This window comes from Strix uralensis, chromosome 19 (genome assembly GCF_047716275.1).
Source record: "Strix uralensis isolate ZFMK-TIS-50842 chromosome 19, bStrUra1, whole genome shotgun sequence".
Taxonomy (NCBI): domain Eukaryota; kingdom Metazoa; phylum Chordata; class Aves; order Strigiformes; family Strigidae; genus Strix; species Strix uralensis.
This window is the reverse complement of record NC_133990.1, coordinates 2,564,613-2,635,743: the sequence shown is the minus strand read 5'-3', so window position 1 is coordinate 2,635,743 and position 71,131 is coordinate 2,564,613. Positions and strand designations below refer to the sequence as shown.

The following is a 71,131-nucleotide window of genomic DNA, read 5'->3' as shown; positions in this document are numbered from 1 at the left end:
AGATGAAGGCTAAGACAGTGAAGCTAAGGAGGGATCACAGCCACCAGAGCATTTTCATTCTGCCCAAGAAAACCTAGAAGTCTGCATCTCAAACAATATTTTAGCAAATAATTTTGTGCAAAATGTCTGTCTGTTATGCCTTTGAAGTTCTGTGGGGTTTCATTATTCAAATAACAGTTATGCAGGCAGTAGCAGCTCAGATTTCTGCCAGGAAGCCACATTAGAATATCTGTATACACAGACCTTCTAAGTGATATCTGTCCCTGTCACACTCTCAGAAGGGAGGTTCTCCAGGGTCTGTATCTAATGGGAATGGGGAGGGGAAGAGGGAGAGGAAGAGAGAACATCAGGAGAAGATATGGAAAAATGGTCTGGAGAGATGGAATGTAGAGTTTGAAGGGTCTGCTTAGGAAGAAGAGATGAAGACAAAGTGTCACCAATCAGTGTTGCAGTTGCTTTCTCACATACAGTAGCTTTCTCCTGCCTTCCAATCCCAGAGCCTCTGTCTGTACAGACTACTAGGTAATACCAGCTGCTATCAGGTCCTCTCCTTATTGCCTTTCTCCCACTCCTGTCACTGTTCCTTTGTCTTGGCAAATTCATATAGCATGAAAAAACCTCCTTTCTGAGGTCATGAGTTTCTTTAACATGATTGCCAATCTCTTCACTGAAGTTCTTCAAGTCCTTTTATGTCTCTGGCTGCACCCAAAAACAGTGGAAAATTCTGAACAAAAACATTAAAGCCTTTCCTTCATCTTGTTTATGAAAGGACATCATCAGTGTATTTCACAGTCCAAGCCAGCACTAGAGATGGCACAGTCTATTTTACAGTTCACCAGATATAAAACATTCTCACACAAAGAAAATATCAGCCAAATTACACTGTTCTCACTAGAGATATTCTCACTAGAGAGAGCATGATGGATTGGGGAAGGAAGAAATATGAGAGGAAGAAAGAACTGATGCCCAGTACTTTGAAAGCTGGAGGCAACAGTGGGTAACTGTCAAGCAAACAAAGAATCTATGTCAGAGTAAATACTCAAGGTTATGGTATTGATCTGATTATGATAGGTCAGCAGAAGAACCTGTGCAGACTGACCAGAGAGACATATCCTACTGCTACTTTGCAGTGCCTACTTGCAGTTGGTTAGAGCTGCCACCTGTCCCAGGACACCTGCCATGTGTATTTCTTGAACCCATGCTGAGAGAGATGCTGCTGCATTCTTATAGGCTCAAGCTCCAACTCCACTCCTCTTGGCAGACTTGTCAAACAACTACCCATGAATAGGCACCACTTGGTATGGATTGCCCCAAGGAATGCAATGGTTACTGGTTCTGTGCAAATATCCTGCCCAACTAAAATAAAGCAAAACAATTTTCTGTTCATCAAAGCTGATAGAGATGGAGGAAGGGCAGGACCCAACGCCAGGTGAGTCAGCAGCATCAGTAAAGCTGGAAGTTTGTTTTGTTGTGGTGCAAGCAGAGATGCCAGCCAGTCCAGAAAAGATTCGGCCTGGGCAATGACTAACACTACTCATGCAGTTAGGCTGGGTGGGGTAGAGAAGCTTCAGACCACACCAGTGAAGAGCAGGGTCAGAATTTACAGTCTGGAACAAAGAGCCCAAGAGGGAAACTCTAGGAGTCCAACAACAACATCAGACATGGGAAAAAAGGGAAAAAGCACCTAATATATTAACCAAAGAGAGCTCAATATAGAGCCCAAACACCAAAGCGTCTCAGGGAGAATTTTACAGTTACAAGAAAGTATTACTGTGGACATACCAGAGCCTGCATGATTATTGTGTTGTACCTACATGTCATTAACCCCCAAAGCTTTCTTGCAAGTATTACAGTAATGCTGACTTTTCTGTCTGACTGTTTAGTGTGTTACCTTAAAATCAGTGGGCAATATTTCATGAGAATAGTAGCATAAAGATTGTATTGCTTTATGAGTAAATGCTTCTTTCAGAACAGCATGTTGTTCGTATCAGTTATTCCCACTTGAAATGTAAAAGTCACTCCACAGCAGAATGAACAGAGAGAAGATAATTTCTCTTGGGGGTCTTGGAAGGGGCAGGCCATAAACTGAGAATTTTGAGATATTTTAACTTTATTTTATCTGAACTGCTGCAATTACCTGTCTGTCCTTTCTGGCCCCTCTCAGCATGGGAGAAGGGAAGTCATATCTTCAGAGCTGGTAGAAAGCGAGGCAGCTGCCTGATCTCCATCTCAAGAAAGATCTATTTTCAGCATACCCAAATCTGCCCTTCTCTGTAGGGAATGTCAGCACTCCAGTGCCTTGCTCACACCGCATTGCTGTGCAGGATATTCTATATCCAGAGATGGCTTTCAATCAACCACTTCTTTCTGGCTGTGCTGTGTTTTGCTTCTAGTGCCAGTGGAGTCTAACAGAGGTGGAAACACAAATGGCAGAAAGTCAATTATTGGCAGGACCCTACTTGTTTTTCTTTTTGCATCCAAACTCTGCTGGCTCTTTCAGGACTGTCTGCATCATCTAGCTGAATCTTAATTAGATACAGCATGTGGATTCACAGACTGAATGTAATCCTATTGTAAATTTCAGAGGCCATTTTGTATTTGTGTTCATAATCACCTTCTTTTTTGTAGGAACACTTTTTGTGTTTTGGTTTGGTTTGGTTTGGTTTAGTTTTTTTTTTTTTTTTTTAGTTAAACCATACAAACATATACACTCCTCCTCTCTCCCAGGATTGTCAACTTTACTTGGATTGTACCTACCTGACACTAACCTGTGCACCGTGTTTGCATTTCCCTTTGTTGAATATCATGAGCTTCCTCTCTTCCCATTTCTCCAGCCCGTCAAGGTCCTTCTGAATAGAAGCATACAATACAATAAGAACATTCAATAACATCAATTCAAGCAACAGTCTGTATGACTGATCAACAAACCCCCACAACAGAAGAAGGCTCAGAGATGGTAAGCAAGGATGATGTGCTCAAGAAGATCAGAAAAGAATATAGGAAGTGATCACAGCTATCCTAAAGGGAACTGAACTTACCTCAACACAAAGGGGATCTTTGTTTTAGATAAACAGCTGTATCAGTTGAGTGGCACAACTGTTTAAGTAAATAATTTTCCCTAAAACAACCAGTAGAAAGTATAATCCTCCTGAACCAGTCCAGACCAGGCAGGAGGGGAGAAAGGATGGGGGGGAAGTCTGTAAGTGGCTCATGCCAACATAGAGTATAAAAATCAAACAATAAGCAAAATGCACTTTGAAGAGAGGAATGAGCTTGGGCTGGCTTCAACCCACACATTCCTTCCCAGTGACTGGGGATGCCCAGTATCATGGTGGTGAACATCTAGAGACTGATAAAGGGAATCATGTTTGTATTGTGATTCACCTGCATACTGTAATTGCTATATTATGTTTGTGTTGTGATTTCCATATTTTACGTTATCACTCTGCTAAATCAAAATACTGTGTAATGTTAAGTATCTTCAAATAGCTAAAACTGGTATTAAAAATTTAAACCCTCTCTGTGTGGAATAACCAAAAGATCCTGGTCAGAGAGTATAGGAAACATGACAGTCTGAAAATTTCCCTTTAAACCACTTTATTTAACAAAAGGGAAATTATAATTATTAATCACAGAATCACAGAATCACAGAATCATCTCAGTTGGAAAAGACCTTGAAGATCATCTAGTCCAACCATCAGCCTAACATTGACAGTTCTCAACTCCACCAGATCCCTCAGCGCTGGGTCAACCCGACTCTTAAATACCTCCAGGGATGGGGACTCCACCACCTCCCTGGGCAGCCCATTCCAACACCCAACAACCCCTTCTGCAAAGAAATGATTCCTAATATCCAGTCTAAACCCGCCCTGGCGCAGCTTGAGGCCATTCTCTCTTGTCCTATCACTTATTACTTGATTAAAGAGACTCATCCCCCCTCTCTGCACCCTCCTTTCAGGGAGTTGTAGAGGGCCATGAGGTCTCCCCTCAGCCTCCTCTTCTCCACACTAAACCCCCCCAGTTCCCTCAGCCGCTCCCCATCAGACCTGTGCTCCAGACCCTGCACCAGCTCCGTTGCCCTTCTCTGGACACGCTCGAGTCATTCAATGGCCTTTTTGGAGTGAGGGGCCCAAAACTGAACCCACTCATCGAGGGGCGGCCTCACCAGTGCTGAGCACAGGGGTCAGATCCCTTCCCTGTCCCTGCTGGCCATGCTATGGCTGATACAAGCCAGGATGCCATTGGCCTGCTTGGCCACCTGGGCACACTGCTGGCTCCTGTTCAGCTGGCTGGCAATCAACACCCCCAGGTCCCTCTCTGACTGGCAGCTCTCCAGCCACTCCTCCCCAACCCTGTAGCCATGCTGGGGGTTGTTGTGGCCCAAGGGCAGCACCCGGCCTTTGGCCTTAGTGAAGCTCATATTAAACTGCTAAAGTAAAAAAAAAAAAAAAAAAGGCTAGTGTTAGTCCTAAATGCTTTATCAAAGTAACCTTCTTTTTACGTTTGTTTAAAAAGGTGTTTCTGAATACTGATTGTGATAGCAGAGCTAACAGGATCAAGTAGGTACATAGCATAGCATTTGGTGTGATGCTCCCCTGCTGCTGAGATACTGAAACACAGTGATTGTTTTGCAGTTTTCTAGTTCATAGACCTCAGTACAATGAGGACTAAGCTGCAGCTCACTACACCGACATGCGTATAGCATGATGAGGAAGGCATGTGTTGCACTACTTTGCATTAGGATACAGGTGGCCTATTCAGTAGCTATACTGTCTGTCTGGAAGAGATGCTGGGGTGAATTAATGTATCACATTGTGCCATAGCTGCCAGGTGGAGAGAACCAGCCAGTGTGCTCCTGTTTGAATTATGGGAGCAAAGTACCATGTCTATATGTGGAGTCACATTGGAGCAAAATAATGAGATGTGCTGACAATAACAACTTCAAAGAAATCTTACTAAATTTCTTCATCACCTCTGCTTGGCCCTGCAAAGAATAATGTGTATCTCCTCTAAGCTATTCATCTGACAGCTGTTGATATGAAAGGTTTAGTATTTTCAGAGAGGAAAACTGTGATTATGCTGTGCTCCAGACTGATATGAGATGTATAAAGATCCTAGGAATCCAAAGAGTGCAAAATGTCGTTGTAAAGGTGGAAGCTAACTGCAAGCTGTTTTAGACTGGCAGACAAGCTGGCAACCTGATGCTCCCGCAGAAGAAGGACTAGCAGCATCTCTGGATAGTCCCATGTTATGCATGATATTCAGTGACATCCCTAAGATACAGAAGTTTTTTTGCGATCCTCTAGTTTAACAAAAAAAACCCAGGCACAACTAACAAAACTGAAAACAATACGCAATACAGGAAATACAGGGCCAGAAAATATAGGCTCAGCAGCGTTTAACATCATCATTAACAAAACTGGATGATGGGACAGAACATACTCTCAGCAAGTTTGTACACAATACAAAATTGGGAGTAGTAGTTGATAGGGACCTTGGCAGCAGGCTGGAGAAAAGGGCTGATGTGATGTTCAACAAAGGGAAGTGTGAAGTCCTGTACCCAAGAAAGAATAGCCAGATGCACTAGCACAGGCTGAGAACCAACAGCCTGGAAAGCTGCTTTGCAGAGGAGGACGAGTCAGCTGTGGTGGACAGCGACGTGCTCTTGCAGCAAAGAAGGACGAGATCCTGAGCTGCATTAGGAAGAGCATCACCAGCAGGGAAGGTGACCCTTCCTCTCTGCTCAGCACTGGTAAAAGCGTAAAATATACTGCAGAAATTATCAGAAAAGGGAATAGAGAAAAGCAAAACAAAACAAGTCCTCAGATTTTTGCTGCATTGCAGTGTAAGTCTATAACACCTGAACACAGTGGCTGTTCTTATCCCTCATCTCAAAGAGAAGATAACAGAACTGGATAAGGTCCAGAAAGAACAACAAAGATAGCGGTTTAGAGATTTTAACAGGACGGTCTACCTGGACTAGTATGAATAATTGCTTCTGATGGACCTATTCTCCAAAAATTAGTTTCAATTTTCATGAAATTGTAAAAAAACCACACCAAAACTTGTTTTATTTAAACTCATTTACCCTTTGACCTTCATAGTGTTCCATGGAAATTATTTCTATAGTTAATTGTTCACTCTCAGAAAAAATACTTCATTGGTACCGAGTGTCCCTTAGTTATTTTTCCATATTCACCTTTGCAAGCCTGTCATTATTTTCCAGATTTTTTGAGACCTAGATGTAATCAGCCACTTCCATTCCAAAAAATAAGGGTCCTGTCCTATGTAGTGTTCTTTATGAATAGGCCACTCCTGATGCCTGATCACTCTCCGTATTTTTATTTTTTTTTTGGTTTCTACTACATACATACATTTTTAAGTGGAGTAATCACATGGACTCCCTAGGCGAGTTGTGGGTGCCCAATCAATTTAATAGCATAGCATAGTAATGTTTCCCAGTTTTATACTCAGTGTTTTGAGTACTGCCAAGCTTTGACGTATTTATTTCTTTTTTGAGTACCACATTTGTTACTTTCTTTTTCTAAAGTTTCTGAGCTGTCTGATTATGCGAGGACCCTGAAGTGATCAAAACTTTGCAGCCGATCTGCACAAAGCATTTTTGTAAGGTGATGAAATCACCACTATTATAGGACTACTATACCCCCAAACCCAGTTGTATTATGAATGACAGTTTGTAAGAGGACAAAAAAAAAAAAAAAATAATCAGAAACAGACAGATCAGAAGATTCTATAAATAAATGTCCCCTATTCTTTACATCCTGGCAGGTTGCTTCTCCCATTCAGTGACTTTCAGATTTGCTGTGAACTCTCTGTGATCTGCTGTAAGAAGATAGGAAAAATACATCCAGAGTCAACAGTCATTTTGTATACTACAATAAGTTACAGCCTTGGGTGAAGGAAGCCTGGACGAAGAAGGGACATAGGAGTATTTGGGAGTTCCTTCAGCAAGAAGATCATGATGAAGAGGGGATATCAGAGTAAGATGTAAATCTATTAAAGAGTGACTGAAATAGCTGTGAGGACTATTTGTGGCCAGGTGCAGTTAACAGGATGTCCAGCAGCATGGAGCTGCTGCAAGGGACAGTGAACAAAGAACACAGACCTGCAAATGGCTCACATTTGTGGGCATTCATGTTCTAAACTCTGACTCCAGGAAATGCAGTCAGGTAATAGCCAGAGATTCTAAAGAGAAAGAGGACACTGGTGACTGATTGTGCCCTCTCACATATTACTCTGGTTTTTTATAATCTTTCCAATAATGTACTCTTCAATTAAGTCTGCTTGTTGATACGCTAGCAATAGAAAAGGGAGGGTGCTCAGATCAGCTGATCAAACTTACCTAGGCTTCTGGGTGGGGCTTTGAGCTGGTGTTTTAATAAGACTCTTAGAACTCAAACCTCGTCTTTTTCCACCAGTCAAGTCATGGTGTTACGGTTATCGCTGCTCATATCTACCCCTGGAGCTGCAGATGAGAAAGGAAGTTTAATTAAAGGTATTTTCCAGCAATTCTTGTGGCCAAGGTATACCAGTTCCCCTGCCAACCTCCAACTACCACAGAGTCAGGAATTACCTTGTTAAAATTTAAAAAATAAGAAGGATTTCTTAAAGACTGAGAGAATGTAGAAGAGCATGTAATTTGGTCTGAAGTCCTGCTTTCCTCTTTTCTAAAATGTCAGCAGGTCTCCCAGCTGGCTTCAGAAGTGTCTGTTTTTGGACCAGATTAGGTACTTCATTGGAGGGCACCAAGCATAACAAAAAAGGGTGAAAGAACAGTTCCAAAAGCAATGCCTCCCGTGTAGTACATACAGTAACTCTGAAATGTTTGCCTGAAATTCAGCCCACCTGACAGAGTATATAGAGACATACAGACAGCTGCAGAGTGCCAAAAACTAAGAAATATTGGATAGGGTCTTCTTTTAGTGTAATACATGTAAGTTTGGTTATAAGGTGGAGATAGAGAAATGAAATGATGGAGGTGGATGTAAGAGAGACATAAAAGTGAGAACACACACCTGAATTTACTGAATTCCCATCATAGTTGGGCCCCAGTAAATGTCAGTGACTGATTCAAGCAGTTAATGATGCTGGGAATATAAATATAGCCTGAAGGAACTTTTAGGTCACACATGAGCCAAGGAAAAACACCAGGAGCAGAGTTCTGTGCCCTGCCTTCTCCACACAGCTAGAGGAGAGCCCTGTAAGAGACATAGAGACTGCTTGTCCCTTCCCCCTCCCACAGCACTTTAGTTCTGGGAAGCAGCCAGGGATCCAGGAGATTCAACAAAGGCATGGCACTGGGAGAGATACGGTCCAAGTGTCCCCAGCAAAATACATCAGTACACAGGGTGGATGGTCATGTCTCCACAAGCTACAGAGAGCCCCATCCAGACTGTAATATCCATTGTCCCAGTTCCTCATTCCTCTCCCCTTACATCTCCCCAGAGCTGTAAAATGCCCATCAATATTTCTCATCTTTTTCTGTATCATCATTATATGTTTTTGTTGAATTTACTTGCCAATCTGTTATTCAGTGGATGTTCTAATATATAACAGCCCTGTGGACATGCCTGTCTTGTGGACATGCCTGTCGTGAGACAGTGTCAAGTCTGGCAAGCCCATAATAGTGAAAAAATAGGATCACGTAGCTGAGTAACAGGCAAGATCTGACCTTAATAAAAAGAAACTCCCAGATTCCTGTCCTCACGTATGTCAGAGTAAGGCCATCTAAGCACCTCTCCCCAGTCTTTCCACTCTCAAACCCACCATTGCAGAAGAGAGGTCCATGCTACTTAACACAGCATCAAAGAGCAAACTGTTACATAAAATGAATGAGAAACACCATATTCTAATACTTCACTTCATGCTTTACAGCTGTTCCTACATCTGTGAAAGCAATTGTCCAACATGGCAGAAGAAAGAGTCTCAGGAGGCTTTTCTGCAGACTCCTGGAGAGTAGGAGCATGCAGCTTCTCACTTTTCCCCCACTCCACACCCAAAAGCAGCATGACAGAGACCTCTGACTTCTCTGTGGAATTCTGTGCAGCAGTAAGAAGGGGCCTGACATTTCTGTTTACCGGATCTGACCAGTTTCCAGTCTGCAAACTGTTTACATTAGATTGGCTTATCAAATTAAAATCAAAATCTGACATTTAAGTAGCCTGTGTGTCTAAATTCCAAAGAACACCAATGTTCCCTGCTACTGAACATGAAGTGTTTCCTTAGGATTTTTCACCTTTAGTCTGGAAATTCCTGAATCCTGCATTGCTTTGTTCTTGTCTGTTTTCACAAATAATTGGTATACAAGGAAATACCTGGAAGTGCACTGTAGCAGTGTTTTATCTTACAGCGTTATTCAGCCTTATATGTTGTTTGCTTACATTTCTTTCTAGAGTGTAATAGGTTAGCCCTGGCTAGCACTCACTCTCTCCCCTTCTCTCATGCCCTCAGTGGGACATGGGTAGATAACAGGAGCCATGCAACCCCTCCTCCTCCACTTTCTCTGACCTTGGTGTTCCCTCTGCTGTTTCTCACTCCTTTTGTTCCCACCTCCTCTCTCTTTCCAACATTTTCTACACTTTTAAAAATATATTTCCACAGAGGCATGACCAGCTTCACTGATGGGATCAGCTGTGTCCTGTGGTATGTCTAGACCTGGCTGGAACTGTGTCCAGCAGGGAGGCAGCTCCTGGTCTCTTCTCACAGAGGCTATCCCTGCAACCCCTGCTACCAAAACCTCACCACAGACACCCAATACATTCAGTTAAATCACTTAGCACTGTTTTATTCTTACAGTAGAAAATATCTGTGCTGTATGTTTAAATAAAGATCAAAACAAGAATCTAGAGAAGATATCTAGCATAAAGTTAACGGGGGATTTTAACCACTCTGATATCTACTGGAAGGGAAATAAAAGTGTGCACAAGCAGTCCAGAAGATTTGAAGGCATTTATGATAACTTCCTGATACAGGTGATAGAGGCACTAACAAGGGAAGGTGCTCTGCTGTATCTGATACTTAGAAACTAGGTAGAATGGGATGTGAAGGTCAGGGGCAACTCTGGCTGCAGTGACCATGAGATGCTGGGGTTCAGGAGCCTGGGGAGGATAGAAAGAAACAAATTGCATGATCACAACCCTGGCCTTCAAAAGAGCAGACTTTCACTTGTCTGGGGATCTACTTAGAAAAATCCCATGGGAGACTGTCCTAGAGAGAAGAAGGGTCCAGAAAGGGTGGATGATTTTCAAGGATCACCTCCTCCAAGGTCAAGGCTGGTTTATCCTGACATGCAGGAAGTCAGTGAAAAGAGGTAGTGGCATGGATGAACAAGGAACTCTTGACTAAAAGCAAACAGAAGAAAGGAGGCATACAAGAGATGGAAGCAAGGTCATGTGTCCCAGGAGGAATATAAATTTGGTGTATGAGTGCAGCAGTTGGGTTAGGAAAGCCAAAACCCATCTCAGGTTGAATCTGGCAAAGGGATGTGACGAGCAAGAAGCCTTCTACAAGTATATCACTAGCAAAAAGACAACTGGGGAAAATGTGGGTCTTCTGATGAATAAAGCAGGGCACATAGACAAGGCCAAGATACTGAAAGCCTTCTTTCATTTTCACTGGTAAGTTATGTCTTCAGAAATCTCAGAATCCTAAGCCCAGTGGGAAAGTATGGAGTAATGAAAACATATTCTCGGTAAAGTAGAATCAAATTAGATGACAGGTAAAGAATTCAGACAGTCAAATCCATGTGACCTGATGGGGTGCACACACAAATGCTGAGCGAGTTGGCTGATGTCATCGCAAAGTCATTGTTGATTCTCTTTGAAAGGTCATGGTGACTGGGGAGGTTCCTGAGGACTGGAAGACATCAAATGTCAGTCCTATCTTCAAGAAAGGCAGGAAGGTGCAAACTACATGAAGTCAACCTCTCCTTGATTTGGGGGAAACTGATGTAAATCCTCATGCAAACTATTTTCATATACATTGAAGGACAAGAAGATCATTGGGAGTAGTCAGCAGGAGAAATAACACTTGATCAACCTAATAGCCTTCTGTGATGAAATTACTAGCTTAGTGAATAGGGAGAGAGCAGAGTCTGTTGTTCAGTTTGATCTTAGCAAGGCTTTTGACCCTTTCAATCCTGTGTTCCATAACGTCAGAGAAGAAAAAGGGGGAGGAGGTGCTCCAGGCAGTGGGGCAGAGACATACTTGCAGTCCATGGAGAGGACCACAGTAGAGCAGAGTAGAGCTGCACTCTGCAGCTCATGAAGGACCCCACACTGGAGTAGGTGAAAATTTTCTGAAGGAAGTGCATCCTGCGGGGAGCCCATGCTGGGGTAAGAGAAAAGTATGAAGAGGAAGGGTCAGCAGAGAGGAGCTGTTATGGACTGACTGCTACACCCCATTCTTCTTCTACCTGCACTGCTCAGAGGTAGGGGCAGAGGAGTCAGGAATGAAGAAGTGAAGTTGAATCTGGGGTGTTGGGGAGAAGTTATTGTTTTAATTTTGTCCTTCTTCCACACTAGCCAAGTTTATTTTAATTGGCAAAAATTAAATAGATTTTCCTCAAGTTGAGTCTGATTTATCCATGACAGTAACTGGTAAGTAGCCTCCCTGTCTTAATCTTTACCCATGAGCTTTTGCATCCTATTGTGTCCCCTTGTCCTGTTGAGGAGGGGAGTCTGAGATCAACACCATATCGCACCATATCACAATGACTTGTGCAATAGGCACAAACTGAAACACTGGAAATCACAGTTAAACATCAGAAAAAAGAATTTAACAATGAGGGCATTCAAGTGCTGGAACAGGTTGCTGAGATAGGCAATACCTGGAACAAAGTCCAGACTCCTACTTATTTCATGCAACATTATAACCTGTAGTTACAAGTCCAAGAAAATTTAAGTTACAAACCTTGTGATTATTTCAGTTATAACGTGTCTGTTTAATCATTTTATTTCTGCAAGATGAAAATCACTTAAATCAAATTTTTAAAAAACAGAGCATGATAAAATGAAAATTAACCAGAAAATGTGATGAACCATGTAGTTGTTCCAATCTGTGTGAATTTCAATTTTCTAGATCCGAGGTGACATAAAAAACATGAAAAACAAAGTGCTGACTAGATTAAATGTAGTTTTATTAATAATTTATATATTACTTTCATTTTGAAATGGAATTAATTTTCAATTGTTGGTTATATTTTCCCCTTTTCCTTCTTTCCTCCTCTTATTTTCTTTTTCCTGTGATCATTCCAATATAGGGAAAATGAATGGAGAAGCCGGTTTTTTTAATTTTTTTCTAAGTATTTTTGACTTCATTTCTCTTTTTCCTCTCTGTAATTTTTAAAAACTTAAGAAGCCCTCAAAAGTTATGGAACACCTGATGAAGTGAAGGAAAGAAGGAAGGAAAAATAATTGTGCTGGAAGAGATTGCACCTATGATTAAATAAATAGGGGGATGAGAGAAGAAAGAAGTGAACTTTAGTAAGGATTTTAACATTGTATCCTACAGCAACCTTATTCAGAAGAATGCATTGGCTAGGTGGTCTATTAGGTTTGCTAAAAATTGGCTGGACCCCTGAGTTCAAGAGATAGTGATGAATGGCTTGATATTCAGTCAGCTGTCAATAACAAACACTGTGGCCCATATTGTTCAACATTTTCATCAGCACCTTGGACAATGATAATATGAGAGTATCCTTGGCAAATCTTCATATGGCAAATGTGAATAAGAGTCAGCAGTGCACTCTTATTGTGAAGGAAACAAACCATATATTAGGCTACATTAGGAAGAGTGTCATCATCAGATTGAAGGAAGTTATTATTTTCCCTCTATTCAAGAAAGATGTGTAGAAACTAGAGTGCAGTGGTAGGCTGCCATGTTGGTCAGTTGCCACACTAAACCTACAAGGAGTTTAGTCTGGCAAAGAGGCTGGAGAGTGGTATAGCAGCCTAGAACTACCTGACATACCATTAAAAAAGTGATGAAGACAAACTTTTCTTGGTAGTGTCAGATGATAAAACACAAGTAGCGGTTTGGAAGGTTCAGCCTGTATGTTCATTGTTTTTCAGTAAGAGTATAGTGCACCATGGCAACAGATTTTTGAGAGAGTTGGGATGTTTTCATGACTGGAAAACATGACTAGGGACCTTGAGAGTTCCTTTATCACCAACATTTCTGTGGTTCTATGAAGTTATTATTCTCTTTTTACTGCAGACAGATGAATTTGGGGAGCAAAAACCTGCAAAGTGTTAAGCAGAAACTGACAAAGGAGAAAGGTGAGTTGAAGTTTGAAATCAATGACTTGACCAGTAGCATGAAGTCCACCTCTACAGTCAATCACAGGAGAAGCAGAACCATCACTCCTTTGCATTTATGAATCTTTTTCCCATCCCTAAGTGAAAAATTTTTATGCTGTCTTTTCCAAAACTTGAAAATAACAGGAAGTGGCTGAAGAGCAATTTGACACTATACCATCCCAGTTTAACAAATTCTGTAAAAAATCTTGAGTTTAACGGGAGCATGAGAATGTCACAAACATGAAAAATTATTCATAAAATTCACAGAACATTAAACTATCACTTTTTAAAATAATAATTTGTTGTTTTCTTCTTTTCTAGACATTGAAGATTACAGAGATTACTGCAAGCAATAGAAATTCAAATTTGGGGGTATACTATGGATCTGGCCAGCTTTGACTTAGATCCTACAGATTATGATGTTGAATAGCATTATGATGTTGTCTACTACTACCATAGGATTGCACCCTTACGTTGTTGCCTATGGGAAAAAACATCAATGCACCGTGAAAATAAGAAAGATACTTCAGCTTGAAAAATTCCTAAACCAACTTTTGATAGTTGTGCCTTTTCATTCCACCAACTATTTTAGACCCAGAAAGCGTTGAGTGTAGGGTAGTGACAAAAGGAAAGCCTTTATCTGACCATAGCCTTGCTTCTCTAAGAGTCTCCTTGGGAACAGGAAATTTGATATTGAAGACCACAGCAGTCTTTCCTGGCTGGGTCTGAAGATGCTTTCTGTGACCTGTGACTGTCCTCCTTCATTGTGTTCTGACCTGGTGTTAACATCCTGGGCAGAATCAGTCTTACTCAGCAGATGGAAGGGGGAGCTGTAGGCTAAATCACCCTTTGCAAAGGAGGAACAGCTCACTTATTGCTCTTTATCTCCTCAGCAGGCTGAGGATCAGGATAGGGGTAAGAGGAGCACCTCACCTCTTATACAGAGAAGTGTGGAGAAATGTTTCTGCCTTGGCAAGTCCTCTTTCTAGACAGGTAATGGATAGAACCTCTTTCCAGACTGGTTAGTCTCCCTATTCTCACTTTTCCAAGCCAGATGGAGAGACAAGTTTATCCACAAGAACTCAGGGCCCCAGGATGGCTTTGGGACCTGATGGTGTACTCACTATGGGAGGAATATGTGTGAGGTGCTATTTTCTGACCTAGGCAGATGAAATCCATGCATTGTAGAAGGTGGTTCTTTACTAACAGTTTTCTAGCAAGGGAAGTTAAAGACGCAGGGAACAGAAAAACAAGTCATCTGTCATTCCCTCTTGAATCTGTTGCCTTCCCAAATGATTCCCATTACCCTAGGAGGTGAAACAAAATACAAGATGTCCAACTGACAGAGAGGATGATATACTGCAAGTGTGATCTTTGAACGAGTGTACTGGAATCCAAGTCATCCTCTTTAATTAGCATGAGCAGAGGACCCAAGAAGGAAGCTGAAATATAAAGAATCATTTTGCACCTACTACTAGACATATAAACACAGTCATGACTGTAAAAGTGGATATTGCCAGGGTCACAGAGAGACTTAATCAGAATGTAAAGGATGAGAAGTTTCTTACAGCTATATGGATTTCAGCTGCTAAGCTTTCAGTTTCTGCCCAACTTGGAAGTCACTATGTCAACAGTCAGAGACAAGCCTATCAAAAATCTACAGACCTAACTTAATTTCACGTGTCATATAAAGATCAGTCAAGTCTGTTCTTTGTTAAATAGTTATATAATGCATTAGAAGAAGAGGGGAAAATCTATTCTTTCTTTCTCTCCCTTTCTCCTGTTTTGCATGCTAGAGGATGAATAAGACCTTTCCATTTTCTTCAATGACATTTCTACAAGTACTCAATATTATTTTTGAAACAGAAATTACAAAAATCTCTATATTTTTTCTTCAGAAAAACATTGGAAGCCTCATAAAAGAACACTTGATCTCAGGTGTTTCAGTTATACATACAGCACTGGAAACATAAAAAAGTTCTTTAAAGCAGTGAATTGAGAAGACTGGTCATCTCTCTGACCGTTCCTACAGTACTTCACCTCCCAGGCATTTGAGGAAGAGCATGAGCCTTCAGAATATGGTACAAAATCACAGCGCCTCAACCTAGCTCCATGGAAGAACTTCAAATAGCAGATCATACTTAATTCTTTGCAAAGGAAATGACAGCTCTGCAGGACCCAGAAGGTATTCCCAGACACCTCATGAATCTCAAACTTTTATTATCTAGAGCAGCTAGAGTGTTCTACTTGTGTCTTTTCCACATACACCCTTCCCACAAGATGCAATATAAACTTTCTGGCCACACCACACTCTCTAAAGTGGCCATATCCTTAAAATTCTCTATGAATTGCTAAAAATCATGTGAGTGTCTTTTTTTTTGCAATTACTTAATGCATCTCTTCCCAGGTTTACCTAACACTCACCTTCACTGAGAACTATCATGCTTTGTTTAAAAGCTATCTGCACTACTAAACTTATTCGTACATAGCTAAACAACATGCCTGTTTTAAGACACAATGTACTGTCATTGATGTATCAGAGCAAGTCAAGCGCTCTTCTTCCTCTGTGTAAACAGCAACCTAAATCTTTGTGTATTTTGCTTAAACTAATGATCCTTTTTTGGTTGTGCTTTTTTTTGTTTGTTTGTTTGTTTTGTTTTTGTTTGTTTGTTTGTTTTAGAAATGACAAGGCATTTTAAGATTAAGAAAAAACTTCCTTCTTGATCTAGATTTGTATTCTTAATGTGAGGTTTAGGTTACTTTTGTTAATACTTTCTGTTGAACAAAGCTTCTGGTAGAATAAATCTACCTGGAATACCTAGGATTTGCACTGGATTGTTATGGGGGAAAAAAAATAAATTGTGTCTGCATCCACAGGTTAAACATGTCAAGACCTGGAGCCTCCCTGGAGTTCTCTGAATTTCTGTGGAGATTGTGTTTGTGCTTGGGAAAGCTGGAGGAGATGTGTTTGTGATCTAAACCCCATTCTTGCATTTGGTCACTATAGCCACTGTCCAAGGTCTCTACAATAGCAGCAAATTGGCATGTTAAAACTGCCAATAAACCTAAAAGACAAAGGATGCAAATGCCAGTAATCACTGCTAATTTGACCTTACTGAAACTTCTGCTAGACACACATCTGAGCAAACCACCACAGCCAGATATGGAGAACGACAAAACAATACCTTTAAAATCCAATTTCAAATAGCCAAATTGTAATACTTCAGAAGAAGGTAAAAGATGTAATTATATTAGATTGGTCTTATTCTTTATTTCCAGAATATTTCAGAATAGAATCTCCCCAAAGCTCTTCATAATACTAATCCTTCTCACTACTGCTGAGTCCCGAGAAACACAAATCTTGTATGTCAAACAGCAATTCAGAGTCCGGAGAAGAGAAGCCAACAATTCTAAGCCCCAGCGTCCTGCTCTATTTGCTGGACAGCACTTCCTCCTTTCAGATTCCTAGTCAAAATATTTATAGGAGATTTATTCACATAGCTAGTGAGACTTCAAATATTTCTAAATATATCCACAAGCACGAATGGAAATCATGCACTCAGTCGAGTTTGCCAAACAATGCTTTGCCAAAAATTTTTTGACCTAAGAAAGAGGAGGAGGCAAGTTGTATGTGCAGACCAGAACCTATAAAAGTGCTGGTAGGACGAGTTTGTTCTGTCTCCACGGAAAGCTTCAAGGTAAGAGTATGGAGGGCTGGGTGCTGGCAGAATCCCACTGCATTCCTGCTGCCTGTAGAACTGTTTTCCTCAAAGGACTGTCTGTGTCAGTAGAGATTCTCTTTCTGCATTCAAGTCACCTGCATATTTTTGCCCTGTGACTTATTCTTGAGATTCTGTGTAAAAGTAAGAAGGAAGATCTAATTTCTGTTTTTCAGTATTGACCAGCTTCCAGCCTGAGAGCCAGCTGGTATCACAAGAGGTAAGACTGATTTACCTACTCCACAGGAATAGACTCTCCAAGATGTTGGGGTTTTTTTGCAGCTGTATGGGCACTTACCATATCCCTTTACATCTGTGCATATTAATGCAGTGTAATTCTACATGAGCTGTGTTGTCTAAAACAGAAATTTCCATTCATAACTGGGTTGGCCATATTTGTTTGGTACCTGCTGAGAAGTAGTTAACCTCTTACCACACAGAACTGTTAACAGGAGATTGTCAGTAAACAGAAATCCAGGAAAAAGAATATGAATGAACAACAAATGTATAGTTAAGATTTTGTCAAATCCCTCTGAGCATTTTTTATTGAGTTTTCCTCTTTTGATACTAAAAAAGGCAGAAAAACTGGAGAAAATAAAACTATGATTTCTAACGAGGAAACAGCTTTACATACACAATTCACACCTGTGCTTCTGCTTACTCCTCACTTTTTTTCTTATGTTGCTCCATCTCTATAGTTGATACAAATTACATGGTCTAAAATGTGCAAGAGAGAAAAGATATAACTGGGCTTTCATAATTTTAATAAAATTACTTCCCTTGGTATCTCTGCTGCTTCATATAGAAAATTTTTGTGTTGTGCCAATCAATCCAATTTTTCTGTATAGCCTACTGAAACACTACTAGCTCTAAAGACTGAACATGTAAACTGGAATAAGGGAGAGAAAGTTAAAATAAGCTAAATTAAAGACACCTATCCTCTTCAGGATCTAAATAAATTAAAGGATGTCTAAGGTGAAAAGCAAATAAGACAGAGAAGGAAACCGTGTGAATAGGCAGAGCAGAACGCTACAGAGAGTCAGGTGTGTGGTACAAAGACATTTCTTCCATCACTCAGCACTGTAGTATGTCTCTCCACTTCAGTCCTGTGTCGTGCTGCACACAGTAAACTGCAGCCATGTCGTCAGACTCTGAGATGGCCATCTTTGGGGAAGCGGCTCCTTACCTCCGAAAGTCAGAAAAGGAGAGAATTGAGGCCCAGAACAAGCCTTTTGATGCCAAGACAGCCGTCTTTGTGGTACATGCAAAGGAATCCTATGTGAAAAGCACAATCCAGAGCAAAGAATCAGGGAAAGTCACTGTCAAGACTGAAAGTGGAGAGGTGGGTAAAATATAAGATTTACAAACGGTATTAAATTCTCACTCTGAGATCGTAGCTGGCATATATGTACCTGTTTTATCTCTGACAGACCCTGACCGTGAAGGATGATCAGATCTTCTCCATGAACCCTCCCAAGTACGATAAAATCGAGGACATGGCCATGATGACTCACCTCCACGAACCCGCTGTGCTGTACAACCTCAAAGAGCGTTACGCAGCCTGGATGATCTACGTAAGTACCAGCAGCAGTCTTCCTCCGGGCAGTGAGGAGGAACTGCTCTGCCAGGGTAAGTGGAAGCCAACGTGCTGTCTCCCTTCCTCACAGACCTACTCGGGTCTCTTCTGCGTCACTGTCAACCCCTACAAGTGGCTGCCGGTGTACAACCCGGAGGTGGTGTTGGCCTACCGAGGCAAGAAGCGTCAGGAGGCCCCTCCACACATCTTCTCCATCTCTGACAATGCCTATCAGTTCATGCTGACTGGTGAGTTGTTCTCAGAGTGTTTCTATCAAAAAGACAGTTTAAAAGTAATCACAGAGTTTCCCTGATAAATATGCTAATATTTTCTTAACACATCATTAGAGTTTTATTTCAGTCATATCATTAATCACTACTAATTTAAAAGGGATTTCCTCACATCAATGTTTCTAAAAAGTAAGTATAGTACCACAGATAGTTAGTGTGTCAGGAAAAACAATAAGCCAAATGTAATGACATAGTGAAAGTTATCAGGGTATGAGATCCATATGTGATGTGAAAATTCTGTCTAACGATGTGATGTTAATTCACCAAATGGCTACAGGAATCATCAATAACACAAATATTCAGATTTGTCTTGATAAAACCATGACATGAAAAAATGAAATGGAAATATATATTGCTTCTCGTTTTGCTTTCACCTTTTCATTCCTTTCTTTCTCCATGCTATCGGGTTCAGAACTGTTACCCATGCTCAGGATTCCTTGATCATGGGTCCTTACTCTCCCTTTCTCTACAGCTCTAAATAGAGTCTCTGTAGCACAAAATTAAAAATCAAAACCTGAAAAAATTTACTGTATGTAGGAAAAAAAGACCATAGAGTACAGTTGGAAAAAAACACATGTCCCTTCAAGGGTTTTCTTTGTTCATGGAAAAGCATTATTGAATCATAGAATCATAGAACAGTTTGGGCTGGAAGGCACCTTTAAAAATCATGTAGTACCTTCCTCTGGCATTGGGAGGGACATCTTCCACTAGATTAAGTTGCACAAAGCTCTGTCCAACCTGACCTGGAGCACTTCTAATGATGGGGCATCCACAACATTTTTAGGCAACATGTTCCAGTGGCTCATCACCCTCATCACAAAACATTTCTCAATCTAAATCTACTCTTTTTCATCTTAAAACTGTTGCCTCTTGTCCTGTCACTACAGGTCCTGGTAAAAAGTCTTTCTCTATTTTTTCTTACAAGCTCCCTTTAAGTATCAGAAGGCTGCAATAAGGTGTTCCTGAAGCCTTCTTCGGGCTGAATAACCCCAACTCTCTCACCTTTCTTCATAGGAGAGGTGTTCCAGTCCTCAGATAATTTTCATAGCCCTCCTCTGGACTCGCTCTAACATGTCCTTATTGTACTGGAGACCCCAGAGCTGGATGCAGTGCTCAGGGTAGGGTCTCACAAGAGTGGAGTAGAGGAACAGAATCACCTCCCTCGACCTGCTGGTTACACTTCTGATGCAGCCCAGGATATGGTTGGATTTCTGGGCTGCAAGCACACATTGCCAGCTCATATCTAATTTGACATCCACAAGTACCCCCAAGTTCTCTGCAGGGCTGCTCTAAAGACAGTCATCCCCCAGTCTACACTGATATTGGGGATTGCCCCAACCCAGGTGCAGGACATTGCACTTGGCCCTGTTGAACTTCATGCTTTTTACAGGGGCCCACTCCTCAAGACTGTTAAGGTACTTCTGGATGTCATACCTTCCCACTGGTGTATCAACTGCACCAGTCAGCTTGGTGTCGTTTGCAAACCTGCTGAGGGTGCACTCAATCCCACTATGTATGTCATTAATTGAGGTATTAAGTAGTATTGGTCCCAATACAAAGACCTGAGCAACACCACTCAATAACCAATTGGACATTGACCCTTTGACTACAACTCTTTGAATGTGGCAACCCAGGCAATTCCTTATCCATGTAACATTCCACCCATCAAATCCATATATCTCTAACTTAGAGGCAAGAATGTTGTGGATATGTTTAGAGGTAAGAATGTGGTACAAATTGTTTTACAAGTAATTAAAATTGAAAAAAAAAATATTAGGAGCTAACAAAGGAAAAAACATACATAAATTTTCTTCTCATAACTTACATTTACTGTATTAATTTTCAGTCTTTTTGTGTTCTTCATTTAAAAAGTCTATCTGTTTCTGCCTCTTTCATAGATCGTGAGAACCAGTCGATCCTGATCACGTATGTACACCCCTTCTCGGGTCCCTGTGGGGCTGCCCGGTGCTGGGGGACCTCCCGCCTGACCACACTCTCTCTGCTTCTCTCTTTGGTTTCACAGCGGAGAATCCGGAGCAGGGAAGACTGTGAACACAAAGCGTGTCATCCAGTACTTTGCAACAATTGCAGCGAGTGGAGATAAGAAGAAGGAGGAGCAGCAGGCAGGCAAAATGCAGGTGAGGTCCTAGGGGTAGGAACCTGCAACCCTCAGATTTATCTATGAGCTGTATCATGACAATAAGATTTCTATTTTAGGGGACACTTGAGGATCAGATCATCAGTGCCAACCCACTGCTGGAGGCTTTTGGTAATGCCAAGACAGTGAGGAATGACAACTCCTCACGCTTTGTAAGTTGTTGCCTGGGCCCAAATTACTTTTTCTGCATCAGCACACTGACTCAAATATTCTTGCAGTCAGGATTGGTAAAATAGATCTCAACTGACTTTTGTGCTTCTTTCAGGGTAAATTCATCAGAATCCATTTTGGTGCCACAGGGAAACTGGCTTCTGCTGACATTGAAACATGTAAGTGACCCTCCTGGCCTGATCCCTTTCCTTCCAGCCCCCCTCAGTTCTTGTGCTAACTCTTTCTACCTTCCTTGGCAGATCTGCTGGAGAAGTCCAGAGTCACTTTCCAGCTCAAGGCAGAAAGAAGCTACCACATATTCTATCAGATCATGTCCAACAAGAAGCCGGAGCTAATTGGTAGGAAAGATCACTAATGCCTCCAGACAAAAGTCATGGAACAACATTTAATTCCTTTACATGCCAATTACATTTGATCTCTATGTGTTTCGTCCTTCTTTTCAGAGATGTTACTGATCACCACCAACCCGTATGATTATCAGTATGTGAGTCAAGGTGAGATCACAGTTCCCAGCATTAACGACCAGGAAGAGCTGATGGCCACGGATGTAAGTAACGCACAGAAGTGTTCTTGGGCGGACTCTGACCTTTAACAGGCATGGTACTTACTCTAGTCATTCTTTTGTTAGAGTGCCATTGACATCCTGGGCTTCACTGCTGATGAGAAAACAGCCATTTACAAGCTGACGGGGGCTGTCATGCACTATGGCAACCTGAAGTTCAAGCAGAAGCAGCGTGAGGAGCAGGCAGAGCCGGATGGCACAGAAGGTACCAGCACAATATATACCAGAGCTCACTACATGCCGGAACACTCACTAATACAGGCAGTAATTCAGGGTCAGAACCACTGACTCAGCCGGTGCATTTCCCCAGGTGCCAGTATTGTAGAATAGAAGCGTGTCCTAACCAGGGGACTTTGCTGGAAGAACACAACTCAGTGGAAGAGGCAGATTATTTTGGAACTATATTTTGAAGTATAAGGTCCAGCGAACCCTAAAGCACCCTTCCGTTGGCTGTCACAGTGGGAGCCAGGCCGAAGGAAAGCAGGCTTTGCTGCTATACTGGCACAGGACTGGGAGCCACTCTGCTCATAGGTAGCTACTATCATTTACCATCAGCTGTAGTCACTTCCGAATGGTATTGTTTCCAGGTGACAAGAAGCCAGAGCCCTGAAGCTGCTGCGCTTCAAAACCTGTCTTCTGGAGACAACTCACAGTGCCTGAACTGAGAGCATTGTGTTACTTCTTTTTACATGGGGGGGTTAAAAGGGAACATCAGTTAATATTGCAGCTGTGGCTCATACGTTCTACATTTTCTGCAGCATCTCAGCAAGTCTCTGGGACTTCTGTTTGAAAAATAGGCATCTAAGATTTGTCTATAACTTTTGCTTTGCCTTGTTCAAACGTGCATTCCTTTAAAAGTTCAGGGAAGCATTTCCATGAAGCTGGAGTTATTTGTATACATCATAAACACATACCATTAAGGGTTTTTTTCTCGAGTTGTTTTTTAATGTGTGTGTGGTTTGGGTCTTTTTTTAGGAAAGTTGACACATAAGTGAAAATGACTCCAAGGATTACAACAGCAATGAATCTGATAATGATGAATAGTAACAGTAAAATAGGCTACAAATAATAGCTGTAACTTTACCTTACTCATGGTATTTTGCCAACCAAATCTTGGAAACATTTTGAGCAGGGATTCCATTGAAATCAGTTCTGTTGCACAGACACTGTAATCCTCTTATGAGGATTACTCTGAACCTGTGAACAAATTTCTAAGTGTGGCAAAGTCATCTTTTATTTTGCTACTTTTATTTGCTCCTAAAGGTTGGATGGGATATCTTCACTTCCTGTGGACTCCCTTTACTGTGTAATCTTTCTTTATCTACTTTGGAAAACATTGAGGAAAACACGCAATCTATTCCAGTACTTCATTATTGTTACTCATTGGAAATTTTTCCCCAATTTCTAGCCTAAATATATCCTGACCCAATTTCAAGATGATGTGCAATATTCATGCAGCAATCTGCATCATTTCATATTAATTATATAAACATTCTTGAACAAATCTTTTTACATGGTGTGCCTGTTTGCAGAGCACAAGATAAAATGCCAAACTTTTTGTTTGAGGATGCACTTCTGAAAATAGCCCTTCATCTCATATGCTTACCTGTAGATTTGTAAAGGCATAATTGACACTTATTCATTATGCTCTCTTGATTATTATGTCTTTAAAGTTACCCTACCACAAACCACTGAACCAAATTGCACTGTATTTTCTTCTGAGAGGATCTGCGATTGTCTGCAACCTGATCATCATCCCAGACTTATCTTTCCTTTTTCCTTTTCAACATTTATTTATTATTATTCAGCATATATTATTTATTACGCGCACCTAAACATCTCTAAACTGATTTTTCATTTAAAATTTACAATAAACTAAGAATAGGTTAATAAAAAACAGCCAGTATAAATCCTCCGTCATTACTGGGGAATATTGCTTATGGTGAACTACAAATACATTACTTTTTAATTTTAACTAATCCTTTTATCTTTACTAGAATTACCATTTAGTACTTGTTTTAAAGTAACACTGATGTCTGTTGGGACCTTAACAACTGATTTTTTCGGTCCTTAGTTGCTGACAAGGCCGCCTACTTGATGGGTCTGAACTCAGCAGACCTGCTCAAGGCCCTCTGCTACCCCCGAGTCAAGGTTGGGAATGAATATGTGACCAAGGGTCAAACCGTGCAGCAGGTAATAAAAATCCCTGGTCTATTGACAAATCCTCTGGACTTCCTCTTTTGCTCTACATGATAGCTACAAGACTTCTGTCTTTTATTTTAGGTATACAATTCAGTAGGTGCCTTGGCAAAGGCTGTGTTTGAGAAGATGTTCTTGTGGATGGTTATTCGAATCAACCAACAGCTGGATACGAAGCAGCCCAGACAGTACTTCATTGGTGTCCTGGACATTGCTGGCTTTGAGATCTTTGACGTAAGAACAATGCTTTATTACCATGCTTTTAGAAGTAACTGTATTGTGTGCCAAAGCACTTAAGAAGGAATGATGCCTTTTTTTTACAGAAGTGATTTGATCCTTTCAGATTGCATCAAAAGCATCAGGATTCCCACAGGTTTTTTATTGGGAATAGATTTTTGTGTTGTACATATGCCAGTGGAAATACATTCATGCAGTTTTTTGACTGGTTACAAACAGTAGACTGACATGGCATTTGGTACCTGGTGCAGAGACACCGGTTCCATACACAAAATTTGTGCTTAGAAAGCTTTGGACATGCTTTGAAATCAACATTTGGAAATGTTGGATAAACTGTTGCACTGTGGACTTTTCCATAACTGAGTTAGCCCAGTCTAGTAGATATCAAAACTGACAAATCTGAAATATTAAAGTGGCCTAAGCTTCTAGGGATCATAAGCATATGGATAAAGTTTAGCTTGACAAAAGAGACACACTGAGAGAATTTCCAAACTCCTGGCTGAGCAAAGAAGGAACACTCGCAGATCCTCCTGTAGTTTGGTACTGTTCTTTACCCCTAGCTTTCTAAGTTTACATAATAGTAATCTCTATTTGCAATCGTGCAGTTCAACAGCCTGGAGCAGCTGTGCATCAACTTCACCAATGAGAAACTGCAACAGTTCTTCAACCACCACATGTTCGTGCTGGAGCAGGAGGAGTACAAGAAGGAGGGAATTGAATGGGAGTTCATTGACTTTGGGATGGACCTGGCTGCCTGCATTGAGCTCATTGAGAAGGTATTTGTGTAATTCACAGTGTCTAAGATTTTCAGAAATGCATTAATTTTTTATTTATTTATAAATCTAGCTTGGAAGGGCAAATGTGTTATTGTAAATACACATGTTTAGATTATTTTACAATTTGCTCTGCTGAGCAGAAGAATGACCCCTGAGAGCGTTAATATTGTCCCAGTCAGGAAGCTGTTTTTTTATCTGTGAGTCTTACTGCCTTTTCACCTCTTCCTCCTTCCTTCTGCTTCTCCCAGCCCATGGGCATCTTCTCCATCCTGGAAGAGGAGTGCATGTTCCCCAAGGCAACTGACACCTCTTTCAAGAACAAGCTCTACGACCAGCATCTGGGCAAGTCCAACAACTTCCAGAAGCCCAAGCCTGCCAAAGGCAAGGCTGAGGCCCACTTCTCCCTGGTGCACTATGCTGGCACAGTGGACTACAACATCTCTGGCTGGCTTGACAAGAACAAAGACCCCCTGAATGAAACTGTTGTGGGGTTGTATCAGAAATCATCAATGAAGACACTGGCCTTACTCTTTGCCTCTACTGGAGCAGAAGCAGGTCAGTTCTGTGAAATTCATATTTTCATTGTTATTTAATTACTCTACCAGAGCAATGAATATCAGCTAGACTGTTCTGAAGATACTGCATGTGGTGCAGAGACTCCCATGGCTCGAATTTATTAATAAAGGAAAAGATCAAATGTATTTCAATCCTCCCACTCAGCCATGATAATCCCTTGTATTATCACACAACTTTGGTCCTGTGTTCCTTTAGATTGAGTGTTGACCCTGTTTCCTACTTCATCCTATATTCCTTTCCTAGGATGGAGCTTCTTGCAGTCTCATAGAGAAAAAGTTTTCAAATAAAAGTTTTAAAACCATCTTTGTTTGGTGTTTTTCAGAGAGTGGTGGTGGTGGCAAGAAGGGAGGCAAGAAGAAGGGTTCTTCTTTCCAGACTGTATCAGCTCTTTTCAGGGTAAGCGCAGAAGTCATTCTCTCTATTTTTTTCCTCTTTTTTTTTTTTTTTTATTTTTTAGTTGAAGATTGTGAGACCTCACACTAATTCCAACAAGGCTATTTTCCTACCCTCATTAATGTTGTTCTGCATCAAGAACATCTCTTCATTTATTCTTAAAAGAGCTCACTGCAAGTCAGATGAAGTCAGATGAGGAAGATACATCTTGATCTAGCATTTCTTTGGGTTGGAAAAAGTACTTAGGTCAAGCTACAGTTTCTGTTACTCGTGTGTACACCAGTTGGTAGGATTAAGCTCTTCCCCCTTTCCCTTTTCCTTGGGAAGAAAATGGTGGATCTGGCTACCTGCCTCAGGGAATCTCAATCTGGATCAGCACATACAAATGTATGAATGTATGTGCATTTGCACTTAGTAATACATAACACTTGTTAAGTATTACAAACAATTGTTTGCGCTTGTTATGTATTACAAACAATTGTCTGCACATGATTATACATATGAAGACAAGGCAATAGGGAAAATTCAAGGCCAGTTACGTTTCCACCAATGAACAGAGTTTAAGGTAGATGGAAAAACTCTTGTTTCAGCATCTGTGGCAACTAGTTACTATCTGGCATACTGAGCAGTTTTTCACAATATGAAAGATCTATTTGTCTGAGCAGCTTTGCCCCTGCTCCAAGCCAGGGCTAAAATGAGAACTGTTAAAACCTAAAAGTGATTGTTAAAATTGGAGACAGTTCATGGGCTTTCTTTTAAAAACACTTCTAGAAAGTGGTGCTGTAGGACATGCTACTCATGTCTTTTCTCTATGACTTGTGACCCCCATTCTCACTGAACAAGGAGTCTTTCTGTCTTCACCATTCAATTTTTGTCAAATATATCTTCACAAGTAGCACCTAATGCCATTAAGCTTCCCTTTCCCAGTCTTCTCTGCAAACTTAGTCCTTGTCCCTCTTCCTTTTTGTCCTATTTTTGGTTCTGTTTTCTGTTCCCATCAATAGTCAGTATCTTCCATAGCATGAGAATCTGGTAATTACAAAGAATCCTGTTTCACTCAAAATTATGCCTTTTGCTATGAACTTCTGGTCACCATTCTCCATAGGTGTTCTGTCTGAGTGGATGTATCCCTCAGTCTCATGAAAACACAGTACACAGTTTTCTGACTTTCTCTCATGCTCAAGACTGAAAGGCAGAAGAAAACTCAAATTAGGATGGCTATAGGTGGGAATAATAAATCCATTATTGCTTTCCAACACTGTTCTCACATCTGACAGTATAACTGCAGAGGTACCAATTTTTAATGAAAAATCTTTGCTCATGAACACACAGGAGAACCTAAACAAGCTGATGACCAATCTACGGAGTACTCACCCCCATTTTGTGCGCTGTATCATACCTAATGAAACAAAAACACCTGGTAAGAACCTCAAATACAGAGAAATCATAGTGTGATATAGTCATTATTCTCTATGCTTTATCATGAACTATCAAATAATTGTCTTATTTGCTTAGGTGCCATGGAACATGAACTGGTGCTACACCAGCTACGCTGTAATGGTGTGCTGGAAGGGATCAGAATTTGCAGGAAGGGATTCCCCAGCAGAATCCTCTATGCAGACTTCAAACAGAGGTCAGTCTCCTTCCTGATCTTCATTCTGTCTTTATTGAATAAGTTGTACATCTTAAATGTTTTAACATTTGTGGTTATTTTTAATGCCAACTCTATCTGATTACAATTGAAAGAAGGTGGAAATTCTGGAATGTATAACCAAAGGCAGCATGTATGGCTAGCAAAAGAGAAGTTGTTGAGAAATTAAGAGATAAGTCAGGTGTCCTCACTGATTGCTGTTCATCACACAATTGAACTTTGCCAATGTCTCAGAATATGGAAGCACAGTACAGCTACACAAGCCAGTGATTACAAGACTGAAAAAATGCAGATAGGAATATGGCTGCTACATGTTCTCAGACAAAAATTACAAACTCAGATAGAGTACTTCTACCATTGTATCAGCTACAAGTTTCAGGGGAAGATGCTTTCCTCCTATACACATAGTGGCAGTGTTCCTCTCTAGTAATTTTCCTACAACATAGTTTAAGCGAAAAAAGTATCAAACTGAAATGGCTGGAGATCAGTGTCTCCTCTTGTCATCTATGACTGACCACCTAAAGAGAGTAAAAGTTTCCTGAATTTTGTTATCAGATTAGGATTTCGTTATAACTGTATCTCCAAACAAGGAATGAAATTCCAACTTCCTCAGCCTCATTCTGTTGCAAAGACTAATGTCAATTTCAATAATCAGTATAACCTTATTAATTGAGATTGACTTCATTTGTATTTCCTCTCATTCCACAGATACAAGGTGCTTAATGCCAGTGCTATCCCAGAGGGACAGTTCATTGATAGCAAGAAGGCTTCTGAGAAGCTTCTTGGGTCAATCGATGTGGACCACACCCAGTACAAATTTGGCCACACCAAGGTACAAACCCTCTTTGGCTCACTCACTGCGGGTCAGTGCTTTACTGTACGTGACAGTGATGTGCTGCAACATTCCCTTTCTCAAGGTATTCTTCAAAGCTGGGCTGCTGGGACTCCTGGAGGAGATGAGGGATGAGAAGCTGGCACAGCTCATCACTCGCACCCAGGCCAGGTGCAGGGGCTTCCTGATGAGAGTCGAATACCAGAGAATGGTGCAGAGGAGGTAGACGTTCCTCATCTTCAGTTAAAGTCACTGTACTTGGGAGAAAGTGTTGGCACCCATCATACTGAAAATATTCAATGTACTTTTTAATTATGCTTCAGGGAGTCCATCTTCTGCATCCAGTACAACATTCGTGCATTCATGAACGTCAAGCACTGGCCCTGGATGAAGCTGTTCTTCAAGATCAAGCCCTTGCTGAAGAGTGCAGAATCTGAGAAGGAGATGGCCAACATGAAGGAAGAGTTTGAGAAAACCAAGGAAGAGCTTGCAAAGTCTGAGGCAAAGAGGAAGGAGCTGGAGGAGAAAATGGTGAAACTGGTGCAGGAGAAAAACGATCTGCAGCTCCAAGTGCAGGCAGTGAGTAACATGAGTAAATAAGATCTAACACTTCTTTTGTACTACAGAACTCAAATTGTCCACTAAACCACCTTGTAAAATATTTTAAGCTGAATACCACATAACTAAAGGCAAAATTCAGGCCACAGTCTTTCCCCAGCAAGTCTCAGTATTACAAAGTGGAGTTGAAACTAAAGAATGACTTTTCAGTCTTAATGCCTACATGTACATGTCTCCATGTGAGTTCATGACATGAAGCCGCATTATAGTTACTGTAGTGTATTTAGTGGACTAGTGATTCAGTTGACCAGCTACTCTGCCTTAATTCAGTTGATGAAATGAAGAGCCTAGCACCATTTCTTATGGCATATCTTACCTGAGCTTCTGTAGCTACTGCTCCCAGAAGACACAGATGCTCATTACATCCTATGACACAAGTGCTAGCCTTGTTTGTCACCAATGCCATTTGGCCTCTTGGAAACTTAGACAACATTTAGGCAACACACTAGAGCTGAATTCTAAATTTGCAATTTGTAATGTAATTGTGCAGTAACCTTTTCCCCAAAAGTAATCCCAGAGGCCTTACTGATGCACATCTGTTCCTTCAGCATTAAATGACTTTTCCTGTATTTTCCCACCAGGAAGCTGATGCTTTAGCTGATGCTGAGGAAAGATGTGACCAGCTCATCAAAACCAAAATCCAGTTGGAGGCCAAAGTAAAGGAGGTGACTGAAAGGGCTGAAGATGAAGAAGAAATTAATGCTGAGCTGACAGCCAAGAAGAGAAAACTGGAAGATGAATGCTCAGAGCTGAAGAAAGATATTGATGACCTTGAGCTAACACTGGCCAAGGTTGAGAAGGAAAAGCATGCCACAGAAAACAAGGTACACATGTGGGGAGACACATCAAGGGCCAAGACATCACTGACCCTTAGGGCAAAAGCCTGCTACCATAAGACATGTTGGCTTTAGAATATTTTGAGCTGGTATTTGTCTGAGCATCCAAAGGATAAATGAAACACCTGGCAAAACACTGTAAAGAGAAAAAGTCACTGCACCAGTGAACGTGTTTTCTACCCAATTTTGACACTTGCTCATATTTGTAGGTGAAAAACCTCACAGAGGAGATGGCAGGCCTGGACGAGACCATTGCCAAGCTGACAAAAGAGAAGAAAGCCCTCCAAGAGGCCCATCAGCAGACACTGGATGACCTGCAGGCAGAAGAGGACAAAGTCAACACGCTGACCAAAGCTAAGACCAAGCTGGAGCAGCAAGTGGACGATGTAAGCACGGAGGCACACAGCAAGAGCAGGACAGGTATAGAGTTAAACCTGAATGGTGGAGCATTGGTGGTCTTGTTCTTTTTAGCTGGAAGGGTCCTTGGAGCAAGAGAAGAAACTGCGCATGGACCTTGAGAGAGCTAAGAGGAAACTTGAAGGAGACCTGAAGCTGGCCCATGACACCATAATGGACTTGGAAAATGATAAGCAGCAGCTGGATGAGAAACTGAAGAAGTAAGTGTGGCTGTGGGGCCCCTGAGTGCTGGGCTGGTGCACTTGTCTTTTCTCTTTGAGCTCTGACACGGTTTGCTTTGCCCAAAGGAAAGACTTTGAAATCAGCCAGATCCAGAGCAAAACTGAGGATGAGCAAGCCCTGGGCATGCAGTTACAGAAGAAGATCAAGGAGCTGCAGGCAAGCCTCTGTCCCTTGCCCTCTCTCAGCCAGTGTCAGGTCAGGAAGGAGGAGGGCATGGGTGTGAAGGGTCCCTAATGTTCCCCAGGCTCGTATTGAGGAACTGGAGGAGGAGATTGAGGCAGAGCGAACCTCTCGGGCAAAAGCAGAGAAGCATCGGGCTGACCTCTCGAGGGAGCTAGAGGAGATCAGCGAGCGCCTGGAAGAAGCAGGAGGGGCTACAGCAGCTCAGATCGAGATGAACAAGAAACGTGAGGCAGAATTTCAGAAGATGCGGCGTGACCTCGAAGAGGCCACGCTGCAGCACGAAGCCACGGCTGCCGCCCTGCGGAAGAAGCACGCGGACAGCACAGCTGAGCTTGGGGAACAGATCGACAACCTGCAACGAGTGAAGCAGAAGCTGGAGAAGGAGAAGAGTGAGCTGAAGATGGAGATTGACGACTTGGCCAGTAACATGGATTCTGTCTCCAAAGCCAAGGTAAACAAATTCCTTATAGGTGTTTCTAAACCAGTGGAATTCTATACAATGCAACTTTTTACATCTGCTATTATTAAGAGTGTGAATGGTTAATCCCTCCCCTTACGTATGTTGACACACAGGCAAATCTGGAGAAGATGTGCCGTGCACTGGAAGATCAGCTAAGTGAGGTTAAGACAAAAGAGGAAGAGCATCAGCGCATGATCAATGATATCAGTGCTCAAAGAGCTCGCCTGCAGACAGAATCAGGTATGACAGTCACATATCTGATGTGCAAATGAATAATGTCAGAATGTTAATGAAACAATGACCCTTCTGGGCACGTGGTCTGTCCAAGATGCTTTGCCTCCCCTCCAATGAGAAATGCATGAGATTGAATCATAAGCTTCTGCAAGGTCTACTAACTATCTAGCTTTACAGTCCTAAATATTCACAATGCTTTCATCAATGGCAATAAAAGTCTTCTATATCTGTAAACATTCCTAGGTGAATATTCACGCCAGGTGGAGGAAAAAGATGCTCTGATTTCTCAGCTGTCAAGAGGCAAGCAGGCTTTCACCCAACAGATTGAGGAACTCAAGAGGCACCTAGAGGAAGAGATAAAGGTGAGAAGGTTGTATCATAAACATATGAAACCACAGAATCAACAAGATGAGAGGGGGAAAAATGACCACTTAGGTAAGGCAGTGCAAGTCTTCTCATATTAGCTTTGCTCTCCCTTCCCTGCAGTCTATCCATTAATTCTTCTGTAGATTCCCAGATCTTCCTCTCTCATTCAGTAGCTTGCCATCACTCTCACAGCAGAAAAATCCAGTGTGAATCAACACGGGAGATTTCCCAGGATATTTCCATTCATTGTCACACTAGAATTTTCTCCTAGGCCAAGAACGCCCTGGCCCACGGCTTGCAGTCAGCTCGGCACGACTGTGACTTGCTCCGGGAACAATATGAGGAGGAGCAGGAAGCCAAGGGGGAGCTGCAGCGCGCCCTGTCCAAGGCCAACAGCGAAGTGGCCCAGTGGAGAACCAAATACGAGACGGATGCTATTCAGCGCACGGAGGAGCTGGAGGAGGCCAAGTACGTGATAATAGGATGTGAAGAAACCAAGGGTGCCTGAAAATTCAAAGGCAATATTGGAAGAGAGACACCAAGATATTCTGAGGAATAAGTTCGGGATTTGCTTTGGGGAAAAGTAACAGAAAGTGACAATCTTTATCAAATAGAAGGTTTAGTGGTTTTAATAATGACAAAGGCTAATAACAGCATTAATGAAGCCCTTCAGTGTTTGTGTCTGCAGACTGCAAAATGCTTAAGCATGCTCTTATAAAAAACACATCGGAAATGTGTCCTAACGTGAGGTTTGCTTATCTCCTCCCAGGAAGAAGCTGGCACAGCGCCTGCAGGATGCAGAGGAACACGTTGAGGCTGTGAATGCCAAATGTGCCTCCCTGGAAAAGACAAAGCAGAGGCTGCAGAATGAAGTGGAGGACCTGATGATTGACGTGGAGCGATCTAATGCTGCCTGTGCAGCTCTGGATAAGAAGCAGAAGAACTTTGACAAGGTCTTTTGGGCTCCGGCGCCGGGGCTCCTGGGCAGAGCATGTCCTCCTGATTGCCACCTCCATACTGACGCCCCGTTTCTCTTCAGATCCTGGCAGAATGGAAGCAAAAGTATGAGGAAACGCAGGCTGAGCTGGAAGCCTCCCAGAAGGAGTCTCGCTCTCTCAGCACGGAGCTGTTTAAGATGAAGAATGCCTATGAGGAGTCCTTGGACCACCTGGAAACGCTGAAGCGTGAGAACAAGAACTTGCAGCGTAAGTCCCTGGCCCTCTGCTCCTGGCAGGGCTTTCTCACAAGCTTATCTATCTGCCACAATAAATGGGTCTGGAACTGCAGTGATGAGAAGATGCCTGTCATTGTGGTGTGGCAGGGCCATTCCCCTTCAGCTCTGTGCCTGACCATGCCACTTTTCACCCTTCCTTGTAGAGGAGATTTCTGACCTCACAGAGCAGATTGCAGAGGGAGGAAAGGTGATTCATGAGCTGGAGAAAGTCAAGAAGCAGATTGAGCAGGAGAAATCTGAACTCCAAGCCTCCCTGGAGGAAGCTGAGGTACGTGCTAATAGATGGTGTCCAGACTGAAAGTATGGGAGTAGTTATTTGCAGGGATGGCAGGAAAGCAAGCCTAGATTTCACAAGGTACCGCATAAGAGACTACTTAGAAAGGAAGCATTAGTTTGAGTCACTGTTCCTGCTGACTTGTCCAGGCCTCCCTCGAACATGAAGAGGGCAAGATCCTGCGCCTCCAACTTGAGCTCAACCAGGTGAAGTCTGAGATTGACAGGAAGATCGCAGAGAAAGATGAGGAGATTGACCAGATGAAGAGAAACCACCTCCGAGTTGTGGAGTCCATGCAGAGCACCCTGGACGCTGAGATCAGGAGCAGGAACGAAGCCCTGCGGCTGAAGAAGAAGATGGAGGGAGACCTGAATGAAATGGAGATCCAGCTGAGCCATGCCAACCGCGTGGCTGCAGAGACACAAAAGAATCTGAGAAATGCACAAGCAGTGCTGAAGGTATCACACAACTAAACATGTGCTAACTGGTATCTGACACAGCTAAAAATTTTCTTGTTCTATGCTGATGTGAAAATAGGAAATAAGAAAATAGGAAAAATTCACTACACAATCTGTCTTGTCTCTCTTTCCAGGATACCCAGATACACTTGGACGATGCTCTCAGGACACAGGAGGACCTGAAGGAGCAGGTGGCCATGGTGGAGCGCAGAGCAAACCTGCTGCAGGCTGAAATTGAGGAGCTACGGGCAGCCCTGGAGCAGACGGAGCGGTCGAGGAAAGTGGCTGAGCAGGAGCTCCTGGATGCAAGTGAGCGTGTGCAGCTCCTCCATACCCAGGTCAGTTTATAAAAATATTTCATATTTATACGTTTGCTCTATACATATAAAATAAATGAAGACTGCCTGAACCGTAGAAGTATTTTGTAAAATGCATTCTAATTTTCACAGTATGGATAGCAAATAGGACTTTTCAGCTGCAGATATATGGATTTCACTAGATTACAGTGGAAATACCTTAAAAGTAATAAATTCAGAGAGATATGTGAGGTACTTACTCTATGACTTAATTGAGTTCAACAGCTTTCACATTTATATTTGAGACTGTAAAGTCAGACTTAGGTTGATCATTCACAAAAAAGGAATATGCTAATATGTCATTATAAGTATTCCATAACACCATTTTATTGCCACTAAATTGAAAATGGTAGGGAAAGATTAGGTCCTTTTTTTATAAGTTTAAATTCTTTCCCTTTTGACTGAGAAGCTGTGATTGAAGACTTTATGGAGGATGCTCTTGGAATACTCATCACAGCTGAGAAACTAATAGCTACCACAGCAGCTTCTTTGGGACAGAATTCCATGTGACCTGAAGGCACAATTAATATTAATAAACAACATTTATGCAATGTTCTTGATATTATATTGCAAGATAACAAAACCAAAATGGTGACTTTGATGCTCTTCAACAGAACACCAGCTTGATCAACACCAAGAAGAAGCTGGAAACAGACATCGCCCAAATTCAGGGTGAAATGGAGGATACGATCCAGGAAGCCCGCAATGCTGAAGAGAAGGCCAAGAAGGCCATCACAGATGTGAGCTGGGGGCTCCTTTCACTGCTAATGGTGGATGTGTTCTCCCCAAAATGTCTCCAGCCCCAAAATGGCTTTCACCCTTTGCTCTCATCAGGCAGCCATGATGGCAGAAGAGCTGAAGAAGGAGCAGGACACCAGTGCCCACCTGGAGAGAATGAAGAAGAACCTGGACCAGACGGTGAAGGACCTGCAGCACCGTCTGGATGAGGCCGAGCAGTTGGCACTGAAGGGAGGCAAGAAGCAAATCCAGAAGCTGGAGGCCAGAGTGCGTAGGGCTTTTAGTTGTGTGTGAGTGAACGTGTCACGTAAGTAACCACCAGGGAAGCTCCAAATCTGGGCTTCTCATTGCAGGTGCGGGAGCTGGAAGCGGAGGTTGACTCTGAGCAGAAGCGCAGCGCTGAAGCTGTGAAGGGCGTGCGCAAGTACGAGAGGAGGGTGAAGGAGCTGACCTACCAGGTAAGGCAGGAGGCTTCTTCATGTTAACACATTCTTCTTCCAGAAAGTCAAAATGTTGGCACATTGTCTTCTAGAGGGATTTCTATACCTCAGTCAGTGACACAGTTAACAGGATTTTGCATTCTGTCCTTCTGGACAGCAATGCTCCATGAGGAATGTTACTTCCTCTGTTTCACATTTATGAAATTTAGAGAAAGAGGCAAACAAGGATTTCTGTTACTTGCCATTCTCTGTAGTCTGAGGAAGACCGGAAGAATATTCTCAGGCTCCAGGATCTGGTGGACAAGCTGCAAATGAAGGTGAAATCCTACAAGAGGCAGGCTGAGGAGGCTGTAAGTACCACTCTGACCAAGGCCAGTCTTCTTTCTGGTGGAGGTAGAATTCTGTATTGATACTTTCTTCTATCCAACTTTTTGAAACCTTGACTGTTTTGATGCATTTGCTGCTGCAAGACAACAGGGAATGTAGGAGTAAGAATTGCTGGTTTGGGAAGGAACTACACTTCCCCAGCTTTATTTATTTTTCTCTAAGCCTCACTTCCCACCTCTAGTTTCTTCCTCCCTGCCCTACCCTGGGTGTCAGAAGCACCTGTTAGTCTCTCTGTTCGGTACTCTGCCATGAACTCTGCCTAGACCATGCTGTGTGTTATGTGGCCATGGCCTTTTCGACACTCCGATGTTCTTTTCTCTTCTGGCACACTTAATGCTCTGAGCAGCTTTTTATCTTGGTTTTGAACCTGCCCTCCTTGCTCAGCTGTGGCATTTAAATTTTCGTTTGCCCAGCTTTCAGATATTAAATGTCCACACGCTGCCTATTGTTTTCACAACTGCCTCTCCCCACACAGGAGGAGCTGTCCAATGTCAACCTCTCCAAATTCCGCAAGATCCAGCACGAGCTGGAGGAAGCCGAGGAGCGGGCTGACATTGCAGAGTCACAGGTCAACAAGCTCCGAGCAAAGAGCCGGGAGTTTCATAAGAAGGTAGAAGAGGAGGAATGAGGATCCCAAAGCTAAAAAGTGACCTGAGGCATGCATAAAATGTAAATCTCTGTGTTGCTTTCTTCTGTAATTATAATTTATGTCTAGGTAATAAATACAGTAGAGACCTCTGCATACGAACAGTGATTAGCGTGCTTTATTTATTCATTCTAGTATTCATTACTTTTGGAGTACATGTACACATTTAAAAGTATATTGAACAGCAATATATTTTTTCATTTACTTTTTTAAAAACGTATGAGGAATAATAACAATTATAGGGATTAACTATTCATCTTACAATGAGAAGTATGCATTTCTTTGATAGACTAAGGCTACATTCTTCCAAGTTATTCTGATGAATTATTAGGGAGGGAAAAAAAAAAAAAAAAAAGGAAAGAAAAGAAAAATATTCCTGCAGCATTTAAAAAAATATATATAGTATTTTTATTAACGGAAAAATATTGCTTATTTGGTTACGCTTAAGGGTGTGAGAAACTCAAATTTCTGCTTTGATTTAGGAGACTGAAGTTCACTCCAAGCATTGACACGTAGTCAAACCAACATGGTGAGGTAGTGGCACAAAGAGATATCCTCACTCTCTTTCTCTGAAGCTGTTTTATTTCATACATAGCACAGAATGATAGCCAGTTCACAAATGGGGTGAATGACAAGAACCCAGAGTTAAAAGACTAAGGAAGAAAGAATAACTAAGACTGCATACTCCTGGGCATAGATAAAACCAAGTATTTTATGGACAACTGAAAGGTAATTGAACATACATTAAGACAGATAAAGGTGATGGAGTGTTTTCTTTTTTTTTTTCATTATAAATACAATATAATGTAAAGTAGTGATGTCATAGATAAAAAGAATAAGTGAAAATCACTTTCAAGAATGATAGAAGTTTCTACTGAGTATTAGTATGGTATCAGGAAAGTCTGCTACACTTACCAGAGATTGGTTTTGAACATGGATAGTTATTTCTGTATCATAAAAATGATAAATAATTCTGTAAATTATTTTTTCATGTTGACTTCCCTCATACAGACTGAAGATCAAACACAATTGTGGGGTTTTGTATTTCTCCAGCAAGCTGTTTGTGAAGCATGAGGAGGTCACAGTCTACCACTGATTTTGCTAAGTAGCAGTATTAGAAGCAAATATTTAAGTGCAACATAATCACCTCATAAGTGATAATGGGTTGATTCAGTTTAAAAGAAAGGATACACAAAGTCTACTTAAATCACTTTTTTATACAGTAAGGAAATTTTTTAACATAAAAGTTGATGACAAAAGTTTAGAATGCAAGAGATGCAGCAGCTATCAGCAGTGGAGATCTTTTACTTCTGTTGATGTACTTATATTTTAAAACTGCCTTCTATAGAAATCAAATGTTTCATAAGAGAAATACATGTTCTGGATAAGATTCACCTATTGTATTCTGATTGAAGAGTTTATCTCATCTCACTGCTTCTTTTCACTATACACTGCATGCATGCTTGCTGTAGGGAGACCTGCAAAACAGTCTCTGTGAAAAGTAAACATACTCGTCAGGGCTTTCTATATTCTCCACATTCTGACATAACAGATGATTAGTCTGTGCTTAGACATCAAGAGGGATGAAAGAGTATCTGCGTCTCCTGGAGGAGCAGGACCAAGACAAGGAAGTCCTGTATTAGAAGAAGGAGTCCCTGAAGGAAGATGTCCTATGGAAATGAGAGGAATATAGAACAGGTCTTTCCTGAGAGGTCAAGTCCAGCCAGCCAGTGTTGTATGCAGCAGCCCTGGGAGAAGATGGTACAGAAATACCGCTTTCCTCATCTGGCAGTAAAGGAGAGCAGTCATGCACCCACACTAATCTTTACAGGTCTAAATCTTAGGAAGGTCCCTATGGTCAAGAACACTACAAGAAATACCCCTTAACAAGATCCCCAAATACATTGACAATCCCCAAGTACAACAACATGAGGAAATGGAATGAAGCTGCATCAGGATAAGTTCAGACTGGACAAAGGAAAAGGTTCTTCACTGCAAGGGTGGTCAGTCACTGGAAAAGGCTCCCCAGGGGAGCTGTCACAGCACCAAGCCTGTCAGAGTTCAAGGAATGTCTGGATGACACTCTTAGTCATATGATTTAAGTAGTCCTGCAAGGAGCAGGGATTTGGATTCTGATCCTAATGGGTCTCTTCCAACATGAGATATTCTATGATTCTGATTGACAATGCTGTGAACCTCATATTTGAGGAACTGTGCTGACCATCTTCAGTAACCTCACTGACCCAAAACCTAATGGTAAATACAAGGCAAAGACAGTCCAGTTGGGGTACTGAAGAATATGATAAGAGAGAAGTAAGCTGGAAGATGACCAGAGCCAACATTGGCAGATTTTGGCATTGCAATGGAAACTTTCTAATGTGGCAAAAAAATATCTTTCTTCCTAGCTAAGCACACACACTTATCCCTCTTTCCCTATGTGCATGTCCTCCTGCTCCATGACCTGTTCTCAACATAGGCCAAGTCCCGGCCAACTTCACATATTTAAGTATATTTCATATATAATTAATTCCAGCCAAAGTTCAAGGAATCTCATGCAAAGGCCTAAGAAAAACAATTCTTTCTTCAGGCTATTACATCACAGTAATGTCCTGTAATGTTGGATAGAAAAGGTGGATGGAAGCATGTCAGATCCAGCTGGTGCCACCGACTGGCCTCTGCCAGTGGTGACACCTTACCAGCCCCAAGCAGGGTTGGACACACAAACACAATACATGCAAAGATGATCTAAAGGATTTTATTACCTCAGCGTCCCAGCAGGATTTCCCCAACAAGTACCCAAGTGGGATAAACAGCCAAGCGAGGAGGTCCAAGGCACCAATTTGATGTGATGTCCAATGGATAGCCTTGCAGGTGGACACGTACAGAGAAACCCAGCCAAGGACAACATAAGCAACTATATGCTACAATGTGAAATAGACATCTCCACTGCCTTAAGAAAGCATAAAGGGATTTGTTATAAAGAATCTGGGAAATAGCTGTATTGACCTCCATCGCCTATCTCCTCGCCATTCTTCCATACATAACCATACAAAGCCTAGTTGGATGGTCAGCTGGACAACTGAGTGAGGACTATTGATATACACAGTACATATCTCTCATGTAGTAGTGTACCTGTACCACCGAAGTGGGAAAAGGTGCTCAGTGGAGAACTTTGTGCTGTTTAATTGTGAGAGGCAATCATCATGGCTTGTCACACAAAAATCATAAAGTAAATCAGAAAATCATTATGTCAGTATGTTTTAGCAGCAAGCAATGCTGTCTTAGAGGTATGTGTCAGAGGAGGAAAGTGCCAAGGGGGATCCCTGGGAGCACATCTGTTCTCTGAATTGTCTCTACAAGCAGAATAGTCACTTTAAGAAGATCCCTGCTCAGGCCACTCTCCTAAAGGTCTCCTGCTCTCACAAACCAATGTCTTTGCTCTGAAATATCCTGTGTTGTCCAGGATGTAGGGGATCAGCAGGGACTGGATTATCTGAAGGAGAATATAAGGGATATTGTGACCATGGCTGGAGGCTCTTTCTACTATGCACTGTGTGGGAACACAGCAGAGACAGGCTGGATAAAGGAGTGATACTTGTCACTGCCTCTGAGTTTGGAGCCCTTTCACCACAGGGACGACTCACTGGGTAAATAAGGGTAGAAACCACAGGGTGATTCTCTTCAAGCCCCTCATTTGTTTTTCACACTGATTTGCCATTTATTTCACAAGGACCTCAGAGGACTGAAGGGTGTCCTAGAATTGGTGGTCATTTGGTTTTGCCATCACAGTATGTTTACTCTATTTATAATTTCAATCAAGCCTTCTCCTACTTTTCTAGGAGTCTTTATTCTCTCTTTCTGTCCAGGCAAAGTCTATTGCAGAGTCATCCAAGAATGGACCCACGAAAAAGTGGTTTTACCAGTGTCCAGATTCATAGCAAAGGTATAACTGCCTCCTCATAGGAGTGACATGGCAGTGACTGTTGCTGTTGATCATTCACTTCTAGATGAATGTGCCAGCCAAGCAAGCTGGTCCTCTCTGTCGAGTGCAGTGCCAGTGTCTTATCACACAGGTCCATCACTGTCTTCCTGCCTACACAACAACGTCCAGGGCAGGGAAGCCTCCAATCTGGGCAGCTGATAAAAGAATTTAGTTCTTTTCCCTGAACGATTAAGGCAAAACCTTGACACCAGATGGAAGAAAACTATGCTTGCTACCAAACCTTGACAGCTAAGGCCAGCACTGTGTCCAGACATGACATCCTGTAAGAAATTATAGGCTTTCAGACATCCACAAGAACTCAGGTGGTGAGAAGAGGGTGATGCATTCATTACCCTCATAGCAGGTAAAAGAGGCTGCTGCACTATGCCAGGATCCTCTATGAGCAAAACAAGATGACCTTTTACTCAGCCCATGGGCCCACGTCAAGCCTTGGGACTAGTGGCTCTGCTTGTCCTACTCAGGTCCACCAACTCTCCTGCCTTCTCTCTTCCCTCCTCTCCTCATCCCTTCCGCTCACCTTCCTCTGTCCACAGACTAACTTCCTTGCCTGCTTATTGTCATTCTCAACATACTGGGACTGCTTATTTTCCTAACAATTAGCCCACAAAATAATAGTTTGCATTACGTCAAACAAGACATTCAACATTTACATGTTGATTGCAAATGTAAGATAAGATAAAGTACAACATCGGTTGTGTAAGGTATCTAACTACTGATCACACTTTACAGATGGGTAAGTAAATTAGATGATTTGGAAATAACATTCAATACATCTAAGGGCTCTGGTAAATTAGAAGTGAAGCTCCCATTACTGCTAAATAAATTTGTTTTTGCCAAGCCACAGAGAAAGTGTGAGATTGACTTGGTTGGTATTTTTGGCATATGTGACAAGCTTTAGCAGCTACCTCAAACTTGCTGTTTATTTAAAGCAAGTGCTAAACATCTTTGGCCATCCCGTCAGAATTGTCAGACCCTAGCTGACCTTCATGTGTCCTTTTTGGATATCTTTTCTAATCCTTCAGCCAGCCTTCAAGTGCTGTAAAAAAACACTGCCTTCAAATGCTAAGGGTTCTTAATAAAACATGTAAATAACATTGGGACAGCAGAAGATAGCTGGAGTTAGGAAGGGACACTACTCCACCCATTTTAGAAACGGTAGTTCAGGATCCACGATAGCTGAGCATGTTTGGTGCTTTTAGTACCCCCTTGGACCCTTTGGGTTATTGTGGCACCCTTTGTATGAGCAGCACCTGTTTTCCCTGTGACACTGGTAATGCTGAACACAACCCAACTGCACTGAGAAGAAGTATCACCCGTGGCAGGATTTGTAAGTGTTCTAACATATGTCCTGCTATTCTAAGGGTTCATCAGAGACCTTCATTAAGACATTACAGGTTTTGATACATTTCAGAAAGGGTGGCAGGAGGTCAACAAGCTGTTCTACTAATGAACTCACTCCTTTGACAGTGAACCAGGAGAGAGATTGTTTTTATTTCCCCTTGTAGCTGCTCACCTACATCCAGCTCCTGTTCCACAAAAGCAGGGCATGGGAGGAGAGCAGTGGGAGGCAGGCAGCTGGTGGTCGAGCACAGCGGAGAGACAGGAAGCCTCAGTCAAGTGCCTCATGCCTCCCTCCCCTGTGGGGCAATGGCCACTGCCCCGGCTGGCTCCTGAGGACAGGGGCTCCCTTTCTCGAGCAGCAGTGCAGCAGTTTTAAGCTTCAATAACTCTTGTCAGTGTGGACACACTCAGAATGAATCAATGGGCAAAATGAGCAGGATTTGGAAACAAGGAGAGAGGAATTTCAGTGATGGATAGATGTGCAATACTAGGTTTGGGCTTGTTACATGTGTGGGTGAGATTCAATTCCAAACTCAAATATCTAATTTAGTCATCTTCATGCCTAAATAAATAAGTAGATGAGTGAGCTGAGTGTCTAAACTCCCACTGTAGACACTACTATTAGAGTCAAGTGAATGTTTCAGTTCACTCTAAGGTAGGCAACCACATTAGGACAACTGAATCATTCTCCAGGCTCTGTTAGCTCAAGCTCCATCAATGATAACATCTCAGTGTGCCTACCTCTAGTTTGTTGTGAAGGGTTGTTGTTGATGGAAGACTTGAGCAAATGAGAAGTGCATGTATACAGTATCAGGGCTATACTTGTGCAGGTAGTAGGGAGGGAGTTGCAGTGGATTTGGTAGAGAAGGGCAGGTCCTGAGAGAATATTATAGCTGGCAAAAAAATGTTAAAATGTCTTTTGTAAAAGGCTGTGAAAACTTTTGGCTGTTTCTGTTCTGCTTGACTGAAACAAAGCTGTTGTATTAAAGCAAAAGATTTCCTGACATTTTGGAGGAGGAAAAAACTGCATTTTTTTATGAGCTGCCACAATTTATATTTTTTAATTATGACTTTTTTTCTTTTACTACCAAAGGTAGCAGAATAAATTATATACAAGGCTTAATCCCCCAGACACACACACTTTTTCTCTTGAACTCCGGCTTTATGTGTCTGTATTTTTTCCAAGATTTCCAATTCAGAAAGTCACAGTTTCAGGTTTTTTTGGCAGCTACAGAGTTTTTCCAAATTAAGAAAACTTTGCTCTTAAAATGACAAAAAGGAAAAAGCAAAAGCAAACAAACATACAGATAGAAAAACAGTAGTCACATTGTATTCTGTTATATGGACTAGCAATATAAAAGCAAACAAGACCAAGGGGAAAAAATATAACTTAAAACAGACCAAGCAAAATGTTACAGGTTGTGGAAATTTTCAATTTAAATATCATTTTGAAAAAGACTGAAAAATTATTTCTCATAAGTCCTTTTGAGTCTTCAAAAAATTATGGAAGATTATTCTTCTATGTGAAAAAATCTTGCAAATAAAAGCTTTTAGCCAGTTGTCAGCTTTATGCCAGTATTACATATGACTGCGGGAAAACCATGAGGGTTTTTTGGGGTTTTTTTGTAGCCAATTTTAATTCAGGTCAAAACTGCATACACTAGCAAAATGAGACAACATACAGTCATTGAAATACCTAAAATTCACAGTGAATTCCAGTTCTCAGACAATGTAATTGCATTAAAGACACAAAAGAAGTGCTGTTTTATACCCAGGTGAGTATCTAGCTGTTAGGGTTAAACATAGGCTTATTCTTCAGTGTGAATTTACTCCAAATGTGAAGCTGACCTCTGCCAATTTACTCCCCACCCCCAGGATTACAGTGTCATCACAAAGACACAGTCAGCTGAGAGAAGAGGAGGAAGGAATTTCCTCACTTTCTTATAGAGACTTCTGAGTAGGTGATGCTAAGAGGGAGTGGAACACAACAGGTGCAGTAAGTGAGGACGTAGTACGCTATGGGATCAGGTGAAGCTGCTGTGTGAGTCAGTTCAGATTGCCTTGCTTGTCATAGGAACTGTAATTTGGAAAGTGAAGACCAACACATTAAAAAAAAAAAAAAATAAATCAAGATCTGTTGCATGGGGAATAAATTGTTTCTCAGTAAAGCAAAGGGTTCCACTGCCCTCTTCATCATTCTCCTCCTTGTGCTGTTACAGAACATGTTTAACCACTTCATTAATCTGGGTGGGGAACATCCCAGGGATCAGTACAGCAGATTGGCTGTTTTTCACAAACTAGCATAGGGTTCAGCTCCTTCTAACAAAAACCGCCTCTCTTCCACACTAGCGTAGGACATGACTGTTTTAGAGAATGTAAATTTATTAATCCTTTCCCTCCATCTAGCACACTTATCCTGCAACAGTAGTGCTGAATGACTCCCCTATGTTGAGACAGCACCTATTTTTCCTACTTCCAGTGGGAGACATATCTTAAATTCAGTACAATGGTTTCATAGGCCTGTTCATATGATCTTTAAAAACCTTCAGCCCCAGAAACAGGAGTTGGATTTCTATGCTTTTCCTCTGGGATCTAACTTGGTCATTTCAATCTTAGAGGGTTCTATCTTCAACTCTATACTTAACTTGTTTTGCTCTTTCATTGGTCCTTGTGTCCATGGTGGCTTGCTGTTATCCCCTTGGAATCACACCCCTATTTACTTCCTCTTCCTCAGTCACATATCCTTCCTTTTCACTACCTTCAGTCTCACCCTTCCACCCTTCTCTTGCTTTGGATTTGGTCCATTTTACTACTTGGTCATTCATATCATCCCTTGATTCTCACTCCTGTGACTTCAGTTCCTATTCAGATGCTTCCTCCTGCATTGGGATTTCCTTCCACTAACAGCGACCCTGCATCTCAGTAGGACCCCTGATGCTTTTCCACATTGCAGACCCAGAGCATTTGCAGCATAAAGAAGCCTGTGCCTTCACCTCTCCATCCCTACATGTTTCCTATTACAATACACTGGCTCTTGTTCTTCACTTCCTCTGCTCAAGTCAACATCCAGTGCATTATAATACCAATGTAGCCCCTTTCATCTCTTTTAGCACACCCTCCTGCTTCCCCCCCTTCTCAGGCTCTCTTGTCAAATTATTTATAGGAGATTGATTCACAGACCTGTTATGTCTAATTATATCCATTCACTTCTGATATGAATGGCAATTCTGCTAGGAGTTAAGATTGCCAAAAATGTTTTGACCTAAGAAAGAGGAGGTGGTGGCTACATATGCAGATCAGACACTATAAAAGTATCCTGGGAGCAGTGTGTCTTGTCCTTCCTCAGAAATCTCTAAGGTAAGAGTGTCAGAGGTTTTGGACTGGGGAGGTGGGGGATGAAGGGAAACTAGTCCTGCATTCCACAAGCACCAGTGCATTCCTACAGACACTCACATTCATTCAGTGGGGGACTGTCAGTGTCAGCTGGGATTTTCAGTCTGCTTTCAAGGCATCCATTTGTTTTCTATCTCTAAATTTTCTCTGGAATTCTGTGCAGCAGTAAGAAGGAAGTTGTTAATTCTTTTTTACAATACTAACCAGCTTCCAGCCTGCAAGCCATTCGTCTTGTCTCACAAAAGGTAAGATCTTGATTTATTCACTCTGGAGTTGCTCTAAGCTAGGACTCCTACGCAGGTATGCTGGCAATCCCTGTATTCCTTATATTTATGTCCACTGTATAAATACAGTATGAGATCTGGGCTCGATTGCCAGTGTTTTTGCCACACGATTCTCAAAGACAGTGGTCTTAAAAGTAATGATCATTGCTGCATCGCCTACATTCTCCCCAGAAATCTTCTGTAGGGAGCAGTTTCCTAGATTAGCAGACATTTCATCCTAAATTTAGGAGAAACTGTCCTAAGAAGAAAAACCCCATCAGGAAGTAGTTTCCAATTACTTGTCCATAAATTAAATATATTCTTGACTGAAACAGTTATATATTTTTTTTGCATTTACCTCAAAAATCAAGGGTCACTGGCACCAGCTGTGAAGCAACAGAAAAAGACATACATATTTAAATAATGTTAATATTTTGTTTTTTCTAAGGGAAGCTTGGGGAATGAGGTTAGAATGTTGTGTATCAAAACAACAAAGCATTTCAGTCTGAACTTCCTTATAAGCTTGCTTGTGCCTATGAAAATATTGCCCAATTGTTATATAATTATATAAGTAAATATTAATAATCACAGGGAAATTAAGAAAGGACAATACTTACTTGGATACCTAGAAAAAAGAGACATGGAACATCAACTAAATTCAAAATTTTAAATATTTGCACCCAGGAAAATTAACTCTTTATATTTCTTTTTTACATTAATTTTGTCAAATTTTGTCACTGGAATATATCCCTCAGAATTATAAAATATCAACAAGCTACCATGTGTAAAGAATATACCTAGCATGCTTCAAATAGGTGGAGGAGAGTTAGTATATCATTGATTTCAGGAAAAATTGTATAAAGCAGTCAAAAGAAAATAGTCAGCAAATACTTTAAGGCGGCAATCTATACACTTACATGATGTTAACATAATATATACTGACCTACTATATATACTATACATTGTCGTAATACCATAAAGATATCTATACAAAAATACAATATACTATATATGTAATACATGTAATATAAACTAATATACTATAATACATGCTGATATAATATATATTAACATACTATATACTAATATATATAATACACTAGTATTATTCCTGTTAGGAATCTTGTAAGAAAATATGAGATAATATAGGCAATGATAAAACTGCTGGTGAAAGACTGGGTCCATTTTACAACCTTATGTAATTATTTTGTGAAATGGTCTCATTTGATTCGTAACACTTTAATGAAGTGGAAAATCATGTAGTTTGAAATAAAACCATCAGTCGGGAGATTGTACCCATGCATTTAAATTGCTAACACTAAGTTGTGTCATGAAGTCTGTCTTTGCTGGCTAAGAAGGAAAAGCAATTTTTTTCATGTGTAAGCAGTGGAATACTGAGTGGAACATGCTTTATAATGTATAAAAATATTGCAATGTTTATTAAAATATTATTTCTGTTAGTCTGGCCATACTGCAATAATGAGGTTGCTAAAAGGTAAAGTGTTCAGAAAAGAGTTTTAAAAAATATTCTAAGTTCAGAATATCTTTCCTGCAATCAAAGTGAAACTGTTTCTCAAGAAAAAGTTAACCAATGATTTGATTTTCACCTAGAGGTCTGCTATAGGTGAAAGTATTGATAGAGTAATGAGCTTCTTAATTTATTCAGAAAAGTTACTCAAAATGCAGGTGATAAACATAGATAAAATAAGACTAAAAAAAACCAAACAAAAGGATACTTTTGGAACAATACACCTAAATTCCAGCTTCAAATTGCATGAAACTTCTCAGTCAAGAGAATCATTTGGCAATAATAAACAGGGTTACTGATAAGTAACTGATAAAGTAGTGAATGGATGCAAGATTACTTGGTTTCTGCTATGAAAAAGTTCAAAGAGGAGAATATCAATCAGCTTCATTTGTTAGCAGATGGATCTGTGAAATAATTGAAATATTTAACAACATGGACTATTCTATCCCAAGGGAACGTCTTTAATGAGAAGTGCTAATAATATTAACTCTCTGCATATCAAGTGTCCTGTGCATCTTCCAGTGTTTTATTGGAGGCAAATCTCATGTTATGAAACGTGCTAAACCAAAAAGATACAAGAGGGCTCTCACAATTCCAAAATTGGGAATATCTAGTGTTTGGAACCTTGGAAAAGATCTGTTTATCCTGTTAATTCAACAAACAAAAAAAACCCCACAACCAAACCACAGAAGGCATTCCTCTGTAAATGCAGTTGTCCAGTAGGCCTAGAGATCTGACAACATAAAACAGAAACAAAGACAGAAAATTATAGAAGAGAACTCTGAATTAGCAGAAAAATGAAAGAGTCAATTCAATTAGTTGATACATACAACAGAGCACTATCAAATCCACTATGCTGTAGGAGTGTATCTTCCATCATGCACTACTGTAATGTATTTTCTACCCTGACAGATACTTGCTGCATTACCCCCAGTAAACTGCAGCCATGTCATCAGACTCTGAGATGGCCGTCTTTGGGGAGGCAGCTCCTTACCTCCGAAAGTCAGAAAAGGAGAGAATTGAGGCCCAGAACAAGCCTTTCGATGCCAAGTCATCCGTCTTTGTGGTACATGCAAAGGAATCCTATGTGAAAAGCACAATCCAGAGCAAAGAATCAGGAAAGGTCACTGTCAAGACCGAAGGTGGAGAAGTGAGTAAAAAAAAAAAAAAATTCAAGGCTTGAGAATACAATTTAATCCTGCTGTGGAGTTTTAAATAGCAAATACATATCTTTCTTTTCTTTGGCAGACTCTTACTGTGAAGGATGATCAGATCTTCTCCATGAACCCTCCCAAGTACGATAAAATCGAGGACATGGCCATGATGACCCACCTCCACGAACCCGCTGTGCTGTACAACCTCAAAGAGCGTTACGCAGCCTGGATGATCTACGTAAGTACCAGCAGCAGAGGAAACAAGTGCTTCTTTTAAGGAGTTAAAGACATCTTTCAATGTCTCTGAAGAGCTTCGTGGCTTCTTGCCTTCTTCTTTCCTCATTTTTCCATTTCTTGTTTCTTTCTTGTATGTGTTTTCTTCTTGCTTTCTACATCCTATACCTCTTCTTCCTTCCTGTTTTTACCTTTCCTTCTCATATGCTATATGTCACCCATTCTCTGATAGGTCATTTCTCCACTTCATTTTCTTTCACTAGCCTGGTCTCCCCAGAACATCACTCACCTCTTGCCTTACCTGCAACTCTCCTCAGCTCTCCAAAATCAGCATCCTGTCCTCCTTCCTTACAGACCTACTCGGGTCTCTTCTGCGTCACTGTCAACCCCTACAAATGGCTGCCGGTGTACAACCCGGAGGTGGTGTTGGCCTACCGAGGCAAGAAGCGCCAGGAGGCCCCTCCACACATCTTCTCCATCTCTGACAATGCCTATCAGTTCATGCTGACTGGTGAGTGCTTGACCTCCCTCATAGCAATCTAAACTAAAAAATCCCACCAATCTCACTGGAGCATGTGACAAGCCAGCTAAAAACACCACAGAGATGTTTGACTGAGAACTTGATGGAGTTATGTAGGAATTAATTTCAAATGAAACTGACCCAGAAGCATGCATGGACTCAGCAATATGTATTATTTACACTTTATTTTAGGAAATTCAGCACTGTCCCACTGCAGAAATACTACTTGACTTTCCTGATTTTTCCACTGATGGGACAGAAAGAACTAAAATTCCATGTAATCTTTTTTTACTTTAAAAACAGATAGGCAGTTTGATTAGATTTCTTGATAAGAACTGTTAAGGGCAAGTGAGTACACAGCTTGTGTGAGGACCACATGCCTCCGACAGCTCTATGGATGCATTTTCATTTATAATTTATACTGTTGGGACCTGGAAGGGAGTCAGTTGGTCTTGGACTATTTGGACCTCTACTCTTGGACTTGGGACAATCATCAACTTCCATTTACTTTCATTCAGCTGAGTGTTACCCAGGTCAACTGCTAACAATATCTTTCATTCTGCCTCTTTCACAGATCGTGAGAACCAGTCGATCCTGATCACGTATGTACACCCCTTCTCGGGTCCCTGTGGGGCTGCCCGGTGCTGGGGGACCTCCCGCCTGACCACACGCTCTCTGCTTCTCTCTTTGGTTTCACAGCGGAGAATCCGGAGCAGGGAAGACTGTGAACACAAAGCGTGTCATCCAGTACTTTGCAACAATTGCAGCGAGTGGAGATAAGAAGAAGGAGGAGCAGCAGGCAGGCAAAATGCAGGTGAGGTCCTAGGGGTAGGAACCTGCAACCCTCAGATTTATCTATGAGCTGTATCATGACAATAAGATTTCTATTTTAGGGGACACTTGAGGATCAGATCATCAGTGCCAACCCACTGCTGGAGGCTTTTGGTAATGCCAAGACAGTGAGGAATGACAACTCCTCACGCTTTGTAAGTTGTTGCCTGGGCCCAAATTACTTTTTCTGCATCAGCACACTGACTCAAATATTCTTGCAGTCAGGATTGGTAAAATAGATCTCAACTGACTTTTGTGCTTCTTTCAGGGTAAATTCATCAGAATCCATTTTGGTGCCACAGGGAAACTGGCTTCTGCTGACATTGAAACATGTAAGTGACCCTCCTGGCCTGATCCCTTTCCTTCCAGCCCCCCTCAGTTCTTGTGCTAACTCTTTCTACCTTCCTTGGCAGATCTGCTGGAGAAGTCCAGAGTCACTTTCCAGCTCAAGGCAGAAAGAAGCTACCACATATTCTATCAGATCATGTCCAACAAGAAGCCGGAGCTAATTGGTAGGAAAGATCACTAATGCCTCCAGACAAAAGTCATGGAACAACATTTAATTCCTTTACATGCCAATTACATTTGATCTCTATGTGTTTCGTCCTTCTTTTCAGAGATGTTACTGATCACCACCAACCCGTATGATTATCAGTATGTGAGTCAAGGTGAGATCACAGTTCCCAGCATTAACGACCAGGAAGAGCTGATGGCCACGGATGTAAGTAACGCACAGAAGTGTTCTTGGGCGGACTCTGACCTTTAACAGGCATGGTACTTACTCTAGTCATTCTTTTGTTAGAGTGCCATTGACATCCTGGGCTTCACTGCTGATGAGAAAACAGCCATTTACAAGCTGACGGGGGCTGTCATGCACTATGGCAACCTGAAGTTCAAGCAGAAGCAGCGTGAGGAGCAGGCAGAGCCGGATGGCACAGAAGGTACCAGCACAATATATACCAGAGCTCACTACATGCCGGAACACTCACTAATACAGGCAGTAATTCAGGGTCAGAACCACTGACTCAGCCGGTGCATTTCCCCAGGTGCCAGTATTGTAGAATAGAAGCGTGTCCTAACCAGGGGACTTTGCTGGAAGAACACAACTCAGTGGAAGAGGCAGATTATTTTGGAACTATATTTTGAAGTATAAGGTCCAGCGAACCCTAAAGCACCCTTCCGTTGGCTGTCACAGTGGGAGCCAGGCCGAAGGAAAGCAGGCTTTGCTGCTATACTGGCACAGGACTGGGAGCCACTCTGCTCATAGGTAGCTACTATCATTTACCATCAGCTGTAGTCACTTCCGAATGGTATTGTTTCCAGGTGACAAGAAGCCAGAGCCCTGAAGCTGCTGCGCTTCAAAACCTGTCTTCTGGAGACAACTCACAGTGCCTGAACTGAGAGCATTGTGTTACTTCTTTTTACATGGGGGGGTTAAAAGGGAACATCAGTTAATATTGCAGCTGTGGCTCATACGTTCTACATTTTCTGCAGCATCTCAGCAAGTCTCTGGGACTTCTGTTTGAAAAATAGGCATCTAAGATTTGTCTATAACTTTTGCTTTGCCTTGTTCAAACGTGCATTCCTTTAAAAGTTCAGGGAAGCATTTCCATGAAGCTGGAGTTATTTGTATACATCATAAACACATACCATTAAGGGTTTTTTTCTCGAGTTGTTTTTTAATGTGTGTGTGGTTTGGGTCTTTTTTTAGGAAAGTTGACACATAAGTGAAAATGACTCCAAGGATTACAACAGCAATGAATCTGATAATGATGAATAGTAACAGTAGAATAGGCTACAAATAATAGCTGTAAATCACTACATAAATATAACCAAATGAAGGAGTTATAGTTAGATGACTAATTATTAAAAAAATAACTCTATAAAAGTGAAATGAAACATAAGTTCCAATTTTTCCTTGTTTCATACTTTACTCTTTCTACTGGTAAATGTACATTAAATACTTACTTGTGAATAACACATACAAAAGAAGCAGCTCAAAATTAGCATCCTTCACGTTGTCACATTAAACGGATTTGTAAATAGTACTGTCGTTTGCTATAATCTTTGCTGTGAGAAGAGACAGACAGGAAATTGGAAAGTGATGACAGAGTACATCCAGTACTCTAGTCCTTGTATTTAATAGTCTAGATTCAGAGAATATGAGAGCTGGAAAAGACCTATGTGTGTGATATTTATCCTTAGGGAGAATCTGGTCCCATTATGAAAGTTGTATGAGATATCCTAGTCATACTTCTGCCATAATATTTCACTAATCTCTCTCTCTCATTATATTTTCACTGACTACAATTTTCAGTACGGTGTATTTCAATACCAACCAGTTTCGTTGTCTGTGTCGTCGGAAATTGTGACTTGTTTGACCTGCCATTTTCATGGCCCTTTGCCCTTTTTTCCATCTAATCACTTTTTAAAAAATGCATTTTCACTGTAAAGGCATTTGGAAGAATCTTTACTGAATACGAGCCAGCAACGTGCGCTCGCAGTCCAGAAAGTCAGCCGTCTCTTGGACTGCATCAACAGAAGTGTGGCCAGCAAGATGAGGGAGGGGATTCTCCCCCTCCACTCTGCTCTCATGAGACCCCCCCTGCAGTGCTGTTGCCAGTTCTGGGGCCTCCAACATCAGAAGGACACGGACCTGCTTGAGTGGGTCCAGAGGAGTCCACAAAGATGATCAGGGGCTGGAGCACCCCCCTGTGAGGACGGGCTGAGAGAGTTGGGGGTGTTCAGCTGGAGAAGAGAAGGCTCTGGGGAGACCTTAGAGTGGCCTCCTAGTACTTAAAGGGCGTGACAGGAAAGCTGGGGAGGGACTCTTTATCAGGGGTGTAGGGATAGGGCAAGGGGTAAAAGTTTTAAACTGAAAGAGGGGAGATTTAGGATAGATATAAGGAAGAAATTCTTTACTGTGAGGGTGGTGAGGCCCTGGCACAGGTTGCCCAGAGAAGCTGTGGCTGCCCCCTCCCTGGAAGGGTTCAAGGCCAGGTTGGACGGGGCTTTGGGCAACCTGGGTTAGTGGAAGGTGTCCCTGCTCAGGGCAGGGACGTGAAACTAGATGATCTTTAAGGTCCCTTCCACTCCAAACCATTCTATGATTCTATGATTTACCAATCCTCTAAAATAAATGGGAAAAAAAATCAGTAAATCAAGAAAAATGTATGTATGTGACTTAAAGTATATGTGGCTTCTGCAGAAAGGATTCTAAATTACTGCAAGATATGTTTACGGGAGAGCTAATATTAAATCCTGCTGTATGCTTTTTTCCTTAGTTGCTGACAAGGCCGCCTACTTGATGGGTCTGAACTCAGCAGACCTGCTCAAGGCCCTCTGCTACCCCCGAGTCAAGGTTGGGAATGAATATGTGACCAAGGGTCAAACCGTGCAGCAGGTAAGAAACAAGTGATGATAGATAACAAATGACATGAATTAAAATGTTTGAACTTCCTCTTTTGCCCTGGATGGTAACTTTTATTTTACTTTTCTTTAGGTATACAATTCAGTAGGTGCCCTGGCAAAATCTGTCTTTGAGAAGATGTTCTTGTGGATGGTTGTTCGCATCAACCAACAGCTGGATACGAAGCAGCCCAGACAGTACTTCATTGGTGTCCTGGACATTGCTGGCTTCGAGATCTTTGATGTAAGAGGAGATCTTCACACAAGTTTCCTGGAAAGGGCATTAAGAAACTAGAATAGTTTGGGGTTGTTGTTTTTTTTTAAATTATGGATAGTTTTTTATTTATTGGATAATCCTGACATTCATGCAGGAATGGCACTCTTCTGGTTCTCATAGTATCCCACAATGGCTGCAGAATTTTATAGATGTCTGTTGTTGCATGCAGAAGTGAAAACTGCATTGAAAACCAATACGAAAATGTTGAATAACTGATAGGTAATAGCAGAGACAGATTTTGAAGAAGTTAAAATATACAGTCTTGAAGGAAGATTTTGTTAATGGTGAAGCCAGATTCCCTCTGAATTCTTGGGAGTAGCCTGGCAGTATAGACAAATTCAAGCAGGTGAAAACCTGGACATGGACTAAGCTCTGCAACTCTTTTCAGAGTTCAGAAATGTGTTGAGACAGTGCCAGGGCCTGAAATGGTAGATATGTCAGTCACCTGTCCAGCCCCCTGACTAGAAATTCAGGATCCCTATCATGGAGACCTTAATGGGCTGAAAATAATACCTATCTGAAGATGAAAAGTGTTCCTGGAACTGAACCTCACAAGTAAGTAAGTCTCTGCATTCTGCAGTTCAACAGCCTGGAGCAGCTGTGCATCAACTTCACCAATGAGAAACTGCAACAGTTCTTCAACCACCACATGTTCGTGCTGGAGCAGGAGGAGTACAAGAAGGAGGGAATTGAATGGGAGTTCATTGACTTTGGGATGGACCTGGCTGCCTGCATTGAGCTCATTGAGAAGGTTCTGGGGCCCTACACCCTTAATAGTTTTCCAGAAGTAAAATGTAAAAGGAATCTTCTATGCTTAAATTAGACCACTCTAAATGTGTGGCACTCACACTTAATGCAGCACATAACATGATTTTTTTCTGGGCTCCAAGCATTTCAAATATATATATATATATATATTTGCCTGTTACTTCACTGCCTGTGGGATTCTGTCACATAGTATATATGATATTCATAAGGAAAAAATTTCAGTCCTAGTCACGGTTCTGGAGTTCATACTCAAATCAGTGTATTTTTTTAACGCATGCTGAGTGAGTAAATACACTGAGCAACTTCTGTTTTAATATGTTTAAAGAAATTTCTGATCTTGATTCCAAGAAAAAGCATTTAGGAAGTGTAAAATCTCCCTTACATCTGAATGCTACTGACTTAATTAATTTTGGTTTCCATCTTCAACTAACATGCATATAGTGAATTTTTACATGCTAGATCCTTATTATATCACAAACCTGAAACTTATGGGTGAGCTTGTATTCATATATCTGATGGCATATCCACTAACAAAATTACCTTCCTGGAAAAACATAAGATTACACATTCGGGAAGGGGGGATGTTTCTACAATTTTTATTTTCCATTCCTCTCTCCTATATACATTCTCTCTACTTGCTTCCACACTTTCTTTCTTCACGTGTTGCTATTTCTTCCAGCCCATGGGCATCTTCTCCATCCTGGAAGAGGAGTGCATGTTCCCCAAGGCAACCGACACCTCTTTCAAGAACAAGCTCTACGACCAGCATCTGGGCAAGTCCAACAACTTCCAGAAGCCCAAGCCTACCAAAGGCAAGGCTGAGGCCCACTTCTCCCTGGTGCACTATGCTGGCACAGTGGACTACAACATCTCTGGCTGGCTTGAGAAAAATAAGGATCCCTTGAATGAAACTGTTGTGGGGCTGTACCAGAAATCATCCCTGAAGACACTGGCCTTACTTTTTGCCTCTGTTGGTGGGGCAGAAGCAGGTGATTTCTTTTTAATCAGTTCTACTAAAATTTACAGGGAAAAAAATCATAATAATATTTCACAATAATATTTACATTTCAAAAACTGAAAACCCAAAACCTCACTTACTTTTTGGAACTCAGTCATTCAGACTAATAAAAGATATTACATTTCCCTGGAGACCTTAATAGATCTGTAGGTTTGATGGCCAGACAGCTGTACTACAACATTCACACAGGCTAGCTGACAGACCAGATTTCTGCAATATGGGGCATTCCCAAATACTTCAGGGGATACAATCAAATTTATCAATATGCTGCTAAATTTATGCATAACCTTAGATAGAAAGATTCGTAAAGACTACATGTGGTGTATTCACTAGCAATATATTTAATTCTTTAAATATCTTACTATGCAAAATGTTACAATTTATTTCCTGTTTGCATTTTCTTAACTTCAGCTTGAAGGCACTAGATTCCATTCTGTTATCATCTGAAAAAATCAAATCTCCCATTGTAACTTTAAACAGTATATGCGTTTGCATATTTTGATCATATTATTATATTTTTTATTTTTTTAAGATGAACACACAAAGTTCTTCAGAGTTTAACTGCATGCTTTTGTTGTTCATTTATTTTTTTAAAAAAATATTATTGTTTAGAGAGTGGTGGCGGTGGCAAGAAGGGCGGCAAGAAGAAGGGTTCTTCTTTCCAGACTGTCTCAGCTCTTTTCCGGGTACTGTAGAATAATTATACATTTTACCACGTTGTGAAAATAATATGGAAAATTCTGTTCAAAAAAGCTTTATACTGATCTAATATACAAAATCTTTATGTTCAGAAAGGATAAAGGCACGTGTTTCTTAATAGAGAAGGATTCTCATTGAACCCTTGGAAGTATTCTTTCAGAACTGCCCAAAAGTTCTGTAAAAAAAAAAAAAAAAACCACAACAAAACTGATCATGGTTTATTGAAGTGCTTTTATCTAATGCTTTTTATCTAATATTGAGATTGTGTAAGTAATATTTTTAAACCCAAGTCTTTGCTCTTGATCTTAAGGAAAATTTAAACAAGCTGATGAGCAATCTGCGAAGCACACATCCCCATTTTGTGCGGTGCCTTATTCCTAACGAAACAAAAACACCTGGTAAGTTGTTAAAGTTCAAAGATGTGATAAATCTGTTCTTCTCTGTGCAGTTCAATGAAGTACCAATTCATTATGTTGATTATTAGGTGCTATGGAGCATGAGCTGGTGCTGCATCAGCTGCGGTGCAATGGTGTGCTGGAAGGGATCAGAATTTGCAGGAAAGGATTCCCCAGCAGAATACTCTACGCAGACTTTAAACAGAGGTCAGATTCCATGTCATCCACCCTCCACCATATCTACCAATGCTGAATAATTTGCATTTCCTGATTGTTTTAAGTACTGTGGGTGTTATGGGAGGGGTTCATTGTACCTACCTTTAGGCATAAAAAAGTCAATTGTCCAAGATAGTCATCCAGTTTCTTTCTATAGCTAACTAGAACAGGCATTCTCAAAGGGCAATTTATTCCCGTCCTTGATTCATACTCTGGTATGGGATAAAGCATTTTTTAATTAACTATCCAGGAATTAAGTTGACTAGCTTAGAATTAGTTAACTTCTGGGTAGCAAAGTAAGATGACTTGCAGCCATCAGCACAAAATGTGAATAAAGAAAATACAAGATATTCAAGACTAACTTGTTGGAAAACCAAATAAATAAAACCAACTTGTGTCTTGATCTATATCAGCTGGAAAATACTCGGATAGTATACTGCCACTATTTTGGATGAAGAATTTCTCCTGTCCACATATTTTGTTCTTGCACATAAAGTTCTCATTCAGAGATAAGGCATTAGATAACAGGGCGTGTGGAATACGTCAGCAGTTACCCATGGAAAGCAGTACCCATTCTGTGTCAGGAATTTCTGAACTAAGGAAAATGCAAGGTTTTTCCTAAAAATATAGTTACCCATGAAAATGTGATTTCTAAACAATGAAACAGAGTTCATACTTATTCACCTCTCTTCCACTCTTGATCCCCCTTCAGAGAATCTTACCAATGGCATCAGTTGGTACAGGTTTGACTGAGCTTTCAGGAATCTGACCTTCTTAATTTTCTACTTCCTCCCATAGGTACAAGGTGCTTAATGCAAGTGCCATCCCAGAGGGACAGTTCATTGATAGCAAGAAGGCTTCTGAGAAGCTCCTTGGATCCATTGATGTGGACCACACCCAGTACAAATTTGGTCACACCAAGGTACAAATGCTGCTTGACTGATGTGCTGTGCTTGCAATACCTCACTGTGATGTGCCGCAACATTCTCTTTCTCAAGGTATTCTTCAAAGCTGGGCTGCTGGGACTCCTGGAGGAGATGAGGGATGAGAAGCTGGCACAGCTCATCACTCGCACACAAGCCATGTGTAGGGGTTACCTGATGAGAGTGGAGTTCAAGAAAATGATGGAGAGGAGGTAGATAGCTATACTTATTTGGCCTGCTGGGTCAATCCCCATCAGATACCAACAATATGAACAAAACTGAAAATAAGCTCCTTCTTGCCAAATCTCATTTATTTCTCATTAATTCAGTCTACCAATACGGATGTATTTGGGAGTATACCCTGGCAGTAGATGAAGCAGTATAAAATCCCAATTCAGGAAAAAAAAAAAAAAAAAAAAAAAAAAAGATATTTTCAACTTGTATCCCCTTTGTACTAATTTTTTGATAAGTTCAGTAAATGGCTACATTACATGTATGTCCAGAAGCTAATTATTTTAGGTCACCATTATAATCAAAGGTGAGAAACACATTCTTCTAGCACAAGAGAAATATTCTCTTCCCTTGGAAAACTTTCATGAAAGGGACCAAGTCAACTTCTGGAAGTGTTACTTTTCTTTGGCCATGAAAGTGAGCCAAACATCTGGACTTCAAAACCATCCATACAGGTTGACAATCTACATCACACTAGGGGGTTTTCTTCAGAGATATATATATTTTATACCTGTTAAATATACTAAATATTACTAATAAAAATATATTTAATAATATATAATAAATATTTTATATACACATAGATATATAGGACTATAACTATAAAGTATTGAATGTAGAACATCACATTATGCATATCTACAATTAAATATGTATTATACATTTTAAAATATGTAACTTATTATATTTTTTATTACCTTTCAGGGAGTCCATCTTCTGCATCCAGTACAACATCCGTGCATTCATGAACGTCAAGCACTGGCCCTGGATGAAGCTGTTCTTCAAGATCAAGCCCTTGCTGAAGAGTGCAGAATCTGAGAAGGAGATGGCCAACATGAAGGAGGAGTTTGAGAAAACCAAGGAAGAGCTTGCAAAGTCTGAGGCAAAGAGGAAGGAGCTGGAGGAGAAAATGGTTTCTTTACTGCAGGAAAAAAATGATCTGCAACTCCAAGTGCAGGCTGTGAGTATCACCAATGTTTTTAGCTTGTAATGTCCTGTGTAAAACAATCCCAAATGTCTCAGTAAGAGACACATTATCCCAAAACAGTATTTTTAAAAGCATACACGTTTTATAAAATAGGAAGGAAAACCATGTAGAAAGCTAACTTGACATCTCCAAATATTAATAAATTTGCAATGAAATATTGCAGCTGGTTCCTTACACTTTTAAATCAAGAGAGAAGTAATCGATTTCCAGTTAGTAAATACTACATCTTAAAGCATGACATTTTAACTCATACATGGCAACTTATAGCAGCAATTATCATGTCTTTATAAAACTTTAGATACTACATAATTTTGATACATCATCATCTGATCTGATCAATGAAGGTAGTCTGAAGGTCTCATTAACACCTCTTATTTGGAGAATCACAAGTGGATTCAGGTGGACTAGGACAGGACGACAGTGTCAGGCATTTCTCTAGCATTTATGGCCCCTGTCTCCTCAGGAAAAAGAGTGACGGAAGTGGAGGCCTCCCCTTTTTCCTTGGTAATAAAAAGGTAGCGCCAATAATCCCCTTAAAACTGTTGTTACCATCAAGATTTAGGATTAATCTGACCCCATTTTGATGTCCACACTCTGAACGTCTACATCTGAGCTAGTAGCCTGAGCTTCTCTTCATTTTCAGAAATGAGAAACTCATCTTGTTAGAGTATGATACAATTCGTCCAAAATGTAAATTTTTTTGGTTGAATGGACTGCATCACATCATGTCAGATTTCTAAATCTACGTGAGACAAGCCCCAACATGGCTATCTTGCTGAGCTATAAAAAGTCTTCTGCCTGGCTGGTATCATGGCTCTTCACTAGAACAAAGAGGAAAAGAACAAGCAGTATGTAGAAAATAAAGATTACTTCTTAGTAACTTGTATCATAGAAAGCATGTAAATTCAGGTAATTGATACTGCCTTGGTAAACACCAGTCTCGCTTCCAAACTCTTCTTGACCATAAGGGCTAGAATCATGTCTCATTCAACTGCTATTTTTGAAACAGTGATCCTAACACAACATTTTGCCAAAACTAAAAATTAAATGCATCCTCAGTAAATCTTTGTGGGAGAGTTATAAGGTTTTCTCAGCTGAATGTTGGACTTTTTAGCATTCAAGTTTTAAATACTGTATGCTAAAAAAATCTGCCTCCATGTTCTTTTTAAAAAAAAAGCATTTAAAAAAAATTCTCAGAGCCTATATTTATAGTGTGATAATATATTCCTTTATTTTATGGGCTGGAGGTAGTCCAAATCAAATATATATTCTTACAATAATGAGTTTTAATTACAAAGGACATTGTAAAGCTGCTTCAAAAATAATGATTCTTTCTTTAAAAATCAGTAAGAAAAAAAAACTATTTGAAAACTATTTTATTTAAATGAATCATGTGTAGGAAGCTGATGGTTTGGCTGATGCTGAAGAAAGATGTGACCAGCTCATCAAAACCAAAATCCAGCTGGAAGCCAAAATTAAGGAGCTGACAGAGAGAGCAGAAGATGAAGAAGAGATGAATGCTGAGCTGACAGCCAAGAAGAGAAAACTGGAAGATGAATGCTCAGAGCTGAAGAAAGATATTGATGACCTTGAGTTAACACTGGCCAAGGTCGAGAAGGAAAAACATGCCACCGAAAACAAGGTATGAAGCAGAACCTCTCACTCGAACTTCAGAAAAGACTTCTGTGCTGTTACAGGACTTCTGTATCTACTGCCTCTGTTTACACTTGCTCCCTTCTTCTCAAAGGTGAAAAACCTCACAGAGGAGATGGCAGCCCTGGACGAGACCATTGCCAAGCTGACAAAAGAGAAGAAAGCCCTACAAGAGGCCCATCAGCAGACACTGGATGACCTGCAGGCAGAAGAAGACAAAGTCAATACACTGACCAAAGCTAAGACCAAGCTGGAGCAGCAAGTGGACGACGTAAGCATGGCTGTCCAGAACAAGGTGGGTATGGTTTTAGACCTGGCGGGTAGAGCATTGATGGTCTTGTTCTTTTTAGCTGGAAGGGTCCTTAGAGCAAGAGAAGAAACTGCGCATGGACCTTGAGAGAGCTAAGAGGAAACTTGAAGGAGACCTGAAGATGAACCAGGAATCAATAATGGATTTAGAAAATGATAAGCAGCAGCTGGATGAGAAACTGAAGAAGTAAGTGTGGCTGTGGGGCCCCTGAGTGCTGGGCTGGTGCACTTGTCTTTTTCTCTTTGAGCTCTGACACGGTTTGCTTTGCCCAAAGGAAAGACTTTGAAATCAGCCAGATCCAGAGCAAAATCGAGGATGAGCAAGCCCTGGGCATGCAGTTACAGAAGAAGATCAAGGAGCTGCAGGCAAGCCTCTGTCCCTTGCCCTCTCTCAGCCAGTGTCAGGTCAGGAAGGAGGAGGGCATGGGTGTGAAGGGTCCCTAATGTTCCCCAGGCTCGTATTGAGGAACTGGAGGAGGAGATTGAGGCAGAGCGAACCTCTCGGGCAAAAGCAGAGAAGCATCGGGCTGACCTCTCGAGGGAGCTAGAGGAGATCAGCGAGCGCCTGGAAGAAGCAGGAGGGGCTACAGCAGCTCAGATCGAGATGAACAAGAAGCGTGAGGCAGAATTTCAGAAGATGCGGCGTGACCTCGAAGAGGCCACGCTGCAGCACGAAGCCACGGCTGCCACCCTGCGGAAGAAGCACGCAGACAGCACAGCTGAGCTTGGGGAGCAGATCGACAACCTGCAACGAGTGAAGCAGAAGCTGGAGAAGGAGAAGAGTGAGCTGAAGATGGAGATTGACGACTTGGCCAGTAATATGGAGTCTGTCTCCAAAGCCAAGGTACTGAAATATTCCTTTATAGTAATTCAAACATTATGAAGTATTTATATTTTAATGGAATTTTAAGTTAGTCATATTTTAAAATAATTAGTTGCACTTTACAACTTGAATTTGAGTTTATATATTTCAGTATTTGTATAATAATATATATAGTATCCTTTGGGGAGAGCTAAAAAGCTTCACCTGAAGCACCTGACCTAAGGAACTATAGGGTCTCATTGCATTGTTCAGAATAATGTGACATTGAAAGGAAAGACAGTGACCTTATCTGTTTTTTAGTTTCTTCTAAAATAAAAATTACTCCTACCATACCCTTTCCTTTTTGCTCTTATTTTCCTTTTTTCCCTTAAATACTTCAATGATGTAATCATGAAAAGCCAAACAGAAATTTAGAATAATTCCTGGTTTCTGTGTTCCATCATCCTTTTTATCTGCTGAAAAAATTGAGCGTACATTAATAAATTATATAGATGTTGGAATTAGGGATGCAAATGTTATGGAAAGATATATCATTTAACTGAGACATTTTGACTTTACTTCTAAATTATTGGCTTCTTTTTTTCCATTTATAAGACTTCAGATTCTCAATAATTATGCGTTGAATCACCAATCATCTTTCATTCTGTTCTTCATGCAAACAGGCAAATCTGGAGAAGGTATGTCGCTCCCTAGAGGATCAGCTCAGTGAGATTAAGACAAAGGAGGAGGAACAACAGCGCACAATTAATGACATCAGTGCTCAGAGAGCTCGGCTACAAACAGAATCTGGTAAAACAATTTTGTTTTTTAAGAGAACACTGTATACGACCTGGGACTTAAAAAAGGGGGGTCAAAAAGACCTAGGGGTCTTGGTGGAAACTAAGCTGAACATGAGTCAGAAATGTGCTCTTGTGGTAAAGAAGGCCAACAGAATCCTGAGGTGCATTAGGAGAAGTGTTGCTACCAGGCTAACAGGGGGTGATCCTTCCCCTTACTCAGCAAAGGTGAGCCACACCTGGAATGCTGTGTCCAGTGCTAGGTTTCCCAGTACCAGAGAGATACAGACATCCTGGATCAGGGCCAATAACATGTTTAAGGATCTGGAACAACCAGTCACTGGAACAACCTCCCCAGGGGTGTGGTAGAGTCCCCATGACTGAAGGTTTTCAAGACACAACTGGACAGGGTGCTAGATAGTCTTATCTAGGCTCCCATTCCCATGAAAGTTTGGACCAGATGACCTTTGAAGGTCCATTCCAACCTGGACTACTCTATGATTCTATGACAGGAGTTTCAAAGAAGAATTCACCTATCTCATAACCTTGATTTAATCCTTCTGCTTCTCAGGATACATTCAGGAGAGGACAGTGATATAGCTGAGCACGTACAAAATACAGTAGTCATTCTGTAAGCTCGAGGCTTGAAGTGACCACTGGACTTAGTGCAAACATACAGTAAAACTAGTCAGATATTGGACAAGGGGGCATGTTGTATTTCATTTCTTGCCTCGAAGATAAATAATTTGGCATACTCAGAGGTATGGATAGGTATCAGTGATTAGGATTCTATGAAAGAAAAGTTTTCTTTAACTCAAAATATTTTTGTCAGCATTTAATTATCAAAGTTAACTTTTTTAAATAAGTCATAAAAAAGGTTCTTTTACTCATCTCCCAGGTGAATATTCACGCCAGGTGGAGGAGAAAGATGCTCTGATTTCTCAGCTGTCAAGGGGCAAGCAGGCATTCACCCAACAGATTGAGGAACTCAAGAGGCACCTAGAGGAAGAGATAAAGGTGAGAAGGTTGTATCATAAACATATGAAACCACAGAATCAACAGGATGAGAGGGGGAAAAATGACCACTTAGGTAAGGCAGTGCAAGTCTTCTCATATTAGCTTTGCTCTCCCTTCCCTGCAGTCTATCCATTAATTCTTCTGTAGATTCCCAGATCTTCCTCTCTCATTCAGTAGCTTGCCATCATTCTCACAGCAGAAAAATCCAGTGTGAATCAACACGGGAGATTTCCCAGGATATTTCCATTCATTGTCACACTAGAATTTTCTCCTAGGCCAAGAACGCCCTGGCCCACGGCTTGCAGTCAGCTCGGCACGACTGTGACTTGCTCCGGGAACAATATGAGGAGGAGCAGGAAGCCAAGGGGGAGCTGCAGCGCGCCCTGTCCAAGGCCAACAGCGAAGTGGCCCAGTGGAGAACCAAATACGAGACGGATGCTATTCAGCGCACAGAGGAGCTGGAGGACGCCAAGTACGTGGGGAATGTGGGGAATGTGGGCAGAGACTAAGAATGGAAATTTGAGGACACCACAGTCAGGAAGAGGTCAATGCTCTGCTTTGGGATGTGGTGCCAGGAAGAGAGAAAATATAACTGAGAGCAGGTATGCACTGGGGAAAAGCAGAAGCAGAAAAGCTCTTCAGACACAGAACAGCAGAGATTTGCTAGTGTGAATAGCAGAGTGAATAGCAGAGAGGGAATTGCTGTAGCCCAGGATTTACACATAGAAATACAGTGGCTGGCTGGGAGATGTCCTACTGTTCCAATCCAATATCAGCGTGGGTTCTTAAACGATCCCAAGAGCGAGATTAAGACACAAACGAGGTCAGATGCTGTACAACCTTGTGAACTTTATTTGCCGTAATAATTAATAATAGCGATAGGACAGAGAGAAAAAAGAAAGGGAAAGTCAGAATCCCTAAGCAAGAAAACAGTAGAGATGCAGCTAATTACCACCACCACCAGGGATCCAGCGATGTTCCGTTGGCTCAGCCTCGGTGCAGGTGATGGTGCTCCAAGCTCCGCTGAGGTCCCAGCTCCAAGTAACAAGCGTCGAAAAAGGAGCCACAAGAGAGGAGTACGCAGTCCTTTTATTGTCCCAGTCCCCACAATTTCCCCGAAGAGTCCACCCATTTCCACGGAGCTCATTGTAATATGTGCCGCCCCGTGGTCCTCCATGCGTGCATGCCCAGGTGTTCATGGTGGTCGTGCTGGCGGGGGGTCGACCTGCGGCACCTTCAGCCTTTGCACGTCTTCCTCGCCCCAATTTTCTCTTCACCCAGCTCGCGTGCAGCTACAGCTTGACAGGCACTGCCAAGGCTGTCGTTGTTCTTGCTTTGAGCGGATGTCGTGGTTTCGTCTGGGACTTTCTGTCTCCTCCAAAGCGTACACCTTCAGAGCAACAGGATGCTGAGGCCAGGAAGTGGTAGTCGCGAAGCAGCAATGTTGAGACAAACAAAGTCTAACACAGTTCCTTACACCTACACCTCAGTGTAAATGGGGATCACACACTACCAAGTGGCTAAGTGTGCTCTTGTGCAACACATACTGGCTGCACACCACAGGCTCCTATCTGATTCCTCACCTGGAGCTGCGCTTATCTCCTCCCAGGAAGAAGCTGGCACAGCGCCTGCAGGATGCAGAGGAACACGTTGAGGCTGTGAATGCCAAATGTGCCTCCCTGGAAAAGACAAAGCAGAGGCTGCAGAATGAAGTGGAGGACCTGATGATTGACGTGGAGCAATCTAATGCTGCCTGTGCAGCTCTGGATAAGAAGCAGAAGAACTTTGACAAGGTCTTTTGGGCTCCAGCGCCGGGGCTCCTGGGCAGAGCATGTCCTCCTGATTGCCACCTCCATACTGACGCCCCGTTTCTCTTCAGATCCTGGCAGAATGGAAGCAGAAGTATGAGGAAACGCAGGCTGAGCTGGAAGCCTCCCAGAAGGAGTCTCGCTCTCTCAGCACGGAGCTGTTTAAGATGAAGAATGCCTATGAGGAGTCCTTGGACCACCTGGAAACGCTGAAGCGTGAGAACAAGAACTTGCAGCGTAAGTCCCTGGCCCTCTGCTCCTGGCAGGGCTTTCTCACTCTCCACCACTGCCCACCGCTCGACATGGGTCTGTGCCTGCAGTTCTGCAAAGATGCCTGGTCACCTTGGTGTGGCAGTGCCCTTCTCATTCGGCTCTGAGCCTGACCATGCCACTGGTCTTTTTTCCCACAGAGGAGATTTCCGACCTCACGGAGCAGACTGCAGAGGGAGGAAAGACGATTCATGAGCTGGAGAAAGTCAAGAAGCAGATTGAGCAGGAGAAATCTGAAATCCAGGCTGCTCTAGAGGAAGCTGAGGTACACAGGATTATTTATTTCCCTCTTACACATCTTGGATCTCTATCTCATTGTAAGCGCTGTGAAGTCATTCCCAGACACAAGAGGAGAAGAGTGTTTGTATAAAAGTGTAGAGATATTATCTAAACGTGGCAATCCTTCTTATTCAGAGCTTCAAGTTCAACATTTCTCACATAGAAAGTATTCTAATTTATTCTTTTCCAGGCCTCCCTGGAACATGAAGAGGGCAAGATCCTGCGACTACAACTTGAGCTCAACCAGGTGAAATCTGAGATTGACAGGAAGATCGCAGAGAAAGATGAGGAGATTGACCAGCTGAAGAGAACCCATCTCCGAGTTGTGGAGTCCATGCAGAGCACCCTGGATGCTGAGATCAGGAGCAGGAATGAAGCCCTGCGGCTGAAGAAGAAGATGGAGGGAGACCTGAATGAAATAGAGATCCAGCTGAGCCATGCTAACCGCGTGGCTGCAGAGGCACAAAAGAACCTGAGAAACACGCAGGGAGTGCTCAAGGTCCACTGAACAAAGTTTGCCTACAGAGATATATCTTAGCTGAAATTTTCAGTGCCAAACAGCCCTGAATCTGCTTATAATTTCTTTCAATGGCTCTACAGGATACCCAGATACACTTGGATGATGCTCTCAGGACACAGGAGGACCTGAAGGAGCAGGTGGCCATGGTGGAGCGCAGAGCAAACCTGCTGCAGGCTGAAATTGAGGAGCTACGGGCAGCACTAGAACAAACAGAGAGGTGTAGAAAGGTGGCTGAGCAGGAACTGATGGATGCAAGTGAGCGTGTGCAGCTCCTCCATACCCAGGTGAGGTCATTTAGTGAGAAATGGCACTCTTGGGAAGCAGAACACTTGTATGCTTTATTCCAGTCACCACTGACAGCTCATCTTTGAAGATGAGTGTTATCTTTTCTAAAGTAATCATCATGATACTAAAAGAGATCTTTTCTGAAGAAGTGTGTACACTGGCTGTGTTCCCAGGTTGCATTCAGTGAAACCCATTCTTCTACCTTCTTTGCATTCTAACATGATCTCTAGAGGAAAGACACTTAGTTACAGGGACCAGATATTTTAGTCACACATGCCAAACAGTCTGCCATCTGAGCAGTCAGGAACTGAAACTCTGAAACAACAGCAACATTAATTCTTTGCTCATTTGAGATGTAGCACTAGAGAATCCTCATATTCCTTCAAAAATATGACTGTCCACTCTAGCAAGAAAGTGGGAATGAATTCCTGGCTCTGATACAGCCCATGTCAATCAGGCTTTGCCATGAGCTACATGTCATAGCAGTCATCCAACAATCAAATGCTGAAATCTATGGAAAGGGTCTGGTTTAAAATGCTGAAAAGATTCTGGAAGGAATCCATCCTATCTACATTACAATTTTTTCTCTTTTTAGTTGATGAGAGTGAATTACTCTTCTCTAATTATGTTGACGAGAAGGCATTACGTTGACTTCCCTCACCATATTTTTATTACTCTCTTGTGCCAGCCTTCATGGATGAGATGTGGCACAGATTATGTACTCGTTTTCAAATTGATAAAATTAATTGTTGGAGAAAAAAAGCAGAATTGTTTCCCAGTGATAAGAAATTTTACAGAAAAATCTGTGGTATCCATTTTTCATGTAATTATGCCTGAAATTATTCAAAATCCTGTAATGTTCATGATTTGAAAAAATGAGCTAACAAAACCAAACCTCTGATGCTGATCAACAGAACACCAGCTTGATCAACACCAAGAAGAAGCTGGAAACAGACATCGCCCAAATTCAGGGTGAAATGGAGGATACGATCCAGGAAGCCCGCAATGCCGAAGAGAAGGCCAAGAAGGCCATCACAGATGTGAGCTGGGGGCTCCTTTCACTGCTAATGGTGGATGTGTTCTCCCCCAGAACGTCTCCAGCCCCAAAATGGCTTTCACCCTTTGCTCTCATCAGGCAGCCATGATGGCAGAAGAGCTGAAGAAGGAGCAGGACACCAGTGCCCACCTGGAGAGGATGAAGAAGAACCTGGACCAGACGGTGAAGGACCTGCAGCACCGTCTGGATGAGGCCGAGCAGTTGGCACTGAAGGGAGGCAAGAAGCAAATCCAGAAGCTGGAGGCCAGAGTGCGTAGGGCTTTTAGTTGTGTGTGAGTGAACGTGTCATGTAAGTAACCACCAGGGAAGCTCCAAATCTGGGCTTCTCGTTGCAGGTGCGGGAGCTGGAAGCGGAGGTTGACTCTGAGCAGAAGCGCAGTGCTGAAGCTGTGAAGGGCGTGCGCAAGTACGAGAGGAGGGTGAAGGAGCTGACATACCAGGTAAGGAAGGAGGCCTCCTTGAGCTCACACACTCTTCTTGAAGAATGTCAAAATGTAGCCCTTAGGGATTTCTTTCTGTCCTGAGTCACACAGTTGAAAAGCAGAAGACTGAGAACATCATAAGAAATTATCTTTCTGGTCACATTAGGAAGATTCAGCCTGTCACCTCTGTCTTACTGGACAGCAATGGTCTATGAGGAATGTTACTCTGTCTTTCATGTGGAAGGCAAATAGGTGCTTCTCTTTCTTGTTCTTCTCTTTAGTCTGAAGAAGACAGGAAGAATGTTCTCAGGCTCCAGGATCTGGTGGACAAGCTTCAAATGAAAGTGAAATCCTACAAGAGACAAGCTGAGGAGGCTGTAAGTATTGTTGTGTGCAGAGTCAGTCTCCATCCAGGTGGAGGTGGAATTCTGTGGTGGTGTATTGGTGTTTTCCCCCTGCATACCTGTGTTTGAACCCTTAAGTTTTGTGTCCTTTTCTCATCGTGCACTCAGGAAAAACAGCTGAACAGCTGTTCTGGCTGAACAGCTCAGAGTTCTAGAGGGGTGTAGAATACATTTTCTGTGAGCATTACTGCATCACTGGGAAGAGCAGCAAAGGCCAGGTTTATGTGGGAGTAGGTCTCTGCTTCTTTTCACTTTCTTTATTTAATATTTCTGCCTAGCAGGGATAAAAATATACCTTAAAAATTTGTATTATATAATTTTATAGCAGTAAATAAATGGGAAATTATTTAATGGAAATAACTATAATTATATATAGTTTTTCAAAAATTCCAAACTTTATTAGTACTTCATATCCAGATAGGGATTCCTAGTATATCTTATTAACCATCTAAACATTTAGCATTTAAGCTATTTCTTTGGATTCCCCCTAGAAGTATTGGAGAGAATTACATACTAACTCACAGTCAGGGGGTTTTTTATGTGAAGGTGAAATACCACAGCATGTCCAGTGCAGTGCATTTTAAAACCTATTTTATCTCTATTCCTATCCCCAGGAGGAGCTGTCCAATGTCAACCTCTCCAAATTCCGCAAGATCCAGCACGAGCTGGAGGAAGCCGAGGAGCGGGCTGACATTGCAGAGTCACAGGTCAACAAGCTCCGAGCAAAGAGCCGTGAAATTGGCAAGAAGGCAGAAAGTGAAGAGTAAATGCCTTCAGTAGTGTAAAGTGAAAGAGAATTGCACAAAATGTGAAATTCTATCACTTTGATTTTGTAATCACTGCTTAGTCCTTCATCAATCTCTAGATAATTAATGCCTAGATAATAAAAATAGTAGAGATTTTCCCATGGAAATAATAAGAAGTGCACTGTTGTATTTTAATCATTATCTTGAATTCTCATAAGGTTTATATTTTTCCTTATTTAAATTCATTCAATTAAAAATCCTGCTTTGGGTATTTTTAAAGTGTTTCAGCCACTGTTAAAGTGGTCTAATCAGATATCTGTCTTCATTCTCACCATGGAATTTTATCTAAGACTTCCTTAAGGGAGAAAAACATTATTTCTTTGCAACAGAATTTAATTATCCCTTAAAACTTCTGCTTTAGGAATACAATAGGTTTCAATTCAAAGGTTCTGTCCAAATAATAAGAATTTATTGCATCTTCCAGTAATCCAGTCTAATCATTGATTATTCTACTAAATCATGTGTCTTATTTGCTAGATCTTTTTTCAGTTTAAACCTCTTCAGTCCTTCAAGCCACTTTGAAACATAGTTTAGAGGACATTTAAAACTGAGAGCTACTTTTAAACTTTCATTCATGAAAGTGATGTGCAAACCAACATTCCAAGGGCAGCACAACCAGCTACCTCATGGTCAGTGTTCATTGTTTATTGTTTATATTCTGTTCCCAAAAGTCCCTTGAATCTTCTAAGCTGGTGTGGTGGTTTAGCCTCTGCCGGGGTCTGAGACCACGCGGCCGCTGCCCCTCCCCCACAAAGGGAGTGAAATACAAAGCCCCAAGACTGAAATAAGGAAAGGTTTAATACAACAGTGCAATAGTAACACAACCAACAACAACAATAACAATAACAGTAATAGTGATAGCAATGAACAGAGCAAAATAGCTACCAAATACAGCAGTTTGAAGCACGATGTACAAAACCACTAGTGCACCGTGCTCTGCGCCAGGAAAATGTGACCTGCCAGGATGTGACGTCTGCATGGTATCTGAATAACCCGGCTAGAGCTTCCCCCCCCCACTGCTGGGGAAACTTAACCCTATCCTGGTTAAACCAGGACAGCTGGTCAGGCAGTCACTTAGCTCCTATGTAGTCTCCAGGATAATCCAGATAACTTTGCTTAGGTTGGCCTCACTCAAACTGTGGGTTTTCATACTTTGTAGATATCAACATACAACAGAGAAGCCATGGTCACCTCTTTGGAAACGGAGAAATAGGTGTGACTTTCTCTGTCATAATCTAACACCTAGAGCACTTATCCTTCCACAGTCTGAAGGGATTCGAACCACTGAGACCTTCTCATGATTGTGTCATATTCCACGTGGAAGTAAGATAATTGGAGAAACCAAATCAACCATTCCTGTTGAAGATGCACTGCTCTACCTTCAGGAAAAAAAAAAAAAATCTAGAATGAAAAATTTCAAAATGGCCTCTGTAGGATAATAGAGAAAATACTCATCTAGGAAAAGGATGACTACATTTGATAGACCCATCAGCACTTCTGAATGGCTGGCAATTAACTAGTGTTACAATGGGCTTGTTCAACTCCTTTTTTGATTGGTATGATGAACCTGATGACTCATTAGAGTTCCCAAGCACCAAGGAAATTCAATTACTTTCCTTTTGAGTTGGGCCATGCCCTAAAACTTTCTTCCTCATCTTTTCCCTCTCCTCGGGTCTCATATCATCTTCTTCCTTTCATACACCAATGTTAATTGGACAATGAAGCTGTGGTGCTATCTATCTGCTGTGTTTTGAAGAAGTCCAGAGCAGAAGGCTATGATAAAAACACAATGTAGTTGCTTTCCTCACAGTAGACTTTTGTTTTTAGTTTCTCCATTTGACTTCTTCTGAGAGGAGTGATCTAGCCCACCATGCATCTGCCCTTTGGCATTGAGACACCACTGTCTCAGACAAATCTTACAGCCACTGTGCTTCTCAGTGAACACAGGTTAGACTGAACAATATTGCAGGTCTCAGAACTGATCATCATTCTAAATGGTTTGCCAGTCACTCACAACCCTCCCATTTCCTCTTAAAAAAAATAAAGTTATTAAGCTTTACGAATTCTGTTGTGAATTACGAATTCTGAAGACAGAATTATGATTGGTGTTCAGTCTACCACAGTCACTTTGATTATGTAATAGGTTATATAACCTTTAGTTGTTTTTCATAGGTCTGATTCTTA

General features: G+C 41.5%; 2 protein-coding genes and 1 long non-coding RNA gene across 3 annotated transcripts; 2 read left to right on the top strand and 1 right to left on the bottom strand.

Moving 5' to 3' along the window:
- Positions 1-18,176: 18,176 nt before the first annotated feature.
- Positions 18,177-36,310, top strand: LOC141952289 (myosin-1B-like). The gene is made up of 38 exons (XM_074889591.1): positions 18,177-18,380; positions 18,469-18,612; positions 18,706-18,862; positions 20,803-20,830; positions 20,928-21,042; positions 21,122-21,214; positions 21,328-21,391; positions 21,473-21,571; positions 21,677-21,780; positions 21,862-22,000; positions 23,870-23,988; positions 24,079-24,228; positions 24,837-25,007; positions 25,256-25,562; positions 25,906-25,979; positions 27,309-27,396; positions 27,492-27,609; positions 28,336-28,459; positions 28,545-28,681; positions 28,783-29,038; positions 29,659-29,901; positions 30,123-30,299; positions 30,385-30,530; positions 30,618-30,708; positions 30,797-31,186; positions 31,309-31,435; positions 31,673-31,791; positions 32,067-32,263; positions 32,565-32,748; positions 32,835-33,000; positions 33,173-33,297; positions 33,453-33,761; positions 33,896-34,099; positions 34,732-34,857; positions 34,952-35,122; positions 35,209-35,313; positions 35,550-35,645; positions 36,158-36,310. Exons 1-38 carry the CDS (start codon positions 18,177-18,179, stop codon positions 36,308-36,310), a joined length of 5,820 nt encoding a protein of 1,939 aa, XP_074745692.1.
- Positions 36,311-47,802: 11,492 nt separating this feature from the next.
- LOC141952288 (myosin-1B) lies at positions 47,803-69,077 on the top strand. Its single transcript, XM_074889590.1, has 38 exons — positions 47,803-48,006; positions 48,105-48,248; positions 48,599-48,755; positions 49,339-49,366; positions 49,464-49,578; positions 49,658-49,750; positions 49,864-49,927; positions 50,009-50,107; positions 50,213-50,316; positions 50,398-50,536; positions 52,880-52,998; positions 53,098-53,247; positions 53,861-54,031; positions 54,728-55,037; positions 55,679-55,752; positions 56,076-56,163; positions 56,250-56,367; positions 57,175-57,298; positions 57,375-57,511; positions 58,236-58,491; positions 59,918-60,160; positions 60,266-60,442; positions 60,522-60,667; positions 60,756-60,846; positions 60,935-61,324; positions 61,966-62,092; positions 62,978-63,096; positions 63,372-63,568; positions 64,706-64,889; positions 64,976-65,141; positions 65,315-65,439; positions 65,644-65,952; positions 66,054-66,257; positions 67,173-67,298; positions 67,394-67,564; positions 67,651-67,755; positions 68,019-68,114; positions 68,756-69,077. The coding sequence occupies exons 1-38, from the start codon at positions 47,803-47,805 to the stop codon at positions 68,906-68,908; spliced, it is 5,823 nt and encodes a 1,940-aa protein (XP_074745691.1). The 3' UTR covers positions 68,909-69,077.
- LOC141952291 (uncharacterized) lies at positions 55,048-64,269 on the bottom strand. The gene is made up of 5 exons (XR_012631597.1): positions 64,049-64,269; positions 62,967-63,078; positions 58,229-58,345; positions 57,339-57,473; positions 55,048-55,755 (listed from the first exon to the last, which is right to left on the bottom strand). It is a non-coding gene; the product is annotated as an uncharacterized LOC141952291 (long non-coding RNA).
- Positions 69,078-71,131: the final 2,054 nt, after the last annotated feature.

What these genes read in the sequence shown, in the direction of transcription:
- LOC141952289 (XM_074889591.1), top strand. Translation starts at nt 18,177, where the DNA reads ATGTCGTCAGACTCTGAGATGGCCATCTTTGGGGAAGCGGCTCCTTAC. An exon ending in AGCAGGCAGGCAAAATGCAG is followed by an intron (nt 21,043 to 21,121) that starts GTGAGGTCCTAG and finishes TTTCTATTTTAG; the next exon opens with GGGACACTTGAGGATCAGAT. An exon ending in GCATTGAGCTCATTGAGAAG is followed by an intron (nt 25,008 to 25,255) that starts GTATTTGTGTAA and finishes TGCTTCTCCCAG; the next exon opens with CCCATGGGCATCTTCTCCAT.
- LOC141952288 (XM_074889590.1), top strand. Translation starts at nt 47,803, where the DNA reads ATGTCATCAGACTCTGAGATGGCCGTCTTTGGGGAGGCAGCTCCTTAC. An exon ending in ACAAATTTGGTCACACCAAG is followed by an intron (nt 57,299 to 57,374) that starts GTACAAATGCTG and finishes CTCTTTCTCAAG; the next exon opens with GTATTCTTCAAAGCTGGGCT. An exon ending in AGAGACAAGCTGAGGAGGCT is followed by an intron (nt 68,115 to 68,755) that starts GTAAGTATTGTT and finishes TCCTATCCCCAG; the next exon opens with GAGGAGCTGTCCAATGTCAA.